At 43.5% G+C, this 71,734-nt stretch overlaps 5 protein-coding genes across 6 annotated transcripts; 2 read left to right on the top strand and 3 right to left on the bottom strand.

Annotated features, from left to right (window-relative positions):
* Positions 1-94: 94 nt before the first annotated feature.
* On the bottom strand, positions 95-2,167 carry LOC133913383 (transcription factor HHO5-like). The gene is made up of 5 exons (XM_062356518.1): positions 1,703-2,167; positions 1,449-1,588; positions 932-1,328; positions 756-832; positions 95-640 (listed from the first exon to the last, which is right to left on the bottom strand). Exons 1-5 carry the CDS (start codon positions 1,908-1,910, stop codon positions 398-400), a joined length of 1,065 nt encoding a protein of 354 aa, XP_062212502.1. The 5' UTR covers positions 1,911-2,167; the 3' UTR covers positions 95-397.
* A 12,159-nt stretch (positions 2,168-14,326) lies between these two features.
* On the bottom strand, positions 14,327-20,409 carry LOC133913382 (upstream activation factor subunit spp27-like). Its single transcript, XM_062356517.1, has 6 exons — positions 19,926-20,409; positions 17,886-17,997; positions 17,596-17,767; positions 16,955-17,017; positions 16,715-16,878; positions 14,327-14,712 (listed from the first exon to the last, which is right to left on the bottom strand). Exons 1-6 carry the CDS (start codon positions 20,288-20,290, stop codon positions 14,590-14,592), a joined length of 999 nt encoding a protein of 332 aa, XP_062212501.1. The 5' UTR covers positions 20,291-20,409; the 3' UTR covers positions 14,327-14,589.
* Positions 20,410-24,622: 4,213 nt separating this feature from the next.
* On the top strand, positions 24,623-33,224 carry LOC133913381 (mitogen-activated protein kinase kinase kinase 5-like). 2 transcript variants are annotated; one of them, XM_062356515.1, is made up of 11 exons: positions 24,627-25,337; positions 27,643-28,284; positions 28,367-28,454; positions 28,809-28,871; positions 28,952-29,115; positions 29,494-29,569; positions 30,356-30,415; positions 31,679-31,798; positions 32,120-32,329; positions 32,431-32,507; positions 32,620-33,224. In XM_062356515.1, the coding sequence occupies exons 1-11, from the start codon at positions 24,820-24,822 to the stop codon at positions 32,840-32,842; spliced, it is 2,241 nt and encodes a 746-aa protein (XP_062212499.1). In that variant the 5' UTR covers positions 24,627-24,819; the 3' UTR covers positions 32,843-33,224. The 2 variants fall into 2 exon arrangements, with proteins under 2 accessions (XP_062212500.1, XP_062212499.1); XM_062356516.1 differs by lacking the exons at positions 32,120-32,329; positions 32,431-32,507; positions 32,620-33,224 and adding an exon at positions 31,915-32,111 and having other exon boundaries at positions 24,623-25,337.
* Positions 33,225-34,899: 1,675 nt separating this feature from the next.
* On the bottom strand, positions 34,900-35,578 carry LOC133910781 (uncharacterized). The gene has a single exon (XM_062353051.1). It carries the CDS (start codon positions 35,576-35,578, stop codon positions 34,910-34,912), a length of 669 nt encoding a protein of 222 aa, XP_062209035.1. The 3' UTR covers positions 34,900-34,909.
* Positions 35,579-45,785: 10,207 nt separating this feature from the next.
* LOC133913379 (zinc finger protein 1-like) lies at positions 45,786-47,006 on the top strand. Its single transcript, XM_062356514.1, has one exon. The coding sequence runs from the start codon at positions 45,934-45,936 to the stop codon at positions 46,717-46,719; it is 786 nt and encodes a 261-aa protein (XP_062212498.1). The 5' UTR covers positions 45,786-45,933; the 3' UTR covers positions 46,720-47,006.
* The last annotated feature ends 24,728 nt before the right edge of the window (positions 47,007-71,734 follow it).

Here is a 71,734-nt window from a genome sequence, read left to right as displayed (position 1 = left end):
CACAGAACCTAATGAAGACCGAAACCAACGTGTGATTTATCTCAACACCGCGAGTTCTTCACAATTCAATCCATAATATGACAACTTGAAAATCAACAGCCAACAGTATGCGAATTGCACATGTATATAATTCTCAGGGCGAAAACTTGAGATCTGCCCGGAAATTAAAGTCAACGAGCCGTGTGAAAACTGGTACCAGCTTTTCATGTACATACTACAAGTCTACAACCCAACTCATGATCAGTTCATCTCTTGGGCGCTCAGCGCCCAATCTCCCTATATGCATGGCCTGGCTGCACTACGACCTCTCTAACTGATGAGTCTGTTATTGCCACCAATGCGCAAAGCCGCGATGCTATCTCTCTGCACTCTCAACCGATCTTTCTCAAATGCAACCTTACAATAATTTCCGGCTGTAGCCTTCAGACTTGTCATCTTCGTCGTTGCTGCTGCTGTCGCCGCTGCCGTTGGCTGCCGAGATGGCTACCCCTGACCCAGAGCCGGAGAACTGAAGAGGGCCCTGAGGAGACCCGGATTGTGAACTGCTTTGCTCCTGAGGAACCCAGAGACCACCTAGCAGCACAATCGGCTGGCTCACCGGTGCCGGACCGGGTGATCTTCGGTTGTGCAGTCGGTACTTCTGAATATGAACATAGCATGACCCAAGTTAGTTTCCAAACAAGATATACTGGAATTGGGCGTTAGGAAGAAATAACTGCTCGATAGATGGCTGGACAAAGTGGAAAATTGCTCACCTGGAGATGGCTTTTCACTTCGTCGTTTGTGAGCCCATCCACCCGCATCACCTCCCTGATTTGCTTCGGGGTAGCAACTGCAGTCACGATGAACAAGTCTATGAGACTCCAATCACAATGGCTAATCAGCAATTGTTTGAACAAAAGGTGAAGTTATCGATGATACATGTATGTACCTTGGGGGCCGCCGAGTTGATGCAAGGCAGCAACAAACTGCTTGTGAAGCTCCGTCGACCAGCACCGCCTCGCCTTCCTCGCCGCCTTCTGCTGCTGCTGTTGAGTCTGAGCGTGCAAGCTGAGCGCTGGGCCTGATGGTGGCGTGGTGCCGGTAAATCTTGCAGTGACGTCCTGCCGGTGCTCATCATCGGCAGCGACCGGTGAAAGCGGCCGCTTGACAGCCGGAGACAGCAACGAAAGACCAGGCAGCCCGACATTCCCAGCAGCCTTGTCCTCCCTCCTGCAGTACGGTGGCAGTGGGGGCGGCACAGCCGCAACAGCCTTTAACGGCATGGGAGCGCCACCGGGCAACTTGGGCTCCGGCGAGGTGATCTCACTCTGCTGCTCCTTCTCGGACTGTAAATACATATATACAAGTCTCAACAATTTAATCCTAGGATCGCAAGCACAATATGAGAATCATAACTAGGATAGAAATCAAGACGAAATAGACTGTGTAGCAGAGTCGATGGCTACCTCCTCCGATTTGGCGTCGCTGTCCACCCAGAGCTGCGCCGTGCTCATCCATTTGCTCTTGTCGCCGTCGTCCGCCTTCGCCTCCGAGCGGTATCCGCCTCCGCTTCTCTTCACGGCCTCCTCCTTCAACTCCTCGATCACTGCACCGCGCGCACCACCGCATCAGCGAGCCGCACCACCGCGGAGACAAAAGAACGGAAAGAAAAGACCCGGAAACGCGTAAAGGAGCCAAGAGTGAATAGGTCTCCTCTCACCGTCGGCGAGGAGGCGGACGCAGAGCGGGAGCTCCCGCCTGAAAACCTCGATCTTGCGGCGCTCCTCCTCGAGGCTCCTGATGCAGGCGTCCACCGCCGCCGGCCCCACCTTCGCCGCCGCCATCCGGCTGGCGCTCCGCGCGGCGAAGAGCCTCAGGTCCAGCCCCAGATCCAGGCCGATCCCGATCTCCCCCACGTCCAGCCCCATGCACGCAGGCAACAACGAACAAACCGCGACAAGAATCTCCGCAAATGAATCAGCGGCCGGAAGCCAAGAACAGGGAAAGAGAAGGCGGTGGGTGGGTGATCTGGATTCCGGAAGTGCCCCCGCCCGGGCATATATAGACGGGCAACGGTGGGCGGGGGGAATGAAATCTGCGAGCTGGACCGCAGGATGGGAGGCGAGAGAGTGAGAGACCACGCGGCGCGTGGGCTGGGTGGGCGCGCTGCGTTGCCGATTCCTCACGTCGCGTCGAGCGCGAGAAGCTCGCACTTCGCAGGCGCGGCCAACGTCGCTCACTCTCTTTCCTCGGGCGAAACGATCGGCGCGGTGCGGTCTCGAGTTACCGCTTCTCACGCTCCCGACACGCCCCCCCACGCTTCTCCCATTTCACACCCAGGCCCATGCCCCCTCACCAGCCTTTTGCACAAACAACCCTCGTGTTTTTCCGAGATTTACGGTGCAGTCCTTTCGGTTTTTTACCTTACGTTCCGTGCAAGTAACAGCGTCAGCGTGTTTAAGTTTATCATCGTACTGTACTAAAGCTTGCGTGCCCAGGTGAGATCCTGCGTGGACGATGATGATTCCTTTTTTTCTTTCTCTGTTCGTGAATCGTGATGGTTCGTCGTCGTCTTCCCTGTCTCACGAGCGAGGCCCATCGGTTCGGGCGGCGGATTGGTGTTTCACAGGGTTTTCCAGGGCTGCATCTGCACGATTTGTCGCCGCGCGATGGATTGTTTGGCAGCACCAGTAACGCTCCAAAATAGGATGGTCCTGCTGGGTTCATCCGGAGATGCAAAATTATATGCATGTGTACATATGGTTTATCTTAACTGTCTATCTTATTAAGTTTTTTACGATGCAAACGATCAGTCGAGCACAATCTTATTGAAACAACTTGGGTTTAAGGCCCGATATTCTCTTAATAAAATCCTAAGAGACGTCCCCCTCGGTGTTTTTAACCATCTATCTCTCTAATTTGATATTTATCTATTTTTTTATTCTCCAGGTATGTTTTATGATTTTTTTCACATATTACTCCGACATGAATTTAACGTAAATAAACGATCCTCATAAACCATATGTGCGCATGCACGAGTGAAAATTCCCCTTCTCTTCCCTTCCCCACCCCACACACACCGCCTAAGTTATCCAGTGTAATAGAATTTATTAGTGTAATAGGTAAGAGGTGCTCTACCGATGGTTAATATCCTTAGATCACAGTTCACCCCACGACCAAGGCAGGGCTCAGACGACCAGTCTCCTGATCGCAGAGCAAGGTACTTATCTAACCAGTCAAATCACCTATTACTGTTCACTCAAGTGTTTTTTCTCCCCACACACACTTCCTTTCATCGAGTTAGGTCGTGGGCTAGCGTGCTGATGCAGTGACATGTCTCATAGCATTTAATATTGCAGGATGACTTCGTAGGCAAGTGAGACAGCATTCAGCGGATGGGATAAGACGTGCAGGATGACCAAGTCAGGCATGCCTACCCCGTCATGATGAATGGAAGTAGTTGGTTTCATTAGGAGTAAGTCTACTACAGAGTTTGGTACGATTCATTTGTATGTACTCATTTTTCTCTATTATATAAAGAGAAAGAACTCGGCTTGTAAGAGGAGATTCAATAACAAGTTCTTCTAATGCATAAAAAAAAAATATGATATAGAATTATTATCCATTAGAAAGTTTGAACCTAGATAAATTTCACATTTTTGTGTCTATAGGATCCCACCATTAAAAAACATTGATGGATACATCTGTTGTCTGATACACTCCGTATTCATTATTAGAGATGATTCCCAAAAGAAATCCAAGTCAATGAAAGCAAGCGGTTCTGGTTGTTTCCTTGCATGGCTTTATACGAAGATCTTTTCCCTGAAAAAAGGTTCGGAGTATAGTGACTAGAACACTTGCTTAATCTGTTGAGCCACAGGTTTGCACCGCACGTTCTGCTATCAAGTATATAATGTGGTATTAGGGATACCAACAGCACCACGATAAAAGTATGTTACATGTAACAGTGTTCCTCGAATCAGAGAGAATGGATGCACCCTTACATAAACTACTTTTGTGTCCACTGCACATGCCTTGGAGGTATGGATGCACCACAACCTTATGAAGCATGCCACGCACTTCTCCACTTAAGGCACATAATTGTCACATTGTTGTGTTATGAAGCATGCCACGCACTTCTCCACTTAAGGCACATAATTGTCACATTGTTGTGAAACTAATTATTTTGCTACGGTGCTAGCACACGTCAACATATTTACAGTGACAAATATTTTTCTTAAAGAGGGAAGATGATATGATGTAATGCTGACATGCAATGGGATTACCTAGCTAGTACATCATTACAACTTGCATTCACTTGAATTTCTCAATATACCGGCATCGGCCTGCAACCGGATTACATATCGTACAGTTTGATAATATAGCAATAGCTGAGACGTTGCTCTGGCTTGCAACGGGATTACACCGTTACACGTTGTACAGCTTTGCCATATAGTGATGTTTGTAACTGTAACCGAGACGATGCGCTGGCCCACAATAGAACTACACATCATACAATGATTGTGTAACAACAGTAACTGAGAAGATGTGCATGCTAGCCCACAACGGGATTACACATCGTACAACTTGGCATACAATGAGTCAAAATGACGCTATAGCTGTAACTGAGACGCTGCGTTGGCTCTCTACGGGATTACACATCGTACGGCTTGCCATACCATCCATACCATGATGTTGTAGCTGTAATTGAGACGATCGATGTGCCGTCTCGCAACGGATACACATCTCACAGTACAGTGATATTATAGATATAGCTGAGACGATGACTTGGCACTATAAAAAAACTATTTTTCGAGATATTTAGATAATTTTTTAATGTAAACTGTCTGTAATAATAGATTATTATTACAGACGGTTCATATAAAGAACCGACTATAAAAATAACTATTTTTATCGGCGGTTCCTTATGTGAACCGCCTCTGAAAATGACTATTCATTAAAAAATTCATAGCTTTTGTATATGAAGTCGGATGAGGAAAAAATCTATAAGAAAATTATAGCTCTCGATGAGATCTACAACTTTGTAGTTGATAGTTTTTTTATTTGAAGTCATTTAGGTATCCAAATAATTGTTTAAAATTTGAAAAGATTATTTAGCATCTAAATGGCTTCAAATGAAAAACTTTTCAACTACAAAGTTATAGATCGCGTCGAGTACTACAATTTTTATATAAATTTTATCCTCATCCGACTTCATATGAAAAAATTATAAATTTTTGAAGATAAACTGTCACTCATTTCTACAGGCGGTTCCTTATGTGAACCGCCTGTAGAAATGATCATATTATCGTAGGCGATCCGTTTAAGGAACCGTATGTGGAAATATGTGATAGTTTATTTTCAAAAATTCATAATTTTTTCATACAAAGTCGGATGAGGATAAAGTTTATATGAAAATTGTAGCACTCGACGAGATCTACAACTTTGTAGTTGAAAAGTTTTTCATTTGAAGTCATTTAGATGCTCAAATAATCATTTTAAGTTTCAGATTGTAGATATCAAAACAATTACATATGCTCATATATTCAGTAGTCGTTCTCTGGTGTGATGGTGGAGAAGTATTGCACGACCCGATATGTTTCAAGTTCGAGTGCCAAAAACCGCGTAACGTACGTATTTCGCGCGAAAAAATGCGTGATTTATGACTTACGACGTCACGACCGCGTGGTGTTCCTGGTTGGTAAAAAAAATTGCTTTTTTTCGGTTAAAAAATTATCAATTGAGAGACCGACTATCACAGGCGGTCCGCTTAAGGAACCGTATGTAGAAACCTATTTTCACAGACGGTTCCTTAAGCGAACCGACTGTGATAATAGATTTTCACAGACTGTCACTTTTGCGTTTATGAAAATCATTCATTTTTTCAGACCTTCGATCACAGACGGATACACTAAATACCTGTAAAAACGAGTTACCATCCACCTCTAAAAATAATTTTTTTATAGAGTGGCTGGCATCAGGATTACACATAGTTCAGCTCGGCATACAACGATGATATAGCCGTAACTGGTCGATGCGCACTAGCCTGTAAATTCTGCTATTTCAAATAATAGGATTCTACGGTAAATTATTAGTAAGCGAATTTTAAAAATGAATGGTACAATTCAAAAAAATAAAATCTATTTTTCACATAATTTTTTTTAGAAACGAATTATAAAAAGCACAAGCTATATCAAACAAGACCTACACATGATACATGGCAACATACAGTGATGCTATGGCTGTAACTGAGACGATGCCCTAATCCGCAACGGAATCACACGAGACACCGTTGCACCGCTGGCATGCAACGGGGATACCCAATGCACTGTACATCATACATGTTACAGCGACACCGTAGTCATACGCAGAGAGAGAGTGTGTGTGCTGGCTCGCGGCAGAAATATCCAGCACACCATTCTACTGCTGACTTGCGATGCGATTACCCAGTGCACCGCGTATCATACACACACCTCGTCGTGCAGCGCGAGAGAGGGCTTACATATTGGCGTACACTAAGCGTACGTTTGGTAGGAAGATAAGGTTAGATAGATACGATTATTCATGTTTTGTTAGATAGATACGATTATTCATGTTTTGTTAGACAGAGTTATCTAGTTTTTTATTTGACAATATGAGTATAATGATCTAATTTTTTATTTGATTGTACAAATAAAACTCAAATAGGGCTAACTAAAAATTTATAAGGCTAGCTTGTCATATACAGTATTTAGTTTTTTTTATTAAAAATGTAATCATACGAGATATTGTTTTGTTAATTTAATTTTAATAAATACAATGGTACAATTAGATCGCAAATCCGATAAACGATTTAGAAGATAATATTGTTTAAAGCATGCTAAAAAAATATTTACTCTGATCAACTAGAATACTCCTAGATAAAACTCATTCAGAATATGAATTATTTTTTTAAAGGACAACAAGAGCATTACCAAAATTATATTATAAGAAAAAAAGAAAAAACACAAAAAAGCGTTTTAAGATATTAATGTATATGCAGTGGCTGGTTACCGCCACCAAAGCTCGCGGTACCCCTGCTAGGAAACTATAAAAGTTTTTCAACCCACCAACTAGTCAATTGGAATATGTGTGACCACACTCCTCCTTAGGCTTGTCTAAAAGCTAATTTCCGTTGTTCAACATCTTGTTTTACACTCATCACAAACTGTAAAGATTAAAGGTCCTGATTTTGAAAAATTCTCCGATTTCTTTTCTTTCATATATTCCACCAAAAATAAAATACCAAACTATTAAACATGGATTATTTCATCCAACCAATTTTACAGAATATGTTTACCAAAATCTAAGAAAAATATTTCCTTAAATAACTATCACATCCAACTTATCCTTCAATCAATATCTCTCCCACTTAACGCACGCCAACACATGAACGGTCGAGGTTGAAACTGTGCGTGGATTACCCGTGACTGGTTGATAGCACCGGCACATCAGAACCCACGGGAAAAAACGATCCAGCCGTGCGGAACCGGCCAACCGACGCGGCAGGGCCGCCGTGAGTTCGGTTTCCTTTCTCGGCGGGAATCGCAAGTGGGACGCATCTGGATATGGCCGGGCACTCCTCTGGGCTGGGTTGGTCAGGGCAGAGGAGCAACGGGGACCGTCCGCTCCCGCGCCCACGCGTACGGTGTCGGGGCGCTCGGACGTGCGAGGTGACGCCGCACGCACCCGCCCCCGGCGGCCAGGTCACCCAAGTCTCCTGCGCGCGGCATCGGCTCGCCGCATCTGATGGCGTGCGGTCTCCGCTCGCCGAGTCGCCGCACGACACGTGGTACGTGTACTGACCGCACCTCTCATCTTTCCGTTTCGGTTTTACTTTCACCCCGTCGCCGGAATACATCGTTTCCGCGTCCATCTTCTGGGCTTTTCCACCCACCTGATGGTTTGCTTTGCCAAAAAATAACTTCCACGACCTGGCCGAACTCTTTTACAGCAAGGTAATTAGACTCATTGTTGTCGTTTTTATTCAGTTTTTTCTTAATTAATCAAACATATTAATCTGTTGAGATTTTCTTCTTACTAATATAGTTGGCAGCTCTACTGCAGGTTCAATTTAAAAAAAATAGATTTTACTGTTTGAGAACAGAGAATCTTAACCCAGCTAAGTTATTTGGAGAATATATATCTCCGAAATACGAAATTAACCTCCCAACACACACAAGTTGTTAAAAATACTTATTGGTCGTATGGAAACAATATCATTGCCAAAATAAATTTATAATGTAGTAATCTGCATTTTTTTCCGTATCATTTTGGCGTAAAGGGCAGCGATCAAAGTTACATACTGACGGTCGTCCGATGTCCAAGACGTCATATGAACGAGAGAGTACATGACTTGACAGCTGATTGCATCTCGATCCGCTCCACTGTGCAGAGCTAATCTTCTAGTACTTCACCAGGAAGACAGACAGTATCATTGGTCACTTTTGGGGACCTCGAGAGAAGATGGAAGCAGACCACAATAATCCATTGTACCTGCCTCCTCTTATCCAGGCCGTAGAATGTGGATTGTTTGGTATCTCCAACCAGGTCACCAGTTCACGACTGAGCCGTGGCCACTTTGAAAGCATCCGTGAATGTTAGCGTGTAAAGTGGTTGTTCCTCTCATTTTTATGCACCAGTAATTTCGACATTTAGGAAAGACGAATAATATTTTTTTTAACAAAAAGGGCATCAGCTCTGCCATTCAATTAAGAAGAGAGGAGTTTATGATACAGAAGGCAGACTGAGCGGCATTATCAAACCAAGAGAGGTTATGTAGGAATTAATTGGTTGAACGAAATTGAATAAGGCGGGATGTGACTGTACATGATGGCTTTGGATGATTAGATAAAGTAGTTTATTTAGTTAGATGTATGAGATGATACTAGAATATGTTTAGTTGATTGTATAAAATGAAATAATTCGATACAGGATTCTGTTTGGTTGTCTGAATATGTTGATTCTGGATGGACTATATAGGATGATAAAAATACATATAAATAGAGTATTATAAAGGAACTTATTTTTTTACCATATAACTTAGAGTTGAAAATAATTTTAAAAATTAGTCTATCACATAAAGAAGAATATTAATAAAAATTTTCAGATTTTTAGAATTTTTTTTGAGGCACTAACAATTGTTAGAAGTTAAAAAATAGTATTTTTAGAGAATTTTGTTTAAATTCTATACACGCTTTTTGAGCGAACCCAATTAAAATGGGTTGCACATGGATTATAAAACATATACTAAAAAGTTTTAAATTTTTTTAAATAACAGAAAACCGATTTTTAAACAACCAACGACCGATTTTTGGAGCACTGTTTAGAGCGGGACAGTATGTTTGGATGGCGCGTCCTTAGACCAAATTTGGAGTACTGAGTGAGCGGATCAACATGTGGAGAGAATATGATTCTATTTGGTATAACTTATCGCTAGTTTCTACTTCTCAAAAGCTATAAGTTCAAAAAAATAGTTGGTTTATTACTGATTTTTAAAAAGCTAAAAAGTTGGCTTCTGATGAAATTAAATAAAAACTAATAAGCTGGTTGTGTGTGCTTTTTCTAAAAAAATTGGTGTGTTGAGAACTTAAAAAAAATCTCGTAAAAACCATAAGTTATAAGCAGCTTTCAACAAAAACTTATAAGTTTCAGCTATAGATGCCAAATAGGACTTATACCTAGAATCTGTATATTGTGTCATCCAAGACAATGGATCATCAAACCAACCAAACTCCTGCATGATCTCATATAGTATCAGGCTCGTACACTTAACTAAATATAATTTTAGGGCATGTTTGTTTTAGGCTGCTTCTAACTTCTGCTTCCGTCAGAAGTTCAGAAGACAGAAGTTCAAACAAATAGGTTTGCTGAAAAGTGACTTCTGAAGAAACCAGAAACCTGCTTCTGAAAAAATAAATTCGAAGCTGAGAAGCTAGCTGAGAGTAGCTTTTTTAGAAGTAGTGTGCTAAAAAGCAAAAATTTATTGTAAAATCTAACAGCTAAAATCCAAAAACAGCATTTTAGAAAAACAAAAAACACAGCTTTTCAGAGAAAACAGAAATAAAAGTCCAAACAAACAGCCCCTTAATTACATAAGTTATACGCGTTGGCTGAAAACACAAAGAAACACTAGAGCCTCCTGTACCCTATATACAGAATAGTGCTAGTTTATTAGGAATAATATGCTTGTACATAAATAGTTTCCTTCTTATGTTGGCTATATATAGTTCTTGAACTCACCAAATCCTTCGGGTATACGAAGCGCATGCTTCCAACATGGAAATTTCACTTGAAACAGTATAATTCTTGCAGGAATAATTATTTTCATACACTCCGGGTGGGGCTTAATTACGTTTTTTTTTGTTGTAAACAGGCTACATATAGGCATGTAGCTCTTGAACTCAGTACCTTCACATTTCTAGGGATTGCGTTCTCGTACCAAAGAATAGTTTCAAGCTAGTATAAAACTTCATCCAGAAGCTGACGCACTGATCACCAAAGAGAGATGCCATTTCTTTCTCTGTCGATCAAACAAAAGAGATGCCACTGAAAACAATTGTGCATCAAGGATTGATTTCCAATGCCGGCCCCAATAAGATGAGACGAGAATCCACGAGAAGATATATCTCCCCGTATCTTGACAACGTTGGGTTGGGTTCTGAAGCAAAACAAAAGGCGAGCACTTTGGACCCAACGTTGTGTTGGGTCCTTCGGGAATAAGAAGCCACCGCCTAAACGGAGCAAGACAGATGATAGGACAAGGGACGCCCCAGAAATGCAGAATGTGGACTGCTCTGCCCAAAAGAAGAGCGTTATTAGTGCTGAATTGGATTCCCTGGTTGGTCAAGTGCTCTTTAGTTAGCGCCAATTGCATGAGTGGCATTTGATGCCTTTTGTGTGATTGTTACCTGTCTAGGCTAATCCTCCCTTGATAATTCTGCAGAGGCTTCTTATCCGATGTTAAGCCATGTTCAATAGATACTTTAAAGAGTCATCATCTATAACACTATTATCATATTTTCTAATACTATTACAATACTATTTATTTTTTTTATCTCTAACAGCTACACTATTTTTTATTTTTCGTTACTCTCACTCTTTCTTTGATGCATATTCATCCTCTGTGAACAATATAGCAGCCTCCTGTTTCCATCCGCAAATTTGTGACCGACTCCTTCCATCTGCTTTCTTGTAGTGGCATTGTAGCGCTGGATGGAGGCTCTGCCGGAGTGCTACCTCGCTCATCCGGCAACAATAAATTAACACTGTAGCATCGGTTGGAGTCGGCCTTAGTAATCAAAACATATTATCTAATAGTCTAAAGAGCTTGTTTGGAAAGATTGCTTTGGGATCGAAATCTCTAGAGTTTAATACAAACTTGTATTAATTAAATCCTAAAAATCTCTAGATCAATCCTGCTGTTTCAAACAGACCCTAACTATGAAAATCTACGCCACCTCGGTAATCAAAAGGCAATTAAAATATTAAGCAATTACTATTCTTCCTGTCTTTTACGGAGTAGAATCGGCGCAATAACCTGTGGTAAGCAGCAAATCTCATGCGAGATCCCTCTGGAAAATTACTGTCATCATGAGTTCATGAGGATAACACAACACTAGCTACATCATCGAGGTTGGGACAATATCATCCAAAACAAAACGCCCTCTGGAAATTTCTCAACTCTTTTCGATCAGATAGGGTTCAGCACCAAGAAGTCAAGAACTCGACGTTGCGAAGGAGAAGTTGCATTCTTGGGCGTACCTAAACCAGGACCAACTTAAAACGGCCCATCGTTGCCTCGAGAAGGCAAAGGAATCTCGAACAACATGCCAAATGTCCCCTTCCCAATCCTTCTTTTCTTGTACGTGTTCAGTGACAGCTTGGTCCTGACCAGCGTCCACACACGTTACGTATCCATGTGTCCAAGAGCGAGAGGCATGAACGCATTTCTCAAACTATTTTTTAGTTGGGCCTGCGTGATCTGCTCAGTTGCAGAACAAAAGCTCTGACCAGGAGCAGTTGGTTTCAACATGAGGCTCTTTGTTAGCAGTTGAAATTATTTATATTATCACAAACGTTCAGAATCTTCAGAACATATCCATAAGATTCGCCAGCTAACAGTGGAGAATTAGCCAGGCCTGCTAACATATAGAAAGCCCGGTCCTTCGACGCAGCTCGTGTACACATTGCCCTTTCTCGTGAGAATAACAGTCAACTTGCTTTGCAAAATCCCTAGTAGCTATGCGGGTTATGCAAGCTAATAACTTAGATTTTGCAATAGCTCCGTACTCACCCCATCGGGCTCTTTCTTCTGATTAATACAATGGGCAGCTTTCATACCGATTCTTTAAAAAAGCATTGCCCTTGATCTTTGTAGAGCTCTTATATGTAACTAGGAATAAGAGTAGAGCACTTGAAATCTCGTGGCTACGAGGACGAGTGCGCATGATTTTTTTAGATAATGGAATAAAATATATCCCAGCCGTGCATGCTGTGGAAACATGTATGATGTTACAACAAAATGCTGTTTTTTTCTTTTCTTTTTTTCTTCAGTTCTACTCCGGTTCCACAATGACTACAAGCTTGTGAATATCTTTCACACCATTTAACATGTCACGTGTTTCTTAAATTACACTGTGTCAACCATCCATGCCATTTCTAGCTTATTATTCTTTCCATGAGTGATGGACTAAGTATACATGAAAGAAAAGTTTGACCTAAATATTTCGTTTTCATCACATGGAGAACAGAGCCTGTACTGCTGCACTTCGAGCTTGGCCGTTGTCAACTGAATTCAAATACTCTGCACTTCGACGAGGACCGGCAAAAGTGGCGTGAAAAGGGCCACTTGGCCAATTGACAATTTCCAGCCCTTTAACTCTTTTACTCCGTATTTTATAAATAAAAAAGCCTTTGACTTTTGCAGGATTTGAGCAAGCGACGAAACGCCATCAAGTCTTCGCGGCGCACACCAACACATCGAGCTGCGTTTTATCCTTATCTTTTCTGCCTGAAGATGTCGGCTTTGGCCTCTCCTCCTTCCTATCTGGTCCCGGATCTCTCTCTCTCTCTCTCTCTCTCTCTCTCTCTCTCAGTAGTTGGCGCGAAGTCACCGAGTAAAAAGGCATGTAATATAAGCCCACTGGCTCTTCCTCATACAGACACACACTTGCGCACCGTTGCCAAAATATACATTGATCTGGTATTTCCTTCTTGTTTGGAACGCATGAATTTTAAGTGGATACTACAGATCATTTGAATTTTGGAGCCTCTTCTGAAATGTGAGTAGCATAACTGAACAAGATTGACGATTGCTAGGTATCTACTCTACTGTCGCCGTCTTCGTTTTGAACGAAAAGAAATTAGCAGCGGAGAAGAGATTTTGAGAATCTGAAACAGTTGAGGCCGCTGTCAACTGAATTTTACCGGTGAAAGCAGACGATGGGGGGCGAATCGGAGGCCATCTGGGCGACGGGGACGGGTGCACGAGCCACACGGCACTCGGCCCCGTTCTTTGGCGATCTCTCACCAGATCTTTCTCCTCCTCCACACACACAAGCTAGAATCCGTGCAACTCGACTGAGACGTCGCTATGCTTTGCTGTCTCTGTTCCTCGCATTTTTCAAGGACAATCAGTTTTACATCTTCACGACAGTTGATGAAGAAATCCGACCAAGAGAATAAATATATGTGAAGTATGAAGTGGGAATACGCTTGCAAAGCATGAAGACGCTTCAGTACTTCACATGGACGGATCCCGGGCAACCACCACCTGACCGCGAGAAAGACCGGAGACGGCGACGCACAGCCAAACAGCTAGAACAGAATAGACTCCGGCCTCACCAGATTCACATTCTGCCTGTGCAATGTGCACCCTTTGATACCGGAAATTCCCACAATCGCATTAAGAAACCGAAGCACCAGGGCGAAAGGTATCAGTAGGGCGCAAATCGCATTACTTGACATTGCCTTTCTCATGCAATCTGCTATACCACCCACAAGATCAAACAGATGCAGTTTAGGTGACCAAAGACGTGTCCCCTAAACAAGTGGAGGTGCAACCAACCAATAGTCAGTCGGAAGATACAGAAAGGTGGGTGCACAGTGCACTGCTGCTACAAACTTCATCCATATCACGAGCTAGAAAGTTGAAAGATTCACTGAAAAGTGGAATCCCCAATTCACAAGTCTCAACCCTGCTGTCTTAAGAGACAAGTGCTAGTGCCTTCCCTTTGCCTTTACGGTGCCATGAGTACTAGAGTCATTTGAGGAGACCAAGCAATCTAATCCTGAACCCTAAGCATAATAATGGAGGGCCATCAACTCAGAATGAACGCAGTAGAAGCCATACATACACATAAATTTATGTCTCTACATTTTGGGAGAAAGCGAAATGGTTAGTCAACAGTTTGATAACTTCATTAGACATTGATGAACCTACAATTGATAGCGGGCGAAAAGTGCCAACAACTCCCACAGGTTAAAATCTCACACTTCTCACATAGCTCTAACTGTTCCATGATTACATATTCTGCAAAACAAAACCACCCATCATTTTGGGTGTTAGCAGATCTGGATGGCAGGTTGCTACTTCGTCTTGGTAAAATGGGGGGCAAGCAGCTTCGAAACTGTGAAGCCGTTGAATGATTCAACTTGCAATAGATCCTTCAGCTTCTCATCGCAGATTATTTTCCTCCGATCAGAAGGATCCTTCCACCACAGAAATAAGAGGAGAGCAATTAAGAACAGATTGCCATATTAAAAGGAATATGCACAATATATGAAATGGTAGTGATAAATGTATTTCAGGTCTTCCTTACTACTATTTCTACATGACCGATTTCAATGACTATTAACTTTAAATACTTTAGGAGCACATACAAATACATAAACAAGGGCTGAGCTAAAAATATAAAAGAAATTGGAAAATTCCAGGCCCAGATTGTCCAACTCAATCGATGCCTTGATTTTCTCAAAGTAGTCCCACTTCAGAAATGTTTGTATATTCCAGGGCTTTGGTATTGAATGAAGGGAAAATGCAGCTCAACAGCATCACTGAGATTGAAATTTAGGAAAAGAACAATGCAACTGGGTTGGACTGCAAAGTAACACCCAAAAGAGAGGAAAATAGAAATTATGGAATATATCATCGCCATTGAGATTACCTTTTTAGTTTTACGGATGGACTATATAAGGCAAGAATAGAAATGACAAAATTGTTCATGGCGCACCACAAAGAGAAGCTAGAAATATGGGTTAGAAGAGAGAGAAAACAATGGATAAGCGCATATCCTACCTGCAGATATAGCATAGAGAAACAGGGGGTGCATGTCCTACTTTGCGGATGACACCCTAATTACAACGCATTTTGCAGAATTACCCCTGATACTATTTGCCAGCGCAGCCCGATTGCAATGTTATTTTCCTAACATGTGGTCTTTGTGATGCTACTGAGCTAATTTTCCTTCATTATTGGAGGTGACAGATATATGACACAACAAAGGCCTGCATTCTTGAGGCAAGCTAATTCTTGCAACAAGTTTAAAATAATGACAGAGTACAGCAGTGTACTACGATTTGGCTATTCGGTGTCTATTTAAAAAGACAAGCTCACAGCACATCTGGAAAGGGTGATTTCCTGTAGTCTAGACCAACCATACATCAGTCAACAGAATTATTACACCATTTCTTTGGATGTGGCACGTCATTTGGCCTGAGGCTGCAGAATAGCAACCATAGAATGGTCAATGGTGTACTCCTGACACTTGTGAAAACAATTTAGTTGGGCTGTGTCTTGTGAAAGCTGGAAGCCTGGAACCTACACTGTCAGTACTGTAATCAGGGTTTTGAAAATCTGTTTTCCACAATTTCCTAGACCTTGTCTGGGAGGCAGGAGCCAACTGATAGCAGGTCCGATCCTGGTCACATTCTGTTCTCTCTTTTTTCAAAATTTCAATAGCTTTAAAAAATTCCAACAACATAATAGAAAATAGAGTTCAAAACAACAGCAACAAAAAAGAAGTAAAGAATGGGCAAACTCCCCCCAGTATTTTCCATTCCCAATACCCACAGGGAATTTTCCAGTTACCAGCAGTAACTGGCTGGTTACTGCCAGCAATTTAGAACTCTGGCTGCAATGCCCAATTGCCCATTGTGCACAGGCATACAGCTTATTTTTAGAAAGGCAACTGAAATCAATAAGGGCCTGGAAGCAAATATATCTTGAATGTCAGCTACAATAGAACATCTGCTGAGGCAGCTTCTATGCATTGCCATGTAAATAAGAATACAGTAGAATATACATGGTACTTGCAAGTGATCCAGACCAAGGCAATAAGGCACTAGATGATTATGCTGTACGAAAAATTGATAGCCTTAGCAGGGTAATATCATTCACTGCACAACCAAATTTCATGAGTTCAAATGCTCCAGACTATTTTACAATAACAACGGATCCAAAACTTATAGTTTACCTGACCTCATATAGCTAGTATTCCAAATAAAACCCTGAATACAACTACATAATGCATGAGTACAATACAAAAACAGCAGATCAGATGGTATGCACATTCAAGCATGAAAACAATCCTTAAGGTTCACAAAAAGAATCTCCTGCTTTGACAACTGAATCATTGTCAATCCGTATCTAAAAGACTAAGCATTTCACATTGATATTACAAACAATAAAGCAATATCCAGGGCAAGAAATTACCTGCAAGTTGTTCTCTTTTATGTAACCCCACATTCTCTTCACGACATCTGATCGTGATAGCATACTCTCACCAGTGCCGATAAATTTCACTAAATCATCCGAAAGTTGAAGGGGCGCAAGAAGACCAGATCCAGACCCCGAAGAGCCACCCTTTTGCTTCTTTCCTGCAAGGACATTTCAGCAGCAGGCTAATGAGAACAGAAACTCATGATTGTGGGAAGACAAGTAAATATTTCAAACCTTCACTCCTGTCTCTCTTTTGCGGCTTCTCTTTGGGCGTTGATCTGTCAGGAGAGACAGGACCTGGCAAATCATAGTCAAATAAGTAATTTGGCGCTGGAATTGATGAACTAGAGATAAGTTAGCCAAAGCAATAGACATAGTAATCTAACTATAGGGAATGGGACCTGGATTTCATCATTTTAACTAACGTAATAAGCAAAGCTGGTAAATAAATCAGGCTGTATTTAAGCTCACATGAAAGTTTCCAGTGAACAGGGATCAATTAAGTACAAACACTCAAGCTAGTCAAAACAAACTACAGTAAGGAACAAAAACATATGAGTAATAAGTATGAACATAAAGAGTTCAGAGTTCTTAACGGTTGCAAAGTAAATTGTAACATATTTCATCTGTTATTGCTTATTGGACCTCCGCCCCCACCCCCACCCCCCCGGGGCTAAAAATTCAACAGAGTAGAACCATAAAATAGGTAAAACCCCAATATTGGACTTCAATTCAATTCAGTTTTCGTTGCATCTTCTTCCTAGATGTGAGCATTCATACTCGGTGTCAATATGGAGAGGGAACATGCTAGTACAGCACTGGTTCATAACTTCTTGGCTGGTACGCACACAGAACTCAGAGAGAGAGAGAGAGACCCTCAGAATTCAATGGCCAAATATGTTTGGTCAAAGCTTTATTCATTTGGAACATATCGATGGAATTGACATTGAAGATCTTCCTCAATCTCTCATCGGGTAGAATCTTCCTCTTATTGCTTTGGTCTTGTAGATTATTTTGTCGAATATATGCCCAAAGCTTCTTGACCACCTGATAGCAAACAAGCACAGCAAGAAAGAACTCAACAGTATATCCTTTTCACAGTTAATTGATCTGTCATTCATCCTATGAAAGTTATGCAAAGACAGTATTTAGGAAATGGTGTTACCTCTGTCCTAGCTAACTCAGAGGCGCCAACAAACTCTTGAAGTGCCGGGGAAAGACTGCATAATTTCGTAAAGCCACCACCCCTTCTCTTCCCGTCATTATCTTTATCCATTCTACCAAAATTGAGAAGACAAAAGGCATATTTAACATGATGTGATCATTCGGAAAGAATCGGCACTACCAACAAGAAAAAGTTATGCACATGTGTAACAGAGCTGGTAAAACCTATTTAACAGTTAAAACTGCCTCAACAAATATGACATAGATATGCATGCAGTGATGATCAGTCAGTTGGCATCTTAATCTCATGAATCATGTAAGACTACAGTTCCAGAGTAACTATAAGTACAGCAGAAAGAATTATGGTTTGTCCTAACTGATAACAGATTCAGGTGGGGAAAACCCATGAACAATTCTCTGTAATGAACCCAATGGCATTAGAGCTACACAAATCCATCAGGGAGCAGTAGTGCCAACTGATTACAGCTACCATCTTCCCACATATTTAAGAACTCCTCCTTCATGATCTCGAGCTGTTCAAGAATATAGTGGATAAAAGAAATGGAAAATGAGGATCAAACCAAAACTAACTGGTATAATGAGAATCACGGCAAGCCTATCCAGTTAGTGAACTTCGAAGGTATTAATATGATATTCCATCCTAATCAGAATAACAATTGGTTCACCACAAATTGAGTTTGTGGAACTAACAAACATCGGTGCAACCTTCCAATTCACTGTAGTAAAAAGTAACAGAAGTGAATACACTCCACAACTCGTATCATCTTTCAAGATATCCAAGCAACAACACAACCCAAGTAGTTAATATTTCACATTCCATGTCACAGTTTGGGATATTTGTGGAAGGTTGAGATCACAAGTGATAATTGCCGCGTGATTCTGGGTGTAGCGCTGGACCTCCTCGGCACAGCTGAGGAGCCGTGGTCGGCTACCACACCAGTTAGGCAGGGCGGAGACTGGGATGATAGATTGTCAATTCTTGCTTGATTAAACCATGCGGCTTGTCTGACTTATATAGTGTCATTTAGAGATAACTCTCCAATTTGGCTAGGCTCCATCTAGAGGTAAGTTTCCAACTAACAAACGACAAGATACTATGCTTAACAATCTGAATCTAAACTGAGGTAACTTAACTCTGGACTGGGCCTGCAGAAGATATAGCGACTTTGGCAGCCCTCCTTGTGCCTAGCATAGGTTATGTGCCCCACATGACATCCCCAGATCTTGTAGGGGAAAATACGCTATCCAGTGCATGAAGAGTGTGGCGATGCTTTTTAGGATGTAAATGAATTAATCAGAGGGTGCAATGTTGAGGAGTAAAATCACTACAGCATCTCCATTGAATGAGGATATCATACTAGCAAGTAGCAATTAAGAATATTCATAGATTTAGCTCAAACAAGCATCGATAATCTAGCGTGCATGAAATATCAAAATCCACGAAAGGTGGGAGATACAACTAACACCACAGCAGAATACAAAAATTCGCCGAACTATATTCACAAATACATCACTCTTGCACAAACATAAGCATTTCTGGACCATCCTAACTAGTTTATGCAAACCACAAACCACAAAAAATCCAACTACAGATGCTTCATTCGGCATTCGCACAACAAATTTGGAAGAGACTAAGCCACATAAAGCATAAAGAACCATAAAAACAGCTGCATATTGCACTAAAATGGCAAACATGCACCAGGTTCATGCAAATGTAAAGAAAACAATAACGAAGGCATGCAAAATCTTCCGATACCCCACTAATGGAGCCAAAATCACACCACAAACGCTAACCAAAAAGCCATTTCCTACAGCAAGCAATGCAATCCAGAACCCTCCAAGAAGGAGGAACGCTGAGCTCAGCCCTGGAACCCCATCACTGTTCGCATCAAAATACACATTCCAAACGCACAGAGCCGACACATTCCCCCACGATTCGCACAAACGACGCATCCACAGAACCCTAAACGAAGCAGAAGATGCAGGGGGGGGGGGGAGACGGAGAGCAAAAGCGCCTCACCGCCGCTTCTTCCGGTCGCCGCCGCCGCCGCCATCCCCATCCTCGTCTTCCTCCTCCTCGTCTTCTTCCTCTCCCCCTTCGCCATCCTCCTCCTCTTCCCCCTCGCCCCCCTCCGTCTCCTCCTCCGGCTCAGGCTCCTCCTCCTTGGGCACCGCCGCCTCCTCGGGCTCCGCCGGCTCGGCCTTGGCGGCGACCTCGGCGAGGAAGAGGTCGACCTGCTCCCGGATGAAGGCCTTCTTGTGGGAGAGGTCGGCGCCGAAGTCCTCCTCGAGGCGGCGGCGCAGGGCGGCGGTGGTCGTGGTGTTGAGGTCCGACGACCGCAGCACCTCCCGCAGCCGCTCCACCAGCTCCGAGTCCGACACCATCGCCGCCCGGTCGGTTTGGGGTCTGTGGCTTGCTGGCGCACGGGTGCCGGGGTTTCGCCTAGTTTGGTTTGCGTGGGCTGAAATGTGGCGGCGGCTTGCGGGCGTTGGGCCGCCCAAATACACCGTCACTCTCACTCATGCTATGTTTGCAAGTAAGGGGAGGGAATTATAGGGAAGGAGATCTTTGAGAGGGTTTTAAGAGCAATTTATTTCTCCGTTGAGATCTCTCCGTTCAGATTTTTTTTTCCTACGGCTGTTTGCAAACAAGGGGATAAAATTTTAAAAAATAAAATAGTCTTAAAAATAAAAAATAAAAGAAATCAATAATATGAGAAATTCATTACGCATATCACAAGATCGTGAAAATAAGCACAAAGTTTATATACCACAAAAATCACAAACGTTTCCTAGAATGGTATGGATGTCATATATGATTTCAACGTTAGCTCAGACAAGATGCAAACAGAGCAGCTGACATATCAAGATTGCAACACGCACTCCAGTTTGCAACCACATCTTTATAATCTTGTGCAAACTGTCGGAAGCCAATATTACTTGAAAAATAAATAAAAGAGACTATATAAGTGACATGTCGTAATATAATCCGTTACTTACAGTAAAAAGTGATGGATCGTAGTTGTGATCCGTCATTGATGATAACTCATTAGTGACATATTATCTTAGACCAGTCATTAGTGATGGGTGAAAATTTTACCCATTACTTAATGATAACTCATCTTCTAGACCCGTCATAATTTGATCTGTCACTAATGATGTTAATTTTTTATTTTATTTTATTTTTCTCATTTTTTTTCTCATTTCAACAACACTAGAATAGAAACTATTGTACATTTCTGCTCAAGTTTGATGTAAAGAGTGGCGACTATGGGCACAAATGTGCGTTTCAAAAACGGTGCAGAAACTTCCAGTGGCAGAACTTAATCTTCCAGACCATTTTTGACCTCCAAAAATTCGCTGAACCAGACAAAGTCAGTGATAAATGGATGTAACTTTTCCTGTAAATGTTCGTAGAATCAAAAACACCGAAATTAGTGTTCGTATGCAAAAATTATGCCCATTTTACTGAAAAAATGTTGGGTCATACATTTTATTTGTCAAAATGAAAATCAGTCATCGGTGACGGGTCGTAATAGTGACCCATCACCAATGACCTTTGACAAAAAAAATTAAAATGATAACATCTACAGCTTCCTTCAAAACGCACACGAGGGTGAGGTGGTAAGGGCGCTACGCGCGAGAGACTAGGTCGCGGGTTCGATTCCGTCGGAACGCAAATTATAAAAACAGTGTGAAAAATCACCTGGCGAGTGGTGATAGCCTTGCGTTAGGATGTTTCGGTGAAAAAAATATTTGTTTTGATTTTTTCATGTCAAAAAATGGGGAAAATATCAACCATAAGTAACAGGTCATAAACTGTGACCTGTCACTTATAACCTTAATAAGTGACATGTCAAGTTTTTACCCGTCACCAATATAAATAGTTATTAGTGATACGTTTAGGTAACAGATACGGTATCTGTCACCTATTATGATTATAACTCGTCACTTTTGAGCTTTTTTCACGTAGTGCAACACAATAATATTGCATGATGGTAAAAACTGTGTCACAAAAATAGAAGAACTCGATTGCTTGAAAGGTCCAAAATAATCTCATCATCCCATGGACGAAATGAAAGGCACAAAATAGGTAGCAGCATATTACCGTTTGTATCAACATAAGCATGACGTAATCAAGAAATGTCACTATTCAGGCAAGATACATATATGATTCAATGCATGATTTGTATTTGTCAACTTCAACTCTTACGCTAGTACTAATCAACTTGTTGGAATTGAACTTGTCCCCTAATCCAAGTCTCCAACGCCTGCATATTCTTGAAACCACAATTTTTTATAGTATATACGTTAAAATGTGATAGATCAATCCAATACAACATAATCTGATTGGCAGCATAAAATTTTGCACAAAGTGGGGAAAAATAAATTCAATGTTTTGCCTAATTGCTTATGCGAAAACAACAACTCAGCATAAACTTTCTACAAAGCCTAGACACTGGATGGGTAATGCAACTGTCACAACAGTTCAATCATCTAATGCTCACACTTTTGCACATAACAGAGAAAGAAGGTAGTCAGTAATATGAACAACAATGTTGGCTGCCAAGTAAAAATACTGAAATTGTTCTTATTTAATGGATCGCATGTACCTTCTTTCATTGATCTACATCTACTGAATAAAAATACGTGAACCATAAGTGCATTCTTCACTAATGTAACATAAATTAAGAAAGAATAAATTATATTGTAGCAGCACTTGTAAGATAAAATTAGTGGTAGGAGCACAAGCTCGACCTCCAGAACAAGAACGGCGTTGCATGGTGGCCGATGGGGATGGGAATGGCGATGGCAGGGATGAGGGAGCTACCTTCTTCTCCGTCTAGCACATCATCCGCTACTACACCCGTGACCCACGATAACAACTTGTCCTTCTCCTTCATTGGCTGCATTGCAAAACACCTAGATGCTTGTTGTCACCTCTTGACATGGACCTCTTCTCCGTGGACACGTGCTCCGGCTAGCCGTGAGCTCAAGCCACACCAGATCCATGCATTGTAGGCCTAAACTTGATCGGATCTGAGCTGCGGGCACCAAATCAGTCATGCAAGGTTCACGTGAGAGAGTTTGGGTAGCTATTGATGGCAGTGGTGTGGTCATGGAGGAGAGGAAGGGGATGGCCATGGAGGTGGGGCACTGCGGTGGACTTTGTTTTAAGTGATGGAGAAGATGATGGAGATGACCCAAAACTAATCTGAGCTGTTGGTTTATGATCCGATGGTACGATGGCAAATGGTGTAAACTCATGAAACTATCTATGTTAAAATAGTAATTCAGGGATTTTTAGTGGTACGTTTGCAAACCCACGTGCAATTTTACCATAAATATTTTCATAACAAATCTAACAAATCTAACTTTAGATATCTTCTCAATACGGCTGGCTATGGACATGTGGGTTTAAATATTCATAGCTTTTGTGTCTGATGGGTTTGGGTCTAAATTTTTGTTTACAAATCTAGTAGGTCGGGTACTTAAAAACGGGTCGAGCCAGGCACGGGTTTTTAGTTTCACCCGCTGGTACCTATGGGTCACCCGAAATCCATTCTCATGTATAGGTCCAACCCATCCCAAGGTCACATCACCCAGGCGCCCACCGCATCCTCATGACCGCATCACCCAACCCAACAACTCAAGGTCACACCACACGGTCACGCACTCATGCTGCATACGACGCATAGCTGCATACCCATTCTTGGGCTCACAATCATCGCTTCCTCCCCCCGCCGTCCCAGGCCCTCTTAGCCTCCCTCCTGACCCTCCCCACTCGGCCCTTTGCCCCTAACATCACCAACAATGGGTCCGTGCTCCCGACCAGTGGATCCGACGAGCCAAACCTTTCATCACGTCGTTGTTCCTCCGGGCGCTGCTAAGCCCATGCTCCTAACCCGCAGGTCCGATAAGTTCAAGCCCCTCCTCTCGCCGTCATCGACGAGGTCAATTCCCGAACCCCCTCCCCCATATTTACAATTGCTAGGTTATCCTAATAAAATTCAAGCCCGATTTGATTTATTTGTTGACTGCTAAACAGGAGTCGGTAGACACTCAAAATCCAACGGGCGCTAAATAGGTTTGGGTTTAGGTTCTAGTTTTTACCCGTTTGGCAATTTAGGTTCATGTTGGGTTGGGGTTGGCAGGTTTTAGATTAGGTATAATTTTACTTCACATGAATCCGATCCATTATCAGCCCTACTTTTAAGGCTTGTCAATTGCAATGCGTGTGCTATTAAAAGGAAAAAAGGACAGAGAGGAAACAAAATAGAAATGTGTGTTTGGTTTCGTAGACGAGATTTTATAAAGCTGTATCGTATAAACAGGTTAAGGGGAAACGACTTATATTTGTTGAAAAGAAAAATACTTAGTTGGTTGTATCTGTTTGAATAGTCTGAGTTGAGTTTTCATTTAATTGATTAAATTTGATATCGTATGAGTGATGACAAAATTAAAATTGTGATTAGATAGTTGTACGAAGATAATTTTGTGACACATACATATGATTCCGTCTGCATTAGCAAAAATCATACTGTTGAGTAAGACTCGAATTAAACTTCACTTCTGAATCAAAATAAGATAATATATTTATACCATCAAATCAAGCTGTAACAGTGATTAAATGTAACTAAACGAACCTTTTTTTTCAAGATTCTTCGTAGCATAAAGATCTAGAAATCAAACACACCCTCACAAATCCGTGTACAGCACCGGAGGCATTGACTCGCTCGGCTTCCTTCTTTCCTCAAAGCCGCGTGGCCTCCGATACGATAGCAGGTGAGAAACTAAAAAAGCCCAAATGGCGGTGGGAGGTCGTCGTTTCCCCTCCCACCGATCCCCACCCCTCGCGACGCCATTTCCACTGCTACATGATCACTAGGGTTTCGCTGTCCCCATAAGCTCCGATGCGCTGGTGGAAGCGTTCCGCCTCCCCCTCCCGCTCCTCCTCCTCCTCCGCCTCCACGCCCGCGTCCCCCCCGCGCGCCTCCACCTCCCGCATCATCGGCGGCGGCGGCTCCAACCCCCGCCGCGATGCAGGCGGGGAGCCGCGGCTAATCAGGGCGCGGCGGATGCGCTACGTCGTCGACGACCTCGAGGTCGGGGTCTCCGCGCTCGGGCTGGATGCTCCGGCGACGAGGGACGCGTCGGCGGGGTTTGCGCTCGCGACGGCGAGCTCGACGCCGATCTCTAGGTCGCCGAGTAACATGGAGGTGGCGCCGGCGAGGTCGTCGTCGACGCCCGTGCTGCTGACGCACCCACTGCCGCTGCCCGGCGAGGGGGAGTCGCCGTGCCGCGGGCCCGGGAGGCCGCTTCCGTCGCCGACGCCGAGGATGGTCGACGGGGACTGGAACGTGCGGGCGGCGGAAGCGCCCGGAGTTTTAGATACTTGGGGCGAAAGGATGCCGCCGTTGCTCACGCCAAGGTGATTCATTTTTTACGTTTTAGTATGTTTTACCTCGCTAATGGAGTTCCTTAAAATTGTGCAAAGTTAATTAGTGCGGTTGTAAATCGTGAAGAGATTAGAGTGTTCGCAAGGGTGTCACCCTCACAGCTTGAGGATTCCAAAGTCAATTTGTGATTACTAGCAATCTGAACATCGCAGAAGGATAACACTATATACTCATGCTGTTGCATCAGTGAGAATGAGAACAGTTTTGGTCGACCATGAAGTGCCCAGGGGTTTAGAGACCAGGGATGGTATCCTGTGCTATAGAGTATAGTGATTTTGACGATATGGGTATCAGGGATTAGGGCTTTCAGATATACATATGCATAAGAGTTATGCTGTGATTTTTGCAATTTTAGTACTTCACGGCAGTGGCAGGGTGTTACTAGCTCATGATATACTGGGAGATCATGAGTCATGACATTAAACAATATTAAGATGATATGCCACAGTTATTTTTCTTTTGGACCTTGTATGTATTGTGTTTTGATGATTTGTGTGTGTGATGCTTTAGTTATTGATTTGGACATATAACATCCCATGAGACCATGGCATTTGCACATGACAATTGTCTAAGAGCTTGTTTGTTTGGGCTTCTGCTTCTGGCTTTTCTGCTGTCAGAAGCCATAAGCCCAAACAGACGGGATTGCTTAAAAGTGACTTCTGGAGAAGCCTACTTCTGAGAAAATAAACTAGAGGCTGAGAAGCTAACTGAGAGTTAAAAATTTGTTGAGAAGTTAAAAATATTTTGGAAAAGCTAAGAGCTAAAATCCAAAATCAGCTTATCAGAAAAGCCAAAAGCAGAAGCCCAAACAAACAAGCCCTAAGCTCCTAGTGATTTATTAGATCTTGACATGATAGAAAAAAAGGTTAGCTAACATGGGATTTTAATTGATGAGTGACGAAAGTTGTTTCAGTGCTGTTGGTAATTCCAGTATTCGACTTGGTTGAAGTAGACTCCCTGTGCAGCTTCTAAGCTGAACTTAAAAGATTCAACAAGTTCAGGAATCGTGAAATCGAAACTACTGTTGAAATATTTCAGTCATAGTGTCGACTGTCGTTAATAATTGTACTGCAAACAATGAAAACGTCCAGTACTGTACTTATATATTGAGTAAGTTTAAAAAAACTACAAGTTCTTTGGACTGTGTATCAAAAAGATAAAAACTACATATTTAAGAGCATGTATCAAAAACTACACATTTAAGGCCTCATGTTTAAAAAAAAAAAAAACTACAGGTTTTAGAATTTGAATCACCTCCAACCAAATCTGACAAGACTGTCCCACATGTTGGTGTAACAAAATATTACGGCTCTGTTATGTTGTGTTAGGCTGACATGTGGGCCATCCTTGTCAAGTGTGGCAGGGGATGACAGAAAACTATAAAACCTGTAGTTTTTTTTACCTGTGGCCTTAAATGTGTAATTTTTTATACACGCCCTTAAATGTGTATTTTTCTGATACATATACCAAAGAACTTGTAGTTTTTTGAAATTTACTCATATATTTTAGTTGCTTTTCATTGAATATGTGAACTTTGCATGACTCTGATACATATACATTGAATATTTTAGTTGGTGGACCATGAAATGCCCAGGGGTTTAGAGACCAGGGAAGGTATCCTGTGCTACAGAGTTTAGCAGTATAGTGATTTTGACAATATGGATACCAGGGATTTCAGACACACATATACATATGAGTTGTGTTGTGATTTTAGTAACTTTAGTACTTCACAGCAGTGGAGGGGTGTTACTAGCTCATGGTTTACTGGGAGATCATGAATCATGATATTTAACGATATTAGGATGATGACTTGTACGTGTGATGCTTTAGTTATTGAAACCATGACATCTGCTCATGATGATTGTCTAAACTTCTAGTGAATTTATTAGATCTTGACATGATAGAAAAAAGTTAGCTAGGATGGGGTTTTAATTGACGAGTGACTAAGGTTGTTTGTGCTGTAGTGTAGTTTCACTTGGTTGAAGTGGACTCCTGTGAAGCTTCTAAGGTAAACTTAAAAGATTCAACAAGTTTAGGAATTGTTGAATCAAAACTACTGTTAAAATGTGTAGTCCAATAGTGTCGTTAAAAATTGTACCGCAAACAATGAAAACGTCCAGTACTGCATTTATATATTTTAGTTTCTTCTCTTTGGATATGTGAACTTTGCATGACTCATTGCTTAGATTAATTCCATTTCTCAAGCATGTTGTTCCCTGGGAACACTGTAATTCTGCATCACTGAAGATCCTGATGTTCATATGTCTCTGATAATAGATTGATGGCCCAAACTGTACAAAAGACTCATGAGCACAATGATTTACGGTTAAATGGGACTACCTGTGGTCAACGGAGAAAGGGTTTTAAAGAGAAGTTCCAGGATAACAGCTCTGCTGAAACTTTGAACTTCAGATTGAACATTCCTGCTAAAAGTGCTCCAAGCAGTGGGGTTTCAAGCCTTGCACAAAGTCCTCGAAGATTGAGTAATGTAGACTTCTCAGCTGCTGCAATCTCTATCCGAGATACCAATGTATGGTCAGCGCGGTCAGTCTGGTCTTCTGATCTGTTGGGATCTTCACCTCCTTGTGCCTCCCCTGAAAAGTTTGCAGGTGGTCAGGAGCATTCTCCTCGCTCTAGTCCAATGAGAAGTCCGGTTCTAAGATCAAGAAATCCAAGTGCACCTCCATCGCCGATGCATTCAAAGTTGTTCGTGGAGAACCATGTTTGTCGTCCTGAAGGCAATGGGAGTGCCGATTTTCACCCATTACCTCTCCCTCCTGCTTCTGTAAGCCCAAATCAGACAAATGTAAGCCACCAGTTAGTTCCGAAAGTTGAGATGCCGTCAGTGGCTGGTCAATGGCAAAAAGGAAAACTCCTTGGCAGTGGCACATTTGGATGCGTATATGAGGCCACAAATAGGTATGGCAATGTACTTTATAGAGCATTACGATCATTACTTCATTTTAAATTCTGAACATTATTCCCTTTAATCCACATATAGGCACACCGGAGCTCTTTGTGCCATGAAAGAGGTCAATATAATTCCAGATGATTCTAAATCTGCTGAGTCTTTGAAGCAATTGGAACAGGTTTGGTCTTCCTTATTTTATTACTGTTTACTCTGCACTAATGGTAATCGGTACATTCTTGTTGTATTTGATTGTTTCGTATCAAATTTCTTTCATCTCTTCGTGCGTTCTTAGTTACATATTTTTGCTGGTGCTTATTTGATGTGCATTCCTTTTGTACTGCCTGTGTACCCACAATACTATATGCTTCTCATGTGAGAGCCCAATTTCTGAGCATACTGTAGAATATCTTATTTTTCAGTAATCTGATTGGATAATGTTAATGCAATTGTGGTCCAGTATTATCTTCTTCTATTTAATGATTATGCAAGTCCTGCACTTGCTCGTGTTGACTGGTTCTCATATTTGTTTCAGGAAATAAAATTTCTTAGTCAATTTAAGCATGAAAACATAGTGCAGTATTACGGCAGTGAAACTGTAAGTTCTCCTTATGTTAAGGGTATTTACTGTGCCAGTTATCGGTGCTATCTAATGGTTATTTGGAGGATCCCTTGCAGATTGAAGATAGGTTCTACATATACCTGGAATATGTTCATCCTGGTTCAATTCATAAGTATGTCCATCAACATTGTGGATCACTGACAGAATCAGTCATCCGTAACTTCACGCGCCATATTCTCAAGGGTCTTGCTTTCTTACATAGCCAAAAGATTATGCATAGGTAACCTTTCTATTTCCTTGTTTTCAAAATTTTGAACTAATAATAGCTTAACATTGCTATTTGCTTAATTTTTGAACCTAACAGTTTCATAGCTCTTTTCGATTATTTTTTATCATTTCCATCTTGTCCTTATGTCCTTCTGGTTTCAATGTTTGTTCACTTTATTGTGTTTTCTTAATCTAAGAGCTCTATCTTGATCCTTCTGGAGGCTGGTTTAGATCTTCTCAGCTTTGTCTATTAGCAAGTACCCTTTTGTTTTGCACTTCGCAACACCCTGTCTTCTTTCGGACCCTACCTTTGCTAATGTTTTCATTTTTGAGGTTATTGCATGATGCTGAAAATGTACACATGTATGTAAATGTATTTGTTCTCTTTCAGGGATATCAAAGGGGCAAATTTGTTAGTTGATATCAATGGTGTAGTCAAATTGGCTGACTTTGGAATGGCTAAGCATGTGAGTTCTAATTGACCTATAGCTTTCTATGATGCCTATCACTATTACACACAATTATCCAGTAGTAGTGCCCCTGGATTTGGTTTGTTGGAAACCTGCCATTAAGCTTATTATTATTACATTCAAGACAATAATAGCATGTCCATCCATGTCATGGCAACTTTGAGAATGATTTAAAACTTATCCAAGCAATTGCTTGCCTCTCTAATTGTAAATGGTGTTATGATAAATTGAGAACTGAATGATTGCTCTACATGCGCCACAAATTGTTGAGCATCAATATTTGATATAGCTGCTTAGGATTGGGATCTTGGATCGAATTGGAGACGGTCCAATATGATTGCACTATTTAATTGATTTGTGGAATATAAGTTACTAGCTGATTCCACCTACAATACATAATTCAAAATCTAACATGTATTTCAACAATGATGCATTCTGAATTTTACTTAATTGTAGTCCAAAGAGATGATTTATAGTTTGTATAAATAATAGTATTATGAATGGTTTATAAAGTAATGTGCTTGGTAAAATATTTAACCTCCTTTTTTCAGAAATTTTTCTTGTGTTTCTGTTTGCTTTCTTTTTTTCATAGAGATCCGTTTGATGTGCCATCTATATCATTTGCAATTATATTCTCTTTGTTTATTTTTAATGCATTACTTTCCAGGGGCAACTTCTGATCAATGTATAGTTTATTTTGTCCTGTGGACTTATATATTGTAGGTTATCATCATCGTTATCTTTGTGGTTTATTTTCTTAGCACATTTTTCTTTCCTTTTCAGTTGAGTACTGCAGCTCCTAATCTGTCATTGAAGGGAACACCATACTGGATGGCTCCTGAGGTGCGACCTGGTTATTCTTCATATTAATTTCACCATTTCCTTTTCTGTCCTGGTTGCGATGAGGCTGATTTTGCTCATGTGCTGCAAATGCTTAATCTTATCTGTATACATTATTCATAATACCAAGTATAGTAAAAAAAATGCATTTGTTAATCTAGTAGGGATCCAGTGTTTTCCCTTTTTTTTTGGCATCCAAAGTAAAGTGCCTTGTGCCTTCCTTTTGATACTATGCCTTAACTTCACCGCGTTGTGGTTTTAGAAGAGGGAAACTAAATTATTCAAAGCTTATTCTTATGATAAGAGTATGGGTCATTCTATTTCATTCTATAAATCTGTGAAAGGCAGTTCTTGGCCAGGCTCCTGCTCCTCCATCTTTCAAGGTTGGAGCTGGGGCTGGGCAAAACAGGGCCAGGATAACCTTCATCCTCAGGATTCTTTAGAGCTATTTGGAGTTGGATCCACTTTTGTATACAAAAGAAGTCACATTATGCTCTCTTGTGGTCTTCAATGATTCCTTAAGGTTTCACATATATTTTACATGCTGAGATTCAAATATTAAATTGATCTAAATGTTTATCATGATTTCTAAGCAGCGAAGCTGTAACTGCCATCCAAATACTCTTGCAGCATCAAGTTTAAGGCTTGATCATCTCATTTTCTGCTGTAGTTTCATGGCTCTGGTTTTCCATAGTAGAGACTGGAACAGGATGTGGGCCCAGCAGGACTTAAGTTTCCTGTATGAATGAGAACCTTTAATTTGTGCTGATAACAATGTTCTGGAGTGTTGGGAAATAGATGCTCCAATGAATTTCTTGGAGTTTTGAGGCATCATCTAGAAAATAAACAAGTAAACACTAAACACTGTTCCCAGTGTGAAGGGGATTCCTGTACTTAATGAAGCTTGTATCTTCCTGCTATTTATTTTCTAAAAGCCGTAGAGTTATTTTTCTCAAAAATCGCCATTCAATCTTCCTAAGGTAGGGTAAAATAATGTGGATGTATTTAGTCCATGTGACTATGTGGAGTGGATACTTGTCCCCTTTATTTTTCACCAAGATTAGATACCGTGATGACCTCTTGTAATTGTATTAGTTTTCTACCTTGCTGGTGGTTATGAAATCATAGCATTAAGCATGCTCAAGAAAGTTTGGTTCAGCAAATTAATGATTTGTATCTACAAAATCTTCTTTTATTTACTTATATCCAAATAGAGGTGTAAGCATCTGTAATGGCGCAGTCATACTAGCACATTTTACATTGCAGGTTGTTCGGGCCACACTTGATAAAAGTGTAGGCTATGATCTTGCTGTTGATATTTGGAGCCTTGGTTGCACAATCATTGAGATGTTTACAGGAAAGCCTCCTTGGAGCGGTCTTGAAGGGGTAAGTTATTGTGAAGGCCTCCCAGTGTTTTTTGAGTTAGATGTGTACCATCAGAGTAGCTCACCTTTCTTTACCTTGGGTTCATCTAATGAATGGTGATAATTTGTCTTACGTAGCACCTTGGGCTAATCAAAGTTTTGAATATGGAACAAAAGAATGTATTTCAATATGTTGCATATGATATCGTCTGCCTAATATAGCCGTATGAGGTGATAATTAAATGATTCCATTTATGGAGTGTGGTTTGTCATTAGCGGCCCAAAAAATGACTTAGTGTCTTTGAATTCTTAATCATGAACTCTGCATTTTGTGGAGCTACAGCCAGCTGCAATGTTTAAGGTGTTGCGCACGGACCCACCAATTCCGGATAATCTGTCCCCTGAAGGGAAGAATTTTCTAAGATGCTGCTTCAAGAGAAACCCTGCAGAGAGACTAACAGCAAGCAAGTTGCTTGAACACCAATTCATCCAAAATTCAAATCACTACAACCAGCATGGCTCAATACATTCTTTTGCAGGAATAAAATCCCCAGTAAGTCTTCTCTGTTCTCTTGCTCACATGTTCGTGCGCACACACAGTATCCAAAGTTTCAAATTTAATATATGTGTCTAATTTTAGCTGGTTGATGGCAGGATATTGGGTACAACATCGCAAGAGATAAAATACCCTGGAAGAGTGATTCATGTATGAGAGGGAAACATGCAAATGGGTGAGTACTTCTATTACCTTTTGCTGCTCAAGTTTATGTTGAATCTGCTGATGAAATGTTTGCATTATTTGAGACTGTCAAGTGTTAACCCTGTCATTCTTTATTCTGCTAGTGAAACAAGCAGTGCTCGATCTTCTGGGTCATTGGCTTATCGTTTGACACCCCTACCCAACTTGGGAATCAATAGCCTGTCACCTCCACCTTTGAGTTCTGCCTCCAGTTCGGGCTCTGCAGCCCATACACCGAACGGTATGCATTTTTCAATTGCATATCCTCAGCCTAGTCCACTGCCAAGGTCTAACGGGAAGGAAGCAATAAACTTGTTTTCGCATTGAAGCACATCTATGTGCACACACATCTGGGCCAAAAGCAGCATAAGAATGCACAGTCCTGAGGCATGTAAAGGACACTACCACGGTATGATCACAGCGGATTGTTGCTGAATGAGGGAGCCTTGTGACATGAGTCTAATGTTTATTTTCTGGGGAAATGATTCCATTTCCCATGTAACATGTTTATTAGGGTTTAGCTGTAGGTAAAACTAATGGTCCTAATTGTGCAGACACATAGGACATTAGGTGGGGGGGGGGGGGGGGTTGTTGTAGCATATGATATGTTGTTGATGTGATGTTGTGTAATGATCATGATCATATTTGTAACCATTCTTGATGATTTTGTGGGCCCAAGTAATAATGCATGTCAATTGGCAAAAGGAGAAACATGTGCAGATTGGGATGCCCTGTATCATTTGAATTTCTTTGTCATCGCGCTATACTGACCATCTGGTCGTTTTCACAGGGTCCATTTAAGTGATTTTCTTGCTGAAACCTTCTCTGAGAAATATCATATCGGAGAGGTAATCCTCATCCAATAGCCGTGATCTGAATGCGAAATCTTTAATTGCCTCTCGTGAACGATGGCTACAACATTTGTGCATTGATCGTAATTAGTTCAGTGTGCTGGCGCCTTTGATTTTCTATGATTTATTTCTTTGAAAGTTATAGGCAAGTTTTATTTGAAGAGAGATGAGGTGAGTAGTGGGCGAGGAGTGGCATTTCAGCATCGATGTTGAGATCTGTACTCTGGCATCAAAGATAACTCTAATCAGTAATCATCACTGATATAAAAAAAAAATCAACAATCTATCGTGCTGCAATGTAGTAATGTTTTTTTAAGGTATACAGCAACAGAACAACTAGCCAAAACGCTTCATTATGCTGCGAAGAATGTGATATAAATTGTATTACAGGTCTTGCAACATGTGTTATTTTGTATTATTCCTCTCTTCCATTTTTCAACTGCAACGCCAACCAGGCGAGAAAAAAATATGTATAAATTTTACAACAATGGTGTACCTGACAGGGTATCAGTACAAAATCTGGCATATGTCTCAAATGTGTTCCCATGTACGGCTGTAACTCATACAGACTCAGTGAATAAAGAGGAGCCGAAAAGAGCAAGTAGCTCCAGGAAAATGACCTAAATATTACTTCTTGCAAACGACGATGACCCCGTTGCAAGACAGCGGGAAACCTATAGGCAGAACTACAGGTAAAAATTAACAGTAATTTCGTCAGTGAGGAAACCGTCAGTAAAACATCTCTCTTAATTCATCCATTTTTTGACTCTTCAGATGGAAAGCAAGCGACTCAGGTCGATCACTGAGGAGGGGAGATCTTCAAGTCGATTCCTAAGCTCATGCCATTGTAAGCGATCGGCGCGTACATCCACATCTCGTCAGAACTCAGCATCTGCTCATGACAAAGTTACCTGATCAGACACAGATAACGAACACAAGGCTCCTGGCTAGAGAAGAAGCGTGTCTGTTTGATTACCTTGATCTGCTGCTGCAGAAACCTTACGTAGTGAACTGCCTCCTCAAGCATGGTGCTGATATCAACCTGCAAAAATGTTTCAGGACAGTAAGCAAATATTCGCACTGGCAATGGCAATTTGACATCGCACAAATGAGCACGAGATGATCGCTTACTTTGGTTCCGTTAGGCACCAGCTTCTGCAGAATCTTGAGCCTCTCATTGATCCTTTCCCTTCTTCTCTGCATTGCAAAGAACCAAACTCCGAATCAATACTTGTGAGTTGATAAGAACGAGTGCAGTGAGTAACCTGCCCGGCTGCGCGTTGAGCTCACCCTTGCATAGAGGCTCTGGGGATCGGTCGCAGATCCCTTGCCCGCCCGAGTCTTCGCGTTGCCGCCGCCGACGTGAGCCTCCGAGCGGCGGTTCACCTCGGAGCAGCTGGACTCATTGCCCGAGCAGCTGCTGCTGCTTTGCACATCACCCTTACTACACTTCTGCGCAGCCTTGGATGCGGCCTTCGTTTCCTGCTTCTAAGGAGTACGTACACAACCACAGCAAAATTAGTTTCACCAAGTCACAACAATATTAAAGATTGCAGCTTGCAAGTTCCAACTCTCCGTGATCACCAACTTCTAGAAAAAGGTTTGCGTAATTGCGTACCTTATTTGAAGCGCGAGCTTTCTTCTTGTACAGTCCAAGATCTCCACCGTCCCGGCCGGCCTGAACCTTCCGCTTGGGCTGCGGCTGCGACGCCGAGGCGCGAGCTGTGGCGCCCTCATTGCCGCCTCTGAGGTGACCAGTGCGAATGTGATCAGCGGGCGAAGGGTTGGGAAGGAGCGGATGGACGCACGCGCTCCTCTCCTCCTCCCCGTCCCCGAGGAGGTTGAGGTCGATGGACGTGCATGGCAGCGTCAACGTGTTGATCCCGAGCGACACGTCGGGCTCGCCGAGGTAGTAGTAGCAGCCATCGTCGACATCGAAGTATCCTCCCCCGCCGCCGCTGTTTCTGTTGATGCTGCTGCTTTCCCCACTGGAAGGCCAGTAGCCGGCGCCGGCGCTGGGGTCAGTGACTTGGTCGGGCCAGTACGTGGAGCTGGCTCTGATGTCCCCCAGATGCTTCTGGTCCTGTTCATCGTCGTCGTCCTGGTACGGGTACGGCGCCGCGAGGAACTGCGCCACGATCTCCGACTCCTCGTCCGTCGCCGGCGCCGCATGGTGCGCCGAGCACCAGTGCAGCAGTTCGGCTTGTGACATGGTGCGATGATCGGAGTGTGCAATGCAAGCACAAGGGGCAATGGAGCTTTGTTCTTGAGCTGTTATCAGAATGCAGAATTCAGATTGGTGGATGCCATTAGGCTCCAATGAGTATTTGTATGGCCGTTGTCATAAACTTTAACAGTTTCTGATACAGCTCAGGTGGCTAGGTGCAACTCGGGGAGAGTGCCTGCTTAGAAAAATCTGAACAAGTTTCAGAAAATAAAACCACTTATAAATGTGCTTTGAAAATGAGAAATGGTGGTCAAGAACTCAAGATACGCGGAATGGTTCTGATTGGGGAATGAATTATGATTAGAGAGACGAGCCTGAACTCTGAAGAACATCGCTTTGACCGTAGAAAAGAAAAGGAGAAACGAATTGCACTTGCAGATGAAAGTTGTCGGAATAATCAAGAAGGGGAGGTCGTGGAGGCAAGTAATCGCCTTCTCAGTCAAACTGAAAATGAAATGGAGATCGAACAGCTGCATGGTGATATGCGACGCCTCATTTACACGAGCGTGCATGCAGAGCTTGTGACACTAATGGAGACAGAGACAGTGTGTGATCCGAAACAACACGCCCAACAGTTGGAGGACTCCACTGAAGGTGTGCTCGACATGATCTCGAGCTGCCTCCATTAGTTTTTGGACCATCTTGGAATGGCAAGTCCAGCTCAATATGTAGTATATGTATCCACGCAGAATCAGTCATATGTACTACACCGCATATGCAGAACCCTGGATTGGCCGCCAGAACCCTACTGGCTCGGCCGCCGCGAATTGTCCCTTGAAGTCTCTGTAAGGTATTAAGTGAAGTCCAAACAAAAAAAAAGAACGCATCACCAAGGGGCAACAATTTGAAGATATATGCAGTGCTAACTCTGTGATCAAGTGGCCCGAATCTACCTCATAAAATAAGTAGATCAAAACCGACCAAAAAAAAGATCATAACGCGTCATTCCGTCATGGCGTTATACCATTGGTGCAAAATAAATTTGTGCGACAAAGAAGTGCTTGAATTTCATAAGCACACACAAGTGAGCTGTGCTTTTTTTGGCCATTTTTTCCCTTCTGAAAATTTGGGCAAGTGTTCTCCTAGACACTCGGTTGGCTAAATTCGTTTGACTTGCAGGGACAATAGCATAGCTTTGGACCGGTGGGTTGGAAGCACGTATGAAATGCTGACAGTCTTGCAAAATGCAAAGCTGGAAATTGTGTAGCTGTCTTTTTTTTTTTGCTCCTTCATTTTTCATTAGCATCAGTGCATGACCCAATAACTACTGGCATCGACCCAGAAATTAGAGGTTAATGCCCTGTTTGGGTGAGGCTATTTCATTTGGAAGTTACTAAAACTTTGCAAGAAAATTATCCCAATCCAAACTCTCCCAAAAATGATCAAACTCAAACAACTACTTAGGGTACTTATTAGACCTTACCAGTTAGGGCACCGACAGTTCAGCTAGCTAGTAACACTCTGTAGCTTAAAGCAACTCACTGCACCATGAATGGGTACAACACCTTTTTTTTTATCACAGCTTTGCTAAATTTATATGGCCCACGGTACAGGTTCACCCGCCAAGTAGTGTTTGTAACACGTTTGAAGATTGGTTTAATGGGGCGAACCAAAACTTAAGTACCAAATTCTGGTTAGGACAAGCGATCTTTGTTACGCAATTTGTCTAATTCACGATGTTATTTTTGACAATGCAGAAGTTAAATCTTCTATGCAGGTAATTTTCATAGGAACACATTGAATCCGCTTCTGGTCTTTATTGCTGGATGAGGGGTGACATCGTATAAAAGTGAGATACCGTATGTTGGAGACTATTGTGATAGATATCTTCACAAGACATGAGTGGCGGTTCAGTAGCAGAAATTGTAACTAAGTTCCGTTCATCCATGTTTAGGTGTTGACGTACATCGCGAGCTTGGGATAATTTTTATTTCATTATGTATAATCGGTGTCTTGCCAATCAGGCCAGGCTTGTTGGGCCGAACGCCGAAGAAGAGAATATAGTGGGCTAGATTTGGTGAGAGTGCCGTTTGCTTTCCAGCTCTTCCACGCTAGAGATCGATCGCTGGCATGTCAGCCCGCCTGCGTTCAGCCCCAGTCGCTCACTGTTTCTCACGCACCGAGAGTTTAAAGCTATCTAATCTATTCCCAGCATGTGTGAGTATGTAGGGTGTGAGTGGGGTGTGATGTGTGCATCCTGCATGTACACTTAAAAAGGCTCTTCCACGCCATACCTTCACAATGTTGTTTGACTGGTTCTGCATGTTTTTCACTGGAAAAAAAAAGAAACATACTCTCAAAATAGAACAAGAAAAAGATTAGTTATAGCCACTCTCTAGCGCGTGTACAATGGTGTGATATCAACTATCTATAAAAGATGTCATATGAGATTTTCAGTGACGTGGATGAGAGAGGAGAGAGAGAAACATTGTTTATTAATTAACAGACGATCTATTAGGCAGCTTACTGTTGTCTAAACTATTGTATAGGCGGTTATTGTTGTTTATAGCATTGCATATGAGCCTTCTAGATAACTTGTATAAACAAATCACTGGAAGAGTTATTTTTAATCATTCGCAAAAAAGAGTTATTTTTAAAATTGTCTATAAATGACATGGATGTGATTTATAGACAATGGTGGTCTAAACCACTGTACACGCCGTTGAGAGCAATTGGTAGCCTGGAACCTTTCAACCAACCAAAGCCTTCATGCTACTACTAATCCTGTTTATAGGTAGCCGGGTAGGCAGGCGCTTTATCAATAACCAGGGTCACCAGCCACGAGCCAACCGCGCAACCACCGCGAGATTCCCGTTCAGATTTGCACCCGCAGCGTCGTGGGGCATCATCCGCCACCGCGCGTCCCGGTGCCGTGACCTGCGCGAACCCACGCGACGACACGTCGCTACGCGCGCAACCAGTGCAACCGACCGGCAAGCACGGCTGCTGCAGCTGCTGCCACTGGGCGCTGCCCACTGCTCACTGGCCACCAGTGTCGTGACTGGCCAGCGCCCAACGATAATCAACCAAGGCACGGCAGGCAGGCAGCAGGCAGGTGGTTAGGCCGCCGGCCCCTCTCTCGCCCGCCCCGATCTAATCGCTAAATTAGTTGTACTTGCGCATGTACTTGCGCGCGGCAGGCGGGAGGAGGAGGAGGCGCGCGAGGAACACGTGGGGGCGATGGGGGCGGAACGGCCGGGCGGCCACGCAGCCGCTGGGGCAGAGACGGGGACGTGCCGCTTGCGCACCCCGCACCCCCTCCCCTCCCCTCGCGTGCGCAGCGTTCTCGCTTGCGTCCGCCCTCGCGCGGAAGCCGACGCCGACGCCGTGGAGCCGTGCACCACCGAACCGAGCCGTGCTGCCTCCTGCGTGACCAGCCTGCCCGCCTCTATGGAAAAAGTCCAGGGGAACGAACCGACGACTCGCTCGGCGCCGCGCGCAGCCCAATCAACGGTGGCGGCGATACAGAATGCCCTGCCTATACGGTGCTACCGTGCTCCGTACGTGGGCGTTGCGTCTGCCGGTAGAGGATCGTCCGTCCGTGGAGCATGGAGTCTGAAGTCTCAACTTCAAATGCGAGTTTTATCCAGGCAAGGCAAGGCAAGCGACGTGTTAGGTGGGATACAACGTGCGTGACATGCCTATAGGTAGAGTGACAGCAGAGGCTGCTATAGGTACACCAAGTGTGTAGTACAGTACTAACATATATAGGCTGTCATGTTTATCTGTTAGCGATATACTATTGGTAGTCTTCGTTAACCAGGAGAGGTAGGTTAGCAAGGATAAAGCCATATACTGACCCTTGTCAGCACGTGTGAAGCTTTAGAAAACACTAGAAGATAGCGAGCGGTGTGGCCTGTTATTAAGGCTAAAATTATTCTCAATCTAAAAACAAAATCCAAACACACAGATGAAAAAAAGTTGGTAGTTATGAGATAACCTAGCTAAGAGAATGATAGAAAAACAAGATACTTTTTCTAGCTCTATTTGCACAGTGTTAGATTTAAGACTTCCAATGCTTCAATTCCAATATTTCGTAGAGTGAGATGCCTAATGTTATACGGTGGCAAAAATTCAGGAACAAACTCTCGAGAATTTTGAAGCAAGCGCCAGACACCAAGCTTAGGAATTGACCTATGGAAAATAGAGAATAAATTATTCAATTATGAACATCCTGAGAGTAGAACTCAATAATAACAGTAATATAAAATCAAAAACTAATGTAAAATAGAAATACCTCATGATTGTGTAGCCAAACATCCGAAAATATGACAAACATATCATTGACGGCCTTTTTTTTTTTCAAGTGATGTTAATCTTAACTGTTGAATATCAATGGAAGCAAAGATTGCCAGTACAGATATTTTTTATAAGACCTAATTATTCAACATTTGGGATGGAGTTATTGACCTTACTGTTTCTTCATTAGGTACTACAGCTTTCCAAAGAAATCAAGACCCATAAACAATGAAAGTGATGCTTCCCTGTCCGCTAGGGGATGAAAGAGATGCAAATTTTCTAGGAGATGAGAATTAAACCTGAAAAATGTCTTTTGAAAGCAGCTCCCTTCAGCGACAATTACAGTATTTTCAACAAAAAAATTGAAGTGATTTTGTGTTCTATGTTAAGGGGCGATTATTACAGTATTTTCAAAAAAAAAAATGAAGGTGATTTTGTGTTCTATGTTAAGGAAAATGGTAATGCTTACTCAATAACCATGAAACTGTTGAAATATATGCGGTAAATAGAGCATGAAAATTATTCCATAGAGACAATTAAAAAAACAGGGATCTGAGCTATCTGTACACAGAGTAAAGTAATTGCATAATTGAAAAAAGACAGCAACTACAATGCTCAACATGTGTACCTTAATTAGCTGATTTGCATAGCAGAGCAATTGAGCAACTATCCCAATAGACTGACAACAGAATAAAGGATGATAAAATTTTGCTCTCAGATTATTACATGACAATTGGCTCCAAGACTCAAGAGTCTTGCTCCCAAATTGTTCTACAAAGTTCATCATTGATTGGGCTATTGTTAAGACCTCAACTAGCATAAAGAATTTGGACATTGTATCAAAGTAAATCACTGGACAATGAGCTGCAACAGTACAGAAGGCCTCACAAAGACTGAAATGTGCAGTATCAGACTTAGCACAGGTGTACAGGTAGAGAAATCTACCAAAGATTGCAATCATTACATTTACCCAGTAAAGACTATGATATACCATCTCTGAACAGAGAATAACAAAATTTAGACTACCCTCAGCAGCCTGCAAGATCATTGCCATCTCTAGGATGGACAATAACAGACCTCAGAGAACCATCACCAGCCCATTATTCGATTGCGTTACAACAGCTCATTCATCCATATAACCACAATTCTATTGCTATTATTCTTGACAAATAGCCCAATATCAGATAACCACAATCATCACAGAGCAAGAATAGAAAGAGGGATAGGAGAAAGATTACTCACAGCAAAATTTCGATCAAAGTCGAAAGGAAGTGAGGCTAGGCACGACTCAATAGCCGCTATCCCAGAAAACCTAGCACCCGCCGTTGCCGACGGAGAGAAGGAGATCGGAGATACAAAGCCTCTCCACGCTGCCACTGCAAGCGCGGTTGAACTGCAGCCGTGCAGCTCCGGCCACCAACAGATTTCTCTTCCCGGCCCCCACAAAATCAGATCGGGCACCCAACAGATTAGGGTTTAATCAGCTCAGAGCAGACCGGAAAAGAATCAGTGAGGAGTGAGGAAATCACACACTGAAAAACCAAGTTCCAGAGAGAAGGAGGAGGCACATAAGAAGGGGAGGCTCACGCCGCGTCACCTGGCCGACGAATCCGCCCCAAAACCGCATACCCAAGGGAACCGGGCAGGGTAGTTCCGCCGCCGCCGCAATCCCTGGCCAGCCTCATCCTTATCCACCGGAGAAACCCCAGCTGAATACCCTAGAGCTGAGCGACTCCTTTTCACACCGACGACAGGGCTCGGGCCAAAACACCCGATGAGAAACAGGCCGGCCCAATCAGCTCTCAAGTACACAGCCCAACAGTGAAATTTCCAATAAAAATATAACAGAAACCCCATATATAATGCCAGATGCTATCATAATTTGCATATATAACAAATGATCATTCATTCGCGCTACATGGTAATTACAAATAACTTTGGGTTAGGTCTCAAAATTCTACCTCAGTTCTTCTGTAGAAGCTGTAAGTTACATTGACGTAGTCAACCACCGTAAGTGAGTTTCCTGCATCGCAGCTGTCCATATAGGTGTTGGATCTCACATTACACTAGAACTGATCACAGATAGTAGTTTATTATTGTCGGTTGTGCAAGAACCGACAGTAAAAATATATTATTATCGGTTCTTAACCTTCCATGCTCAAACTATAACAGAGCCGCTAAGAACCGGAACTGATAGTCGGTATAAGTTCTAATTCTTGCTATAAACTACCACCGATAGTCTGTCTAGACCTAGAATTTTGATTGATGGCGAGCAGCTCCGGACTCAGCAGTGATAATTTATGACACTTTATCTCAATGGCAATTCCTTATATACCACTGGTAAAACCCACAAATCCCTAATATGTCATCGTGTGTCTATGACACGTGGGGTGACTTTAGTCACTGGCGTGTGGGGCCTAATGACATATTAAAGATTTAAACTTTAGCCAATGGCATATGAAGAATTATACTTTTATCTTAAAAATTATAACTTTTTCATACAAAATCCGATGATAACAAATTTTATATAAAAATTATAGCTCTCGACAAGATCTATAACTTTGTAGTTAAAATTTTTTATTTAAGATTGTTTAGATGCCCCACGTCAAGTACCACTGCCACGACCATGAGCGAGCACAACCACTACCACCATCACGAGCAATAACCTGGGTGGTCATGTTTATGTGTACATGCTCGATTTTATCTGATAGTTGATCCAAAAATTTTATAAGTTTTTATAAGTAAACTAGAACTCGCTAGAAACTCATTTTAACTGGTCTGGTTAAAAAATCTAAACCAATATTTAACTAAAATTCTTTAAAAAGCATACTTTGCTAACTTCTAGCAAATTTTAATATCACAAATAAATTCCAAAAATAAAAAAATCACTAATATTCTTCTCATGTGACATACTAATTTATAAAAATATTTCCAACTCTAGTTTATTTGGAAATAAAATATAAACAAAAAATTCACTATAAAAAATACATAAATTTTTCATACGAAGTTCAATGACAACAAACTTTATATAAAAATTATAGCTCTCGATGAGATCTACAACTTTATAGTTGATCACTTTTTATTTAAAGCAATATAAATGCACAAATAAACATGTAAAAACTGCATAGATTAGACATAAACTTTTTCATACGGAGTAGAATGAGACAAGCTTTATATGAAATATGAAAAAGTTGTAGAACTTAACTAGATCTACAATTTTGTAGTTGATAATTTTTTCATTTAATGTCATTTAGATGTCCAAATAGCCGTTCAAACGTTTGATCAGAAGAGATCAAAATGATTGATTTTGTTATTATACTCAAGAACGAAGTAGAGGTGAAATGATTAGATGGGTCACACGCGAGAAGCTTTTAAGGTCATGAGTTCAAGTACTGGAATAACACATGCGCGAAAATCGCGTGACTTGTGAATGGTCGGGTTCCTCTGGTTGCGAAAAAAAATTGTTAAAAAGCTTCAGTACCGGTTGGATCCACGAACCAGTAGTGATTGTGAGTTTCTATGGCAATTCCAATATTAAGTATCAGTACCGAATAATCAGTAGTGGTTCAATACCCGTAGCTAATAATATGTTCTGCAGTAGTGTCACTATTTTCCATCTCTATCTCTTTCAGTTCAGAAGTCATTTGAAATGACAAGTATTAGTGACAATGAACAAATATATGTACTACGTAAACAAAGAGCTAAATAATGTGTTTTGAATGTATGATGGTAGATTTACCGCATCGTCCATCTTAGATAGCATCTGCAAGAGAATGTCATCAGACATCTTAGTGTTTTGACTGCTTTCCAAATCTGCAACAGTGTGAAATGCTGTATCTGTATTTCAAATATTTGAGCTGATATTTGAATACTATTATTTGTTCAAATTGTACGCCATTTTTTGAGAAAAAAAGTCATGACTGCACAACATATAAGAGCAGTCGGTATAAATCAGAAGATTCGATTAGCCAAATATGAAACTAACATATGGAGCTTCAAAGTGCCCTTTCACACTACACAGACTAGAGACGGCTGGCAGCAATCACGACAAGCAGCGTGCCGGAGAGTGCGGCAGCGCAAGGGCAGGTGCTGAGGCAGGCCGTAGGTGGGAGAGGGCGGCAGCACTGGGGCAGGCGGGCCTGAGCACCGGTCGAGCACCCTCATCTGCAGGCGGAGGCGAGCAACGCTTAGAGGAGACGACAACGATGGAAAAGGGAATAGAGAGAGTTCGCGAGTAATCGGGTGCTGGTGAATTGGGCGGAAGACCTGACTTGATATGTATATTTCGTATCATACGATCCATATTACGAGTTTGACGAATGTTGGTGTTCTGATGATGATGTGGATTACCCAGAGGAGCGGAATGCCACCCATTGAGATGTAATAGATTGCTGGAATGCCACCCCATTGAGATGTTATAGATTGCTGGGGAGAGGATGAACTTGCAAATTTCACGTATGTTCTCCATGTAGTCTGTAAACGTGTGCCATCCGGCGACCATAAGAAACGTATACCCATCATCCATGAAGTATCCACGTCCGCAATTCTAGCTAGTTTGTGCAAGAGGTCACTAACCTGCGTGTATTCGTGTATGACGCGCGTGCGTACATATGATGCGTGTGAGCGCGCGCGTCAACAGCTGTGATCAATAAAGACACGATCGGCCTACCTAACTGGTAGCTGCAGAAGATCCTTACAGCTGAGACCACTTCAGCCGACGGAAGCTCCCGCCCCCCCCCCCCCCCCCCCCCCCAAAAAAAAGAAGAAGAAGAGGTGACCAGGAATCTTCCGTGCACGCACTTCCGGACCTATTGCTTGGTCCGAGTCTGACTTGCTACCGGGTTGGTTCGTTAGTTTCGGCCTTGCAACCGTCTGGCCAGAACAGGAGGCGAAGACCATTCCGGCCGGGCTTGTTTACGCATGTGCTTAAATGCTTAGTCTTCCTCTTCCGCTTGCAGCACGACGATATTACCGATCGCTTCACTCGCTTCCACCTTGCACTGTTGTTGACCTGACCGGACAAAAGAAACTAGCACACCATCTGAGTCGCTGAATGAAAAGAAACCACTGGATAACTTTGCGATCTTAGCAATACGACATTACGTGACAAAAAACATTCAAAAGAAACGCGTATCCTCCAAATAAAAAACAAAAAGAGGCGCGTAACAAGCACCAATCAGCCTTAACCCGTTAATACCTTAGATTGGTCTGAAAAAACTTTGAGCGATACGAACTTAAGTAACATCTCAACCGCTCCATCAGTCGGGTGGACAAAAGTAATTCGCCAAACAGTTCGTGTCGCAGTTTGGCAATCAGATAACTCTCCAGCTTCCGGTCAAGTTAAACTATCGACCCTTAATAATTGTTTACTAGTATTGCTTAATCCGCTCCGGCTCCATCAGTCCGTCTTGCCAGGTTCAGCGGCGAAATGGACTCGATCTCCTTACCGGGTCTGCATCGATCCAACCCATCCATCCGCAACCGACGACGACGACGACGGCTTCTCACACCCACCGTGCAGCCTCCTCAGCCGGCCAGTCGTCGTCACTCCACGCACACTTCTCTCTCGCGCGCGCGCACTCCAACCACACTGCTTCTACCACCGCTCCACTTGCGCTGCCCGGCTTCGCCTTGGCCTCCTCTCTCCTCTGCCTCGTGTGGCCGTGTCTTCCCCTCCACGTTGACCACGACTTTTTCGTTGCCGCCTTACCGCCTCCACTCCACCCACCCGAGTCCGAGTGAGACCCAACCCAACCCCCGCCCGCCCCTCCTTCGCCGCCACTCCACCGGCTCCCCACCCGCTGCCGTCGCGTCCCCACGGCACCTCTCGCCCCACCTGTCACCCTCCCTCCCGCACAGCGTGCGCGCCCACGCCGCGACCACCTCGCTTCCCCCACCTACGACGCAACTTCCCACTCCATACACCCGCCACCGCTTTAAAACTACCTCACATCCTCACTCCCCAGCTCCTCACCACACCACACCGAGAGCGAGACGCCCAAGCGACCACTCTACAGCTTAAGCCACCGCCCGAGCGCAAGAACAAGTCGCAGCCAAGAACAAGTCCGGTCTCCAGCGAAGCTTAGCTTGCTGTGCCAGCCATGTCGTCCATGGAGTTGCTCCACGCCGTGATCCCGGAGCAGCAGCACGAGGAGGAGGTGGCACTGACGACGAGCAGCAGCGCCACGAGCTGCGAGGAGGGCGGCCACATGCTGCAGGGGTGGGCCAAGAGGAAGCGCTCGCGCCGCCAGCGGTCGGAGGAGGAGAACCTCGCGCTCTGCCTCCTCATGCTCTCCCGTGGTGGCCACCACCGCGTCCAGGCGCCTCCGCCCCTCGCGGCGCCGGCCGCCGCTGAGTTCAAGTGCTCCGTCTGCGGCAAGTCCTTCGGCTCCTACCAGGCGCTCGGCGGCCATAAGACGAGCCACCGGGTCAAGCAGCCGACCCCCCCTCCTGCTGCTGCTCCGGCACTCCTCGTGGAGGCCCCCGCCCCAATCACCATCCTACCGCCAGTGGACCTCCGTGAGCCGGCCACTTCATCCACCGCCGCGTCGTCCGACGGAGCGGCCTCTAACAGGGTCCACAGGTGCTCCATCTGCCACAAGGAGTTCCCTACGGGCCAGGCGCTCGGCGGGCACAAGAGGAAGCACTACGACGGCGGCGTGGGTGGTGCCGCTTCCACCGATCTCGTGGCCGCGGTGGCCGCCGAGACATCCGAGGTGGGGAGCTCCGGCAACGGCAGCTCTGCCGCCCGGGCGTTCGACCTCAACCTCCCGGCCGTGCCGGAGTTCGTGTGGCGGTGCGCCAAGGCCGGCAAGATGCGGGAGGAAGACGAGGAGGTGCAGAGCCCCCTCGCCTTCAAGAAGCCTTGCCTCCTCATGACCGCGTGAACAGCCGCGCGGATCTGATCCATCCAAGTTTTTTGTCGAACACTATTCGTTCATTGGTTTGGCGCTAGTACTATTGTTTGATTTGTTACTGCTATTGTACAGAGAGTGTGAGATACATAGCCACATACACCTATAGGTCTTCTTCCTCTTCTGGTTCTCTGTAACACTGGAAGAGTATAAATGTATCCTTAGCTGTCAGCATACTGTAGTTCATACTCATACATATACGATTGATGAATCAGTACGCTGTAACATAAACATATATAAATTGATTAAAGATTATGGAATCGGATGCCCTCTTGAAGCACTTCTTTTATGTCTGGTTCTAGTTCAGTAGCTTGATTAACCACCGTTCTCTCTTTAGTTGCCACACTCAATTCCCTTTGCTTACATGGTAAGAAATGGAAGCCTCTGCTTCAGCCCAGAAGCAAGATAGCACCTTGTGCAGAGTTCAGGCTTGCTATGCTAGACCACTCGTCACATATTCGGTGACGTGAATCCTGATAGCTTAATCCGGTTCCACGTGCTTCCACCACTTGCTTTGGTTGTGAGACTGACTATGCAAGTGGGAGCAGAGTAGGAGCAACAAACCTGGGGCCGTTGCGGCTTCGGGAACGCCGACGGACGACGCCCCACTAGCGGGTGGAACGGCCGCCGACAGCGACGTCGCCCCGCTCACCCGCCCGCTGGTGTTGATAAGTCTTACGACGATCGCTAAACGTGTGATTGTTTGCTTATAACTGTATACATAGGTTGACGAGAAAAGTCAAGAGAATATGTATTTAGAGGTGATTAAATGGACGGTCCGGTTTGGCACAGGTTTATTAAGATATGACCTGTTTAAGTTAAACGGTCGTGTCGTGCCGATATATGTACCGCGACTCAAGCCTAAACACGGCACATATAAGATCGGGCTGTGTTGTACCGGCCCACGACACGATAGGCCTAATAACTTTTTTTATTCGTCAGCTCATGAAAAAATAAAAATAAAATCACAAAAACTTGCTTTCACATAGAATCAAATATGCGACCTTCTACTTGGAAGTCAAACACATTACTATTGCACCACATATCATATATGGTATTAAATCTAAACAAATTATATAAGATATTAAAAATAGAAGCAGTTAACGGGACGTGCCGTGCCGGCCCATCGTGCCGCGGCTCCGACCCAGGCATGGCCCAAGCCGTCGTGCCGTACCGATCCGGTCCGATAGCCATCGTGCCGTGCCGGCTCGGCCCATTAGCAGTCGTGCCTAGGCTGGGCCAAAACAGTCGAGCCTCGTGCTAGCCCACTTGGCCACCTTTAGCTGCATTTGCTGAAAAGAAGAGTGTTTTGTTAGTCGTATCTATCTGAATAGATTGAGTTGTGTTTCTGTTTATTGGGTGAATATGAAGCTATATGAGAGGTTGGTTGAGATTATAATTGGTTGACTTCACGAAGATGGTTATGGTGATCTTGCACATAGGGTGTGGTGTGCTTACCCCCTCCTAGCAGCTGAGATCATGAGGCAAATGAGAAACAAGATTACCTCTACATTGCTATGGATGCAAGATGTCTGGACCTAGGAAGTAAACAGACAATGGGTATAACAATAGAAATGTCTTATTCACATTCATGTGACAATTTACAACTCGGAGTGGGATACGGTGACACATGCATGCTAGCAACAAATTTTCATGTCAAATGACGAATCTTCAGGTGATCAGGTCTTTAGAAACTGAAGCGAGATTAATGGTAAGCTCTAGGGCCAATTATATGCATGTGCAATTAAAACTATGATAACTTGATGGTCAGTTGGTAATGATATAGTTATGAAACATAATATATGTTCTTGGAGTCAATTATTTATTCACTGAGGCTTTTGGGTTTGCACTACAGATGAAATGTGATGTGCATCAAAAGGCTAATTATAAAGATAACCCATTTACTATGGCAAAATTTCATGTAATATTGATGAATTTCCAAGTTCGACCTTTTTGTTGCTCGATGCTATGGCGTGCAATGTGCAAATGAAGGATCAATGATAAATTAAAACCTCAACAAACATGTAACCATACACACTCAATAGCACAATCTACAATAAAGGATCAAATTGAAGCATCTATCAAGCTCGCATACATTCTTGAAGCATTTGCCCAATGTTTGAACAAAAAATGTGCACAAGATAAAGTGTATACAGATTAATCAACCTCGTACAACCAGAGCTGATAAAATGAGTCCTTTTACACAAAAGAGAGAAGAAGTTTTTAGTGATAGTGAAGTACAAGATGAAAAGTTCGGCAACTAGACAGAATTGATATGGCTGCATTAGCTTGTCTTACATAACAAAAGCAGATTACATTTACACACCATCACCACATCAAAAGCCCATAATATAAAGTTTAGGGCATCATTATCATATCCTATGCTAAGGTGTCAGTTTCACCTTACATAAATATATATTCCAGTCACCAAACTAGACTACACAAAAGGCCCATCAACTACCAAACTAAGTCAGCAAAAGGTTTGTGGTCACATGTCAAGGCAACTAATCATTGAAGAAGTTCTTGGTGATCCAAGTATTGATATACATGTTGCACTGTTCTGGATTCATCTGCAAAAAGCCAAGGCTTTGTGACTTGTTATCAATCAGCCAACCAAAAACAGCAAGGAGGGCTTCTTGGGTGAAGCCGAGCACGCTCATGAAAGCATTATATATATCGGGGTGAACCTCAGCATGAATAGTCACCTTGATCGCAGAGGACATCTCCTTCACATCATCAGTCATGCTCGTGAAGAGGACAACCTCCTCCTCTGCGATCATGGTCCTCTTCCTTTTCTGGCCACTTGAGGACTCAATGCCTTTCCCCTTGTCCTCAACTGCAGCAAGACGGTTGTCATTTGTAGGCGGAGTAGGCTCAACCTCATGTTCAAGGTCCATAGCATATTAGAAGGAGTTGTCCCCGATTTTAGAAGGGAGTATCTAAAGGCTCATTGGAGCCCATGGCATACCTCCCGGTAGCTTTCCCCTCACTGAATATTATAGACATTTGCACATAGTTCTCAAGAGGGACATTGAGGAAGTCAACATCTTTCGGGTGATCCTACAATCCAACACAAGTTGCAATCAACATGTGAAACTAAGGCAAGAGCATGTGAAAGTAACATATTATTATATTACCTTGATGTGGCCTTTGTAGTGCTCCTCCTCCAATAGGATAGTATTTGTGGTGTCATCCCACAATGCACCACTCAAATCACACAGCTTGCAAATCTTCACCCACCTAGCTCTCCACTTGCGTAGGTGGTTGTACACCTGTTAGCCACTGACCTCAACTCCAACGTGGTCACTCACGGACCTTGCAACGATGTTCAAGTGCACTTCCTTAAATCCCTTCTTAGTCCTCACTCCCTCCTCAATTAGCTGGACCATGCGACATAGCATGGAGCTGGACATGAGAGAGGTCCACTTCAAAGCGGGCCTTCCACAACATCTCCAACCTCGGTCATATCTTGCTACAGAACAAAAAACAAAGGACATAAACAATACCTCATATTACTAAATAGAATAAATCATATTACTGCATATTTAATACCTAATATTGTCATACATAGTCATACATAGATCAAACTCATATTGTCATACATAGTCATCAAATAGGCAAATTGCCACGATTCATCCACATAGCAAGTGCCCACTCGTCCCTTTTTGCTGCCCATGAGTTGTTGTCTTGTGCAATATTGTTATGCGCTTCATACTCTATAGGGTTAGGAGTCCACTCTTGCTCTAGTGGGATACACTCATCTGTCCCGTGCAATAGGATCTAATTGTATAGAATGCAACAAGCTAGAACTAGCTTTACTTAGGTCTTATAAGGGTGGAAAGGCTTGATGTAAAGAATTCTAATCGGTTCTTCAAAGCACCAAAAGTCCACTCTATAGTGATTCTAAGAGCTGAGTGGCTCAGGTTGAACAACTCTCGTTGGTCACGAGGGTGGTTCCTCCCACCATACTCCCTCAAGTGGTATCGGTAGCCACGACACGGTGGAAGGAACCCAGGCCGAACCGCATATCCAGCATCGACCAAGTAAAACTTACCTAACAAATGATAAATTAATTTAGGTAAGCATTTTTCAAGTTGACTAAACTATTAATTGATCTAGGTTGTATACTTACCCTCAGGAACCCTTAATCCATCATCCCTTTCCAACGCATCTAAAAGAATAAGTGTGTCATGTGCAGAACCTTGCCATCCAGCTAACACAAAGGTGAACTTCAAGTCAAAATCGATGGCTCCCATGACATTCTGCGTGGTCACACCCTTTCTACCATGAAAGGCAGCAACCATATTTTGCGGCACTCTAGCTAGCACATGAGTACCATCTAAAGCCCCGATGCAATCCTAATCATAATGTATACACTATAAGTATGACTACCAAAATATGTACAATTATAACCCCCACTGACATATTCTAGTACCTAAAAATATGGATAGAACATGTGGCTATTTAAAAAATTTGGGTGGACGTTATTACATGGGGTCTTAATCATCTCTTGGCGCAACTACCCGATAGCATACAACACTTATTGAAAGAACCAGCTAATTGTTTCAACTGACCTCCTAAATGACAGCTCTATCAACCTAAACCTTTGATTATGACCTACCACTTGAAGGACCATCGCAACTTGTTTCTCCATCGAGCTATGAATTGTGTCTGTCAACAAATGCCTTGTCCTAAGTAAAGTACATAAGTGAAAAAATGGGGCTCTCCTCATTCTAAGTTGCTCCACACAATGGCGATCATCATTATGAAATTTGAATCTAAGGTTATTCATCATAATCTGATCTCTTTCTGACATAGAACCGTAGGTGACAACAGGTGTTCAGCTACTGGAATGCCTTGACACATACATCATGTATGCACACATTGTAGCAACTATACTTGCACCCTGAACAATAAGTTCACGACGCTTACGAGCCAATTCCTCCATCTATGCATAAGTACGACAATGCGATCAGGATTATGAGTTTATTAGCTGAAGTAAAATAATATACGTACTCAGTGTAGCAAAATAATACAATGTGATCACATACCCTAAAGCATTATCATATGATATTATGAGTATATTCAATAGAAAGTACCAATTAAAAATCAAAGATTGAGTGGACTAAGAAAGTTGAACCATGAGTTTGCTTTATTGACATCTATTTTCCAGTTGTTAACTGCCACCTTTAAATTCCATTGATATCCTTAACCAAACATGAAACTCTACTACTATCAACTTGGACAAACCAAAATCTAAAATCAGTTGATCTAGAATACCCTAAAATCAATGGATCCATTGACAATCGGGCCTCTCACAACAACATTAGATATTTTCTTCATACTAATGGACTTGTGATGCTTCAAAGAATGAACAATAACTAATCTAGGATCCTTCAAAAAAAAAGATAGAACACATTCACATAAATCACCGGATCTCACTTGCGGCACCTGTGTCACGCATGCAGAATTGCCGGGTGGAGGGAGACTGGAGGGGTGGGCATGCACCTCAGACCGACAAAGGGTAGCAGATTTATAACCACACTGGTAGAACAGAGCAAATCACAACGAAGAGGGACACCGAGGGGAGGCGTTGCGGTGAGAGAGCAGCGGGGGCAAGCAGTGGGGAGGGAGCAGCGGGGGCAGCGTGAGAGGAAGGAGCAGCGGGGGTGGATGAGGATGACTCGGGATGGCTCGCGCTTGCATGACTTGGGCCAGGCTCAAGAGCGAAGGCCCTCGCTAGCTTCGCTACAGGGGATAGGCCAGCCTGGTATTTATGCATGCGTCCAGCCAGGCCGAAACAGTTCAAGCAACCAACCAAACAGCGATCTTTTGAAAATTGTATGCATCATCCGGGCCAGGATGGCTCGATATAGGCAACCAATTACCCCCTAAGAAATTGACAAAAGTGACACGATATTAGTAACAGCTACCTATTATGCGTCACTAATAATAACCCAAGGTCCTAGGAAGATGTGTCACTAATGACAACCCCAGGTTATTACCTGTCACTAATGATTCATATCACTTGCTCATTATGCATCACTAATATGGTGCTGTTTTTTGTCGGTGCTGGATAGATCATTAGTGACGGGTGAGAAAATAGTTCATCACTAATGATAACAGTGACATGTCACTTGACAAGCTATTACTAATGACTCGATCATTAGTGACGGGTAACAATGGCAATGATGGGTTATAAGGACACCCGTCGCTAATGACTCGGTCATTAGTGAATGGGTATGTGTTATCATCCATCACTAATGATGAGTTAGCTTGGGAACCAGCACTCCATAAGATAAAAGAGTTTTCACGCTCGACTACGGTTAGGGTTTCCCTACACGCATGCCTCCTCCGCCCACAACTGTAATGAAACCAATCTTGATTTGGGTAGAATGTGAGTTCTTGAGGGTAGATGGGATATATAATAAAAAAATAGAGAAGGATTCAGGGAAGAATTAAGGAAGAAAGATAGGGAATTCCAAGCTCCAAGGACTAGATGTCCTAGGTGACTAGTTCATTGCATTTTCCATGGCCATACGAGTTCACAGTCTCCGACTTATAACCCACCATCCATCATATGTTTTCGGGCGCCAACATTACACCACTAGCAAACTCTCCCGCTCAAACTCTTAACAGAACATTGCGCTCTCCATTACTTCCCGCCCGCTATAGCTTCTTCAGATGGCACGTCTAGTCATTAGCATCAGACATCCAACGCCTTCTCTTCAACCTTCCCGATCGATGTGATGGCATTGCCCTCCTCCGGTGTCCTAACATTCCCCTCCAGTTCAAAACTGGCTAAGCCAGTGATCGGGGAAATCGATAAAGAAGATCACGTTTGTCCTCCTAGGTCGCCAGATTGGCAGGCAGATCGACCCACTTAACCGAGACATGTTCAATTGATTGTTGTGCCACGCCTAACGAGTTTGTTGTTAATGAACGTTTCTGGTTCGCAAGTGACCTGCAAAACAGATGCACTAGGTGGCAAAGTTGCTAAGACCGGTGTACCTGGTCGAATTGCACGCTTGAGTTGTTATGCATGAACGACATGATGGATCAAACAGCCAGCTGGTAATTGAAGTTTATAGGCGACAATACCGATCTTTTGAAGAACATGATATGGGCTGTAATAGTTGAAAGCCAGCTTCTGATTTGATCTCTATGCAACTGATGTCTGTATATAAGGTTGAAGCTTGAGTTATACCTGATCACCACCTGGAAATGATGTTATGTATGGTGTTTGTCCGCTTGAAGCTTCATGCGATTCTGAGCGCGGCAAAGCTAATACTGCAAATGATGTTGCATCACTTGTCTCTCTTTGAGCCAAGTTGCCCAAGTCAGGAACAATCATATTAGATAGGCTTGAACTCATCCTGAGTTGAGTATCCGATACTTTGAACAATTCCTGCCAAAGATTGCTTGTGAATATGCGGTCTCTGTTAGAAACTATTGCTTGTGGTAAGACGTGGAGCTTGAAAACATTGTTCATGTAAGCTTTTGCAACTGTTAAAGCTGTGAAAGGATGAGTCATGGGTATAACATGAGCAAACTTGGAGAATTTATCAAGTACCACTAAAATAGTATCATAATGAGCTTATTTTGGCAAACCCTCAATGAAGTCTAAGGTTACCATAGCCCATGCTTGATCTGGAATCTGGAGTGTCTACAACAGACCTGTTGGAGGAGTGTTTTCAGATTTGGCCTGCTGACAAATTGAACATTGTTGAACAAACAATTTGATTTGTCGTTTCATATTGGTCCAAGCAAAGAGTCTTTTCATACGATTATAAGTAGCAAAAAAACCTAAGTGACCCCTAATGGCACTGGAATGTAAAGTCTCTATGATATGCTGTTGTATCTCTGGGTCTGCTCTAACCCAAATGCGCCTGTCGGTGTATCAGGAACCGGAGGTCCCTGAGGTCCGAGGCCAGGCCAGCTGTCTGCCACGTGTCACCATCCCGCGGGATAAGAAAAATCTAAGTTCCGGGAGAAGGTGCTCGGGGCCACAGCCTCTGGTCCCCGAGCACCCCAGTTCCCTGATGACCTGCAGAGTCCAAGTACCGGGAAGAAAGTGCTCGGGGAGGTGCCCGATCACCCCCGAGCACCCTAGTCCCCCGACGATCAGAAGAGCTAAGTCCCGGGAGAGAGTGCTCGGGGGCTGCGTGCGGCAGGCCCCGAGCGCCCAGTTCCCCGAGGGTCAGCGCAAATGTTCTCGGGAGAGAGTGCTCGGGGTTGCACGTGGCAGCCCCTGAGCACTCGGTTCCCCGAAGGTTCGTGTGAGAGTGCTCGGGAGAGAGTGCTCGGGAAGGTAAACAGTGCCCCCAAGCGCCCGGTACCCCGAGGGCAAGGGTAGGCATTCTCGGGAGAGGGTGCTCGGGGAGGTGAACAGTACCCCCGAGCACTCGGTGCCCCGACGACCCAGAAGGGCCCCCGAGGGACCCGCCGATGAGGTGTCAACCAGTCAGAGGTCCGAGGCCGTATTTAATGGACGTGCGCGGTCTGACATCCCCAACTGCTCCCGCCGCAGTGTCAGTCCCTGCCATGCTTTGGCAGAGAGGCGTGGGGCCATTAATTGCACGGGTCCTGTCCCGTATCATCCGGTGTGTCTCGGGATAACGTCGCCAGGATCAAGGCGTTCCGCCTGCCGCCCTGCCGTGGCAGAGGAACAAGACAGGGCGGGCACGCCGGGTGCCTCTGTGGCTGCCCGGTGGGCCCTCTCAACGGCGCCCGTCGCCAGGGCGTCCACAGTGACGAGTGACCGGACGCGCGCCACGTTTTTCCACCGCCCTAGTCACTTCGCCCAGAGGAAATGATGACGCCTTTCTCAGTCGTGGCGTCTTGGAACTTGTACCCCTTCCTTCTCGTTCGGGGTATGTCATGGCCGGCGAGTGCATAAAAGAGTCGGCACACCGGAGGAACAAAGGGGAGACCCAGACGAAGAAGACGAGCCCCACGACGAACCAAGCAAGCAAACAGAGACATTGTGAACAGGCTTGAGCATAGCTCCAGCCGAAGAACCAGGAGCCTCAAGCTCTTAGATAGATCATCTTTCTTGTAACCAGATACATCATCAGGGGACATCTCTCAGGAGAGTTATTGCATCCATACAGGAGTAGGGTATTACGCCCCCGTGCGGCCTGAACCTGTCTAAACCCCGGTGCATTATTTTCTCTTTGCACTAGGTCAATCATCCCCCACCACCGGCCATCGCATTTACGTTCACTTTCATTTATTTCTCCGACGAACTTATTCAGGATCATCCCCCCGGCCGAATCTCTAAAAAGGGGTCTCTTGGGATCCCTGCGACAGGAGTTAATCCTCCGACAGCGCCCCTTGAACCTCAGAATACCATGTACAAGAACATATTTAGAATGTGATGCATCTGGTAAAGACAAAGTCTCCAAAAGTAGCTTAGTAAAGGGGTCTTCGGTGTAGATTTGTACAATGGCCTGCAACCAACTGGGTTTGTTGACTGAAATTGCCACCAATTTAGATGAAGTATCATGAGGTTTCCTGGATAAGGCGTCTGCAATGTGATTAAACTGCTCTTGTTTGTATTGAAATGGAGTCCCATGAGCTTAGTTAAGGCCTTATGTTAGATAGGTGTATGGACTTGTTGTTCAGTCATGTGAGTCAGGCTTTTATGATCTGTTCTGATGAAGAACTGAGCTTGTTGGAGATAAGGACGCCAGTGGTCAATTACCAAAAGGTTGGCAAGGCATTCCTTCTCATAGACAACAATACGTTGATTCTTGGGACAAAGTACTTTACTTAGGTATGCAATGGGCTGATTATCTTTCATGAGAACAACTCCTATCACTTTGTCACTGGCGTCAGTCTCCACCATAAATGTTTTACAGAAATTGGGCAAAGCCAAAACAGGCGCATGGGTTAGCTTGTTTTTCAATGCCTAGAATGCAGCTTCTACTAGTGGTGTCCACACAAAGATGGCTTGCTTCTTAAGGAGATCTGCTAGTGGTTTACTTATGAGACCAAAATTGGATACAAACATACTATAATAGTCAACTAAACCTAGAAAGCTTCTAAGATCTTTGACAGATGTGGGCATAGGCCAATTCTGAATTTCACTGACTTTGTCACTGGTGACACTTCTTCTGAAGATATAATGTGTCCTAGGCAAGCCACTTGTGGTGTTGCAAAAGTGCATTTGGACCTTTTAATCTTCAGCCCATGAGAGTTTAGTAATTCGGAAAGTTGTTTGACATGTTGAGTATGCTCTTCCAGTGATGAACTATAAATGAGTATGCCACCTATGAATACTAGTACACATATTCTCAAAAGGGGGCCTAAGATTTCATTCATGGCACATTGGAAGGTGGCTGGGGCATTGCAAAGACCATAAGGCATGACTTTAAATTCAAAATGGCCATGGTGTGTTTGGAATGTTGTTTTCATCTCATCCACTTCATGCTTTCTAAACTGCATCCCTAAGGTCTAACTTGGTGAACCAGCATGCTCCACATAGTTCATCTAACAATTCATCAATAATGGGCAATGGGTACTTGTTCTTAATAGTGATAGCATTCAAATGTCTATAACCTATGCAAAATCTCCATGTACCATCTTTCTTTTTAACTAACATCATTGGAGAAGAAAATGGACTAACATTAAGTTGGATCAAACTTGCTTGTAGCATTTCTTTGACTTGTTTTTCAATTTTTGACTTTTAGCTGGGAGTGTATATGTAAGGCCTTATGGTGACGGGCTTGGTTTCCACCATAATTGGTATGTGGTGATCCCATGGCCTATGATCAGGTAGTTGTGTGGGTTCCTCAAAGAGAGTGGAGAAATCCCTCAAAATTGCCTGAATTAGAGGTGGGATGTATTTTGGAATTTCTTCAGTGGTTAGACAAAGCTGAATCGCATGTGAACTGCATTTCTATCCAACATCTTCTACAAATGAGATGATGACAAAACTCGGCAGGTGTCCAATTTGGAACTAACTCCCATCATAGATATCGTGGCACCATTATGTTGGAAAGTCATCTTCTTCTTGTCTCATTCATGCATAATTGGATTATGGGCCTCAAGCCAATCCATGCCAACCACAATGTCATAGCATCCTAGTTTTAACACCCTCAAATATGTTTAGAATGTGTGGCCCTGTGCCCACCAAGCACATGCTGGAAACTGTCGGTTACACTACAAGGTATTGTCATCAACCACCCTTATTGACACTGTTGAAATTGTCACTTGTGTCTTCTTCAAGCGCTCAACAATGTGAGTGCTAATGAAGCTGTGAGAGCTACCGGAATCGACCAAGATTAGCACCTCCAAATTTTCAATCTGGCCACACAGACGCATTGTCTTTGGTCCTTCAAAACCACCTGTTGCCACTTTGGACAGGGACATCAATACTTCTCCCTCTGTGTCCTCCTGGGAAGACTGGGTAGATTCATCCTCTTCAGTTTGTAGCATCTCAAACAACTCCTCCACCACATGCAATTGAACTGTAGATGCACAGCGATGCCCTTGTCCCCATTTCTCCCTAAACTTATAACACAAACCTCTGGCGCACTGATACGACCTCAATGTTGATAGCCAGTCCTCAAGAACACGTCGCCATGTAGTTCTGGTGTTTTCCAATGGACAACGATCACCAGCCATCTCAGTCATTGGGCGCATCTGCAGGACGAAAAATACAGGAGCACGTGTGCGTCCTCCATAATCTCCTTCTCCGTGTTGTGATCGTGCCTGTGAGACACCATGATTCCCCCTTTAAGAGTGGCGAGAGAGTAGGCGGTATCCAGGTCCCTGGGCTGATGCAGCAAAATCATAGCACATATGTCTTTGTGCAGCCCATCCACGAACCTAGTGGTGAAGAACACATGATCGTAGGATGGATTATGTGCAATAATTTGATTCATCAGAGGCTCGAACATGGACATGTAGTCGGATATTGAAGCAATTTGTCTGACATCAGACAAGTGGTGAATCAATTCCTTGTATTGATCCCTACCAAAGCGTTGAACCACCCGCATACAGAGATCGGCCCAAGAGGAGAACTCCTTCTGCACTTGTAGCCACAACGATACGTTCCCTGCGAAGTGATATGTCGCCAATCAGACCCAATACTCAGGCGAAATGGCTACACCCCGAAGTAGTCCTCACAGCGCTGCCTCCAAAATTGCGGGTTGTCCCCCTTGAAACAAGGAAAATGAAGTATGAGCATAGTTGCTTTGTGGTGTGATGAGGAGTTGGTATGAAATGATGACAAGTGTGAGCTCCCCAACACATAGTGATTGAACGAATCAGCCAACAGGGTGTTTGACGTACCTCTGATCGGGGTGGGCATCAGAGTCGTAACCGACCCGTATGCTGGACCCCAGTGTTCATGATCAAAGCGGTGGCCAACTGGCCCGGGATGTATCACCATCGATGGCATTCCTAGTACGGATGTCGAGATGGTCGAGACCATGGGATCGAGCGCGCGCTCAGTCATCTGTTCCGCCACCGACTTCGGCACCGCAGCATACTAGCTGACCTAGACGAGTTGATGTCGCAGATCCTCCACCTCGTAATGAAGGTGATACACTCGTTCGTCCGGAGTTTTCCATGCATTCATTAACTGCTGGATCGCCTCCATCCTTGTCTTTTGCTCTTGACGATCCGCCTTGGCACGTTGTCGATCCGCCTCAGCACGCTATCGATCCACCTTGGCGCATTGCTGACCTTCCAAGTACTTCTTGAAGAACGCGGTGAATTGGCTCTCCATCATCTTGAAGCTTTCCTGTTGTTGCAAAGTATACCGAGGTTTGAGGTATGGGTTCTCGCCAACCGACTCTGAGGTCGCCAGGTCCGTGGTTCTTGAGGGTAGAGGGAATCTAGAAGAAGAAATAGAGAACGATTCAGGGAGGAATCAAGGAAGAAAGATAGGGAATTCCGAGCTCTAAGGGCTCGATGTCCTGGGCGACTAGTTAATTGCATTTTCCATGACCATATGAGATCATAGTCTCCGACTTATAACCCGTCGCCCATCACACGTTTTCGGGCGCCAACATTACACCACCGATAAACTTTCCCGCTCAAACTCTTAACGGAACCTTGCACTCTCTGTTACTTCCCACCCGCGACAGCTTCTTCAGATGACACGACCAGTCGTTACCTTTTGACATCCAACACCTCCTCTTCAGCCTTCCCGATCGATGTGTTGGTGCTGCCTTCCTCCGGTTTCCTAACAGCAACCTCATGTCCTCTCCATCGCCGCGCAGGACGGGGCCATCACTACCCTCATGGCTTTATTGCCTTCCTCATCGCACTGCACTTTCCTCATCTATCGTCGCCTCCGAGTCTTGGCCACTGTCGTGTTGTCTTCCCTCACCTCACCCCAACGGCAGCAGCATGCGGGCGAGGCCCCATCGAGGTGGCATGTTGGCGTGTGGCCCCTACTTCTCTCTCTCCCTACTCCCTCACATCCGCTTTGGTGACATTGGCTTCAAGCTCTACTGCGTTGGCTTTAGATCCTTGCGTCCACGATGAAGCCGGCGAGGGGATCCACCAGGATGTCGATGGGAGCAGTGGATTTGTTTCTCCTGGGATTTGGGAGTTCTAATGCTCTATTGTTTTGAGATTTAGTGACTGCGCACGTTCGCGCTCGCGTACTAGTAGGACTAGGAGTGTGAGGCTCGGCTGTCATGCAAGCTCGAAGGCGTTGGCGAGGGGGCATGCACGCACAACTATTCTATTTGGGCTTGCGTGATGTTGGATGTGTGGATTCACCAAGCTAAGGTCTGGGTAGGCCAAGCCGGGATCTGGATCCATCAACAACCGCCGGAGCAGATATATGTTGTGGCTGCGGTGGTTGCCCTCACAATCCTGATTCTTATCGCATGTGATGTAGCGAACCACAAGTTTTATTTAACATAGATGTTGCTGTTGGCGAATAAGCTATTTGTGGATCTGGACGAGTAGTTGCATAGTTAGCTGTAGTCACAAAGTTCATATGAAATGAAGAGGAGATTTGTTTTATTTTTAAATAGAGATAACTTGTCTCAAATAGGTATGCAGTGCCATGTTGTATATTGAAGCTTGTCACATCACTTGTTTAGATTTTTGTTTGTGTACAAGCAATAACTTTGGCCTTTTTTTTCCCTCAGCTTATTGCCTGAAATCCTCAAAATGAAACACCATACTGCTATCTAGGCTAAGTGACGGTGGCAAAACTACTCTTTTCTATCATGTAATTGGCCATTTCTTTCTTATCTTAATGATGTATAAGGTCTTACAATCGAGAAATAAGAATATATTATCTGCTTCGCAAATGATCTCATCTAAACCCCATTTCATGCATTATAGCTCAATAGAGTAGGAAAATATCTCCTACCTGGACTTCAATTTTGCTTGTTATGGTGCATTGGCTTGGTTTGATTGAGTATGCTTGCTATATGTGCTCTACTTAGAAGTGATGCATTCAATACGGTTAAAAATCTGGATTACCCGTTTTTCTTCCTTTTCGTTGGGATATTTTTTGTTATGCTGCACCAATGTAACAGGTAGTTGGATTATCTTGTACCACCTTTGGTTTCCATTCTAATTCTGCCATTATCTTCCTGTCAGCTTTGGGATGGATCATCCCATCAAGGAATTGTAACTTCAATGGAAGAAAACAACGAAACATTTGTGCTGCACTCTGACCTGTGCATATTGTTGATGGTCCTGGTCATGCAAGGCTCAAACCCAAGCTTGATGAAGTTCTGCCTAAAGCAGCTGGGGTGGTTTTCGTCCTTGACGCTCAAGATTTCTTGTCTAGCATGCAAGCTGCTGCAGAGGAATTTTGTGGCTTCTGTATTTAGCAAAAGTCTCCATTCATTTCAGTTGTTTGTCCTCCTCCTATTGTGTGCTGAATAAAATTAGTTGTGTGAATAATCTGTACAATATTAAATGGAAAATAAATTATAGACGTTTAAATTAGTACAGGATTGGTGTAATTTTCATATCATTGCTTATTAAGTGCATACGGAAAAAAATGTGAGTCATTTTTTTTTCTTTTTGATTTTCAAATACTCATTAGTAACGGGTTTGTAACTGACTCGTTACTGTTGTGTGTCATATGTGACGAGTCTAGATTTAGATATGTTAATGTTGTGTGTTATTTGCGATGGATTTGGATCTATATCTGTCACTGTGGTATGTCATGAGTGACGAGTTTAGATTCATCACTAATAAATTCATATTAACGATATGTTTAGAGTGATATGTGTAGCACTTATTATTAATAATATTTATTATTTATTACTAATGTGGATTTATGCCGTAGTGCGTTGCACTTCACCGCTTTCGACGCAACACCCCCGCGCGCGCGCGCACGGCCGGCCGGTCGCGTGGTTGGAAGCTAGGAAATATTTTCTCCTTTAGATGTTTCAGTGGGCGGAAACACTTGCACGCCGAACGCCGCGCGCGTCGTGGTGCCGACGTGCGCCTGTGCGCGTTGGCTCGATCGCGTGCGTTGAAGAAGCGTCGACGTGGGCCGGGCGTTCGGCATGTTTCACGTGGCTTCCTCGCGTCATGCGGAGTGATTTCGTGGGAGACCCGCCACCGGTCCGCGACGGTGGAAGCTCGGCGGCGCTTCGGTGCATGTGTTGATCTTCTGGATACTGGATAGGTTCGCACCGCTTTCGACGTTTCGTCTCGGGCTTGGCTTGTTTAGACATGCTGTCACAACCTCAGAAGCGCCAAGCGAGACGAAGCAGCAGAGCAAGATCATGCAGAAAGCTAAATCCAAACAGGTCAAAAGCACGACGGGAAAAGGTTAAAACTGCTGAAGGAATTTGGGCCACCTCTAGTGTTTGGTCTATTGTTTAAGCCCAGTTAAAAGCCTGCAAGTTAGGCTAGCCGGTCGGCCTAGTGACCGTGCCCTCTTATGCCTGATGCTGTGACAGATGACGGTGAACAGAAATGAAATAGAAAACTTTGTTCCAACCTGTCTTCTTCTCCTCCCTCACTGTGTAATAAAAATAGTCTTATTAGATTATGATTGTGATTTTGATGATTAATAACAATATAGTCAATAAGACTAATATTTTTGTCAAAAATATATATTAGTAGATCTCATAGATGCAATACATGAAAAGTCACCGAAGTCGGAACAAAGTTTGTTTGAATTAAAAAAGTCCCAGGAGAAATGAACTCACCGGATGTTTCAGTGTTTACATAGTTGAATACACCGGAGCATTGTGTCCGGAGGAATTTGACCTCACTGGAAGGTCCAGTGTCTAAGCAGAGTGCTCACCGGTGCAAATTCTTCCAGAGAAGTTGTTGTGCTGAAGAATGAAGGTGGTTAGCCTCACCGGATAGTCCGATAATCAGTGGAAGTTGCACTAGAGCATTTTCAGAGAAAATAAGAGAAGGCTCAACCCACCAGATGGTTCGATGTTGAGACGGATGAGAGCAACGAAGTATTATTTTTCAGAGAAGGTTGCAGCCGTGGAAGATCGAAGTTCAAGGCATCGGATGGTCCGATATAAATGGAGTGAATATCAGACAATACACCGGACAATGAACAGTGCAAAAGACAACAAAGAAGCAAAAAACCCCACCGAATAGTCCGTTGATTGATTTGAATACACCGAGGTAATTACCGGAGCATCGTTGAAAATAGGAGAATACAGTGACCTCATCGGAAGGTCCGGTGCTCTGAAGATGAGCACATCGGAGTAATATTTGCAGAAAGGGTTGTATTGGGTCGATTGGTCGAATACAACCCACCGGATAGTCCGGTGGTAAAGAGATGCACACCGGAGTGTTCACCGAAGTAATTTGTGCAGAGGAGATGCAGAGGCTCGGATGGCTCAAATAACTCACCGATAGTCCAGTGATGGAGTTGCGGTATACACCAGAGTATCCGATGTTCATATAGGCTTGAGTGAGGGTTCCAACAGCTAATTTTGTGAGATTGTACTCACCGGATGATCCGGTGTTAGTACTACTGTTCTCATCGGATCATTCGGTGTTAACTCGCGAGTTTGAGGTTATAAATACCCCTCCACTCAGTTATTTGAAGGTGTGGCATGCAGCTAAGTCTAGAGAAGTTCATGTACACATGAGAAGACATTTAAGCCATCAAAGTACTTAAAGTGATTATCCAAGGTGATTAAACACAAGATTAATGAGTGATTAGTGCATATAGACCTAGAGAGTGAGTTGCTAGGTGATTGCTGCCTAAAGAGTGGATCAAGGAGTAATTCAGTAGTATACCTCTTGGTACGCCGGTACCTTGAAGTCTTGGTGACTCGTCGGCAAGCTTATTGACCCTTCGACTTGGTGTAGAGCAGCGGCAAGGCGATTGTGCGGGGATGCGAAGACATTGCCTTTGTGGCTCAAGCTCCGAAGTGATCACGACGGTGAGAAACCGGAAGAGATGCTAGAGGTGAGACCTTGCCTTGATAGCTTGGTGACTGATCCGGATGGAGGTATTGTCTTTGTGACTTAGTGGGATAAAGACCATGAACATGTGCCGATCGAGAGCATATACTTTGTAGAGCTCCAACATTGACTAAGGGTGACATTCATACTATCGTTACCACTTGAAAAATCCTTATACCAAGTTCACCCTCTCTACCATATTTACGTTTCTGCATTTAATTACTTATAATTTATATTCTAGATATGTTACCAGCGCTTTGATCGATAGAGTAAATACACTAGATAAATCTAGAGCACATTTAAATAAAAATTAATATAAATTTATTTTACGTAATTTTTGGAACTAAAATAGTTCTAAATATATTAATTTATCTCTGCTTTTTAAGACATCACCGATCCATATATCTGTGTTCTTCCCAAATCCTATCTATTTCTCCAACAAATCGCGAGATCCACCACCAAATCCCTGCAGGAATGTCACGCATGCGTCGACGCAATGGTGACGCCATATTGGCTGATTAAGTAAGTTTGCCTTGATGGGATCAGTGGAGATGCCACTTGGAGCATGTGTGCTAGCTCTGTAGCTTCCACAGAAGTGAAAGGCGGAGTCAAAGCCGGCCAAACATCTCGTATCAAAAATAAAATATAAATTTTATAGAATTAGATCTTACGTTTCAGTTCAGTCATTAAATTAAAAAATATATGATTAAATCAGGATTAAAAAAAAATTCTTAAAAATATTCTATAGAATTTACTTGATACACATTTGTACCGGTCTCACGAGCTTTACGATTCAAGGGAAGGACTAGCACCAAAATTACTCTCCCAGTACCTGTCAGAGTGGTACAACTTTGTGCTTTCGGAGCTAACTTTTGAAAGCAGCATGAGCTGGGCCAAACAAGGCCCCCGATTAAACCGAACCACAGCCACCCATTCATAGATGCTGATCGGGACGACAGTCCATGAATCACGAGTCTTTTTATTTTTATATTTTTCAATATTAATATTTAAAAAATAGATTTTTTAGAAATTTTATATAAATAGTCGTCTATCATCCTCTGAAAATCCTGCAGCCTTTTCAAAGGACAGTTAGCTAGTCACAGTGGCACAGATACATCTTACCGTCCTATAAGAGGGTGTTTAGGCCATACACTTCTCTTACCGCCCTCTAAAAGGGCGGTTAGCACCCGTGTAAAGCTCATTCAGCGTGTTCGTTCCTCACCGCTCTCTAAGAGGACGGTAGGGACATTAACCGTCCTCTTAAGGAATGATTAGCCTAGTTTTATTATAAAAATAAAAAATCCTAAAAGTTATTTAAGATAAAAAATAACAAAAATCCTAGAAAATATTAAAGTAAAAATATAATAAATACATGTAAGTTAAACAAAAAATTCACTCTGAATGTTAGATAAGATGTGTATATGAGATGAGTATATAGAATTTGAACATTACTAATAGCATGTAGACTACATCTAAGATACATATACAACTTATTAATATATTAAAAATAATATAACCACCTTAAATTAAATGAGTACAACATTTAGTAGCATAAACATTACGAGCGAAATGGCCCTTGAAGCTGTCTATGCCTTATCTCCCGTTCCATCCAACAATAATCATATTCTGAGAATTTTGGTCTACGTGGTGCCGGTATATACGAAAAATAATCAAAGTTAGGATCTCAGTCATCTGCCCCATCATCAGAGAATTCGCAACGGCGTAGAGTTCTCTGAGAAGTAAGCACGAAGTCATCATCGTCGGAACCAACCCCTTCGGTTGTGGCGGAAGTGGTAAAAGCACGTCCTCTTGTTGTTATTGTCGAACGACTACCTCTTTCGCGACGGCTCGAACCACCGCCTCTTTCACAACGGCGTGAAGGTCTCGAATGACTACCTCCGCATCTCCAGTTATGTCTGGGTAGGCAACCATCATCGAAGAGTAGATGCAGCCTAAAAAAGTTATCGATAGGTTTTTTTTCAGCAACTCTTCATCACGAGAGAATACCTAGTATAAAAAAGAGCATACGAAAATATAAACATATCTTAGAAGTGCAATATAACAATTAACTGGGATATGTAATAACGATGAACGTACCTTAATTTTCTCTTTGTATTGTTGAGGGTGCATAAATATCGTGTGTGCTCATCTAAAACACTTTGCTATGTCGGCTAGTTCGCGCACCCTGATATATCTCTGATGGTATTCTAATAAGTGTGTCTTTAGGTCTATGGAGGTTACAGAGCTTACCGTTTGTCGCCATTTCTCTATGGTGAAACAGGGATAACGGGTCATAGTCTACCATTTCGATAACACTTTGTTCAGGTTCTCCTCCTTGAACACATCGTCACCTTTTGTCTGGGTCTCCCTCATAGTCTGTAGAGCTATCATTGAGAATTTGAATGTCCACGAGAAATGTCTGTTTTAGGAGGCAACCATAGTTTGGTATTAGATATCAGATGGTAGTGGTGTTTCAGAAAACTGCGATGTCATGACCTTCTCGTTGCCTCGGCCTCACGTTTTACAAGCAGGGATCGATGGTGTATGCACCAAGTGTAGGTATGTAATTTAGAGACAGTGCATGCATTGGATACCTTCCCGCAGTGAGCGGTCACTGGACTATGAGTAGTCGGCAACGTGCGATCACATCGGTTTATAAAGGTGGTTGCGAGCGATTTCGTCAGTCTGTAAAGTTGATAGCGAGGGGTCAGATCTCCCTGAAAAGGTGGCAGCGAGAGGTGACTTCATTCTGAGAAGCCAGTAGAGTGATGTCACATGGGATTAGAAAATGCATTAATGACATGATAAGTAGTAATGTCTGAACTACAAATACATAGAAAGCATATGTGCGGTCACATCGCTCAAAAAAGGCGGCAGCGTACGATCACATCGCTCATAAAAGGTGGTTTCGTTAATCTGAAAAGGCAATAGCGTGCGGTCACGTGTAGTGCATAGAAAGTAGACACGTCTAAATATATAAGACTAGTTTGTGAATCAAATATGCATCATGAAACAAACATCTAAGTTACGAAAGCAAAGATAAAATCCTACTACTGCCTCTCCTGCTATCATCAGTTGTTCCCACCATCATGGTCTCATCGCCGCTATGCTGGTTCACCCTCACATGGCCCCTAGAGTAGGTCAGGATGTCTGGTGAAACAACCATCCTGGTAGGCCTCGTAGCGATCAGGGGAGTCGAGGCCTCCTCCTAGGTCTGTTGCGTCGGTAGTGGAGCACTGGGCAACTGGGACCGTGTGACGACGTTGTAGTCCGGTGTGCCCCTGAAGAAGTCCCTCACAAGGTTGAAGGGGCGGTCCGACCCAGGCTCATCCTCTTGACTCGAGTAAGATGACTGCGATGGTGCCACTGTCATCCATACATAATCACTAGAGGAACATGTGAACGGATGAATGTATTAGATACGGTAAATATGGAAATGAATATATTAGTAAAAATGCAATACGGTACCTGTATGGTATGCAGGAGCAGCTGTAGACTACCATACCTAAGTGCCGAAGTAGGGTGCGAACGGTGGAGGTGCAGATGAAAATGTCCCGGCTTCATCATCGTAGTAACCTACGGAATGATGATTACATTAGATATACTATTAAATGTATTGAATGCAGCAGTATATTAGTGCCCATTACCTAAGAGGCCTACGAATGGTGAAGGTGTCAGCGCTGGCCATGGTCTAGGTGTTAGCGCTTATAAGTGTGTAGGTACACCTAATATAATTTTTGATTAATGCATTAGTAACAGAAGGATATCACTAAACGTCGTGCGTATGAAAAATGCGTACTTGTTGTTACCAGCCTTGGAGGTCATGGTCAAGGTAGCAGTGTGGATGCCGATCTCGATGGAGCTCGTTGCACATCAGACCTCTTGGATGACTCTGCACGGACCCCACTGGACATGGAAGGATCACCGGTGACATTTGTGGTAGATCGGCATGAGGTAAGCTTCAGGGGCTAGGCGGTTTTGTTATAAAAAACCGCTTCACAAATCCCACTACATCCACCACACTAAGCTGAATCCCTTACATGAGGCATCCCATGACTCCAGCCGTGCCCCTATGGATATCGTATGTGATATCGGCTTGTTGAAATAAACATGAAATGGGAAATTTAGTTCATAGCGATTCATATGAGACTATATAATGACAAAAGGATGCGTTAATTAAACATACCACTAATACAATGTCGTCATCCTGATGGCCTGGGTAGGCCTTCGTAGTCCAAGCGACGTGCGGACGGACATTGCCTGAGGTGTAGGTGACCCGTGTATGTATATGTGGAACGTACCACCGTAGGTACTCCTCGAAGCCTGGGTCGGTAAAAGGACAAGGCTCCTCGACAACATCCTCAAGGGCATTGGCCCACGCTGAGATGTAAGGCGCCAAGCGATCTGCCTATAGGTTACCACCCGATTGGCTCTTATGTGTATACCTGCAACTCAACCACGTTAGATAGACTAAAAATGAGATTAAGCATGCTATGGATTATGTATTTGATTTTAGTTACCTATGAACATGGGGTGGAACCGTGCGAATGTTCATAAGGAAGGACGTCTGGAAGCGTTTGAACTACCTCATCACACGGTGGGGTGAGTACTCCTCGACATAGATGACGAAGACGAGCGGCTTCTTCGTAAGCCAGTAGTCCTCGTCGTGACTGCACAACAGAGACAGACTGAATGGTGCATGGTCTTGTATCATCAAGTGGCTGTAGGGGGTCCAGACCACGTCATCTAGACGCGTATGGTCGAACTACGACCTAAAAAGCTCGTATGTGCTGTGGGCCTACTCGTGCACCCAGTGCGACTGTGGAGAAAAATAGTAAGAAACCAGATTTAAAATATGTGGCAAGTAAAGTAGAGCTATGTTTCTTACATACCCGACGTCGGCACCACAATGAGCCCATGGTGGGCCCGTCCTCCTCGGGTTCCCCGTACCATTCCTAGGGTACGGGGAGTGCTCCACAACAGACTGGCCGATCGCGAACCGCTCGTACGACCATAACTGCAACAGGAGTGGGCACCCAGCAACTATGGGTAGTGGCTCCTTCTTCGTGCATGCATCGCACAAGGACCGATACGTCACCGTCAGGATAGCGGAGGCCCAGCTGAACTGAGAGACATCATCGTGATCCGCATCTGTGATCTCCCTCATGTATGGAAGAAGGGTCCTTGACACCAGGTGGTCTTGGCCGCTGGTGAATATAACCTAGCCGAACAACAAAAGCAAGTAGGCCTCTAAGTGCCTCGCGATCGAGTACACACCGGCTTCCAGGTGGATGTCTGCAGGCTTGAAGTAATGCAAATCATGATGAGTAAAATATCTTGAAAATCATAAAGTAAATGGGAAGGTAAATTGCAATATATCTGAAACTGGAGGATCCACTTCTTCATGGGCCCTCACGGATTCGATAGGAACTCAGGCACATAGGCGGGTGCATTGTCAGTCCGCTGAATTGAGGCGAACCGTGCGAGCATGACATTCATCTAGTCTGCATCCACGTCGATGACTCTAATGGCGGCTCCGGCGTAAGGTAAAACTAACAAGTAGGCTACGTCCTGCAATGTCGGAGCCATCTCGCCGCTGGGGAGGTGGAAAGTGTGGGTCTTAGGCCTCTACTAGTCGACCAGTGCAGCGATCAGCGAGCGGTCGAAATAGAATAACCTCGTAGCTGCCTCAGGGTTCTCTATCGCTCAAGCATCCACCAAGCGACATATTAGTAGGAGTCCAGATGCTGCCAACCTATAGCATTTGGAATATTAACATAATGTAGAACATGCAATAAATAAATAATCATGAACATATACAGCTAACTCGTGACATACCGGTGCTTCCAACGATCGTCGATCGTAAAAAACTCCACAGGGCCACATAGTCAGAAAGCTCCTAACTCTTTCTGGTGAACGGCAAACAAGAAGCTGCGGTGCTTCTTATCCATTGCAGGGTCAAGAAGCTCAGGGGTCGATGGGTGCATCATATCTGCATTGAAACCAAATTTAAACAGTCTGTATCATACATATACACACAGTTACGTGAACAACATATAACATATAGGTACACACAGTTACATGAACAGATTACAACATATAGATACACAATTAAATAGAAATGTAAAGTCCAAATACAACATACATATGTAAGACGATCAGCTTACAAATATAAAATCGAGATACGCTAAACACATTCACACTTGACCACCGTCATGACCCCATCTACACAGAAGATGTATTTTTCGAATAGTTTTTGCATGTGTGAACATTTTCATCACACTTGCTGCATCGCTTCACCCTTGGACTTGCCTTGGATTCATCCATATCATTCCGAATCCACCGAGTTTGTTGACGTCCTGGTGTGTACTTTATCTTTTCTTTGTCTATCAAGTATATTCGCGCGGGATCTGAATCACTTGTAAACGTGTCACCAATGTCATAGCCACAAAGTTCATCATTCCATATCTTCAGTATCTAATCCTTCACAAAGTAGCATGAAATATATTGTCAGGGTAGCATATTGGACTCCCCACATGCAGCTATGATGTGTGTACATGACGTGTGTACCAATTGTGACTTTTGGCACGTACAGATGCATGTTCCATTCCTAAGCATGCTCTCTTGCACATGGCTCTCACGTCTGCCACCCTTACGACCCTTATCCTGACACGAGACACTGAACATGTGCTCTGCAGTTCCCTCCTAATTTGCGCGGTGCATATGTGCCTTCTTTGTGGCCTTCTCTATGTAGTCATATAGCATCGATCCATATAGCATACGGTTATCTGCTATTACCTTTGAAGCAGCTGCATAGCGATCAATGAAACATCTGCAGGTTTTATGCAGAATGCCTTCAACAATTGCAACAAGTGGGAGGGATCTCGCATAACCCAGTTGTAGATCTCAGCAAGATTTGTTGTCATTATCTCATATCTTGCCCCTCTAGTGTCGTACATCAATGCTCATTTCTCTCTTAGCTCATTTTGTATCCACTGCGAGAAGTCCTAACAGTTGACCCTGACCTCCTTACTATCTGGGGAGTATCTGTTGGGATGGGTTCAAGGGCAGCCAGCTCATCTCCAGTGTCTGCTACCTCCGCTATCTACTTTGTAGTTAGTTCGTCTAGTCTTTTCTATAGTGCATTGAACTTTCTTTGTTGATTTTGGTTGCACAATTTCTTAAAAAGATTCATCAAGTTTTTATTTTTAAATTGTCTATAAAAGTTTGCACCCATATGCCTCATGCACCACCTACTCTTTAAGTCAAGTCACTTTACTCTTACACATTATTGGACACTATCGTATTGCATATCTAGCAAAGCCTGCAACAACCCTGCATGTCTATCATGAATCAAACATACATTAGCCCATTCCAAAACAATAGCATGCTTGACCCGTTCAAGGAACCAATACCAGCTGTCCCCATTCTCGCTCTCCATAAAGGTAAACCCCAGTGGCATGACTTGGTTATTCCTGTTTACCCTAATTGCAAATAGTATCTGTCCTTTATACTTTTTAGTAAGAAACGTCCCGTCCAAGCAAATGATGGGTCGATAGTGCCTAAAAGTCTTTATGGTTACCGCAAATGCAAAGAAAGCACA

This window comes from Phragmites australis, chromosome 3, assembly GCF_958298935.1.
Source record: "Phragmites australis chromosome 3, lpPhrAust1.1, whole genome shotgun sequence".
Taxonomy (NCBI): domain Eukaryota; kingdom Viridiplantae; phylum Streptophyta; class Magnoliopsida; order Poales; family Poaceae; genus Phragmites; species Phragmites australis.
The sequence above is the reverse complement of the archived record's forward strand: the minus strand, read 5'-3'. Positions and strand labels throughout refer to the sequence as shown.

Bases quoted from the DNA above. Each gene is read 5' to 3' on its own strand.
- LOC133913382 (XM_062356517.1), bottom strand. From the start codon at position 20,290: ATGGTGTCGGACTCGGAGCTGGTGGAGCGGCTGCGGGAGGTGCTGCGG. The intron at 17,018-17,595 runs GTCTCTCTCTCT...ATGATTTGCCAG, and splicing joins TTGGCCATTGAATTCTGAGG to GTCCTGTCTCTCCTGACAGA. The intron at 16,879-16,954 runs GTTTGAAATATT...ATGTCCTTGCAG, and splicing joins AAAGAGAGACAGGAGTGAAG to GAAAGAAGCAAAAGGGTGGC.
- LOC133913381 (XM_062356515.1), top strand. From the start codon at position 24,820: ATGCGCTGGTGGAAGCGTTCCGCCTCCCCCTCCCGCTCCTCCTCCTCC. The intron at 29,570-30,355 runs GTGAGTTCTAAT...TTTCCTTTTCAG, and splicing joins ACTTTGGAATGGCTAAGCAT to TTGAGTACTGCAGCTCCTAA. The intron at 32,330-32,430 runs GTAAGTCTTCTC...GGTTGATGGCAG, and splicing joins TTGCAGGAATAAAATCCCCA to GATATTGGGTACAACATCGC.
- LOC133913383 (XM_062356518.1), bottom strand. From the start codon at position 1,910: ATGGGGCTGGACGTGGGGGAGATCGGGATCGGCCTGGATCTGGGGCTG. The intron at 1,589-1,702 runs GTGAGAGGAGAC...CGCGCGGTGCAG, and splicing joins CGTCCGCCTCCTCGCCGACG to TGATCGAGGAGTTGAAGGAG. The intron at 833-931 runs GTACATACATGT...TCGTGACTGCAG, and splicing joins TCAACTCGGCGGCCCCCAAG to TTGCTACCCCGAAGCAAATC.
- LOC133910781 (XM_062353051.1), bottom strand. From the start codon at position 35,578: ATGTCACAAGCCGAACTGCTGCACTGGTGCTCGGCGCACCATGCGGCG.
- LOC133913379 (XM_062356514.1), top strand. From the start codon at position 45,934: ATGTCGTCCATGGAGTTGCTCCACGCCGTGATCCCGGAGCAGCAGCAC.